The sequence below is a fragment of the Canis aureus genome, chromosome 14 (genome assembly GCF_053574225.1).
Source record: "Canis aureus isolate CA01 chromosome 14, VMU_Caureus_v.1.0, whole genome shotgun sequence".
NCBI lineage: Eukaryota > Metazoa > Chordata > Mammalia > Carnivora > Canidae > Canis > Canis aureus.
The window spans coordinates 5,915,969-5,977,944 of NC_135624.1; the positions used below are offsets into that span (position 1 = coordinate 5,915,969).

General features: G+C 48.9%; 3 long non-coding RNA genes across 3 annotated transcripts; 1 reads left to right on the plus strand and 2 right to left on the minus strand.

The window, feature by feature from the left end:
- The first annotated feature begins 15,287 nt into the window (after nt 1-15,287).
- On the plus strand, nt 15,288-17,823 carry LOC144283104 (uncharacterized). The gene is made up of 2 exons (XR_013351434.1): nt 15,288-16,678; nt 17,405-17,823. It is a non-coding gene; the product is annotated as an uncharacterized LOC144283104 (long non-coding RNA).
- Nucleotides 17,824-25,387: 7,564 nt separating this feature from the next.
- LOC144283105 (uncharacterized) lies at nt 25,388-37,818 on the minus strand. Its single transcript, XR_013351435.1, has 3 exons — nt 37,422-37,818; nt 37,045-37,310; nt 25,388-25,618 (listed from the first exon to the last, which is right to left on the minus strand). It is a non-coding gene; the product is annotated as an uncharacterized LOC144283105 (long non-coding RNA).
- Nucleotides 37,819-50,045: 12,227 nt separating this feature from the next.
- On the minus strand, nt 50,046-53,710 carry LOC144283106 (uncharacterized). The gene is made up of 2 exons (XR_013351436.1): nt 52,868-53,710; nt 50,046-50,825 (listed from the first exon to the last, which is right to left on the minus strand). It is a non-coding gene; the product is annotated as an uncharacterized LOC144283106 (long non-coding RNA).
- Nucleotides 53,711-61,976: the final 8,266 nt, after the last annotated feature.

Below are 61,976 nucleotides of genomic sequence, written 5' to 3' on the forward strand. Positions count from 1 at the left end.
TCTACTTGTAATCCTTTTATTCTTTCCAAGAAAAGTTCCACCAAGCACCAAAGGCCAATATTTACTTACTCTGTGCCAGGCTGTGCACTAAGTCCTCTACATGAATCAGCTCCCTCTTCCAGGGGGCACCACGGCATATCCAGGAGCATGCCAGGGAGGGCCCGATTTTGTCCCTGGCCCATTCCAGGTCCCCTCCTGCTCCTCTGCAGCAGAGTGAGCAGGTATTATTATCAGCCTGCTAGGTATCAGAGCGAGTGAGACAGATCCTTCCCCTTCTGATGTCACATGTAACACACTGAGCTTCAAAGTTGCTCAGAACCAGAAGAACACCTGACATTTGCCTTGTACACATGCTCACCTGTCACTTGAACTTCCCCCTCAAAAAGTCATTACTAGGTGTCAAGAGGCCAATAGGAAATGTTTCTCTGGAATGTGCTTACATGTAGCAGCCACACGAGGTTCCCTAATCCTTCCTGCCCGCCCCAAGTGAACTGCTCCCCAAATGGCAGCCCTTGCTCTCCTTATGGGGGCTGAGGCTGCCTGGACAGCTGACCTCAAGTGTGTCTAAGATTAGGGCCCCTGAGGGGCTGTGCCAAGGATGCATGAACTCATCCACTAGTCAAGTCACCACCTTCACCTTACAGAGCAGGAGGAGAGGCTGAATTTATTCACAAATAAAACCCAGAAGCCACCGACCTCTAAGCTCAGGTAGGAATGAGGAAGGGCTGCTGTCTGGTGCCCCCTAAAAAACACCATCTGTTGAAAAACTGCCAAGCACTTGGCATGAGATAGACACTGTCCTCATCCTAGTGACAGTCATTTCATAGATAAGGAAACAGAGGCTCAGAGTGGTTATCTAGCCCAGTCACATGCTTCTTAAGCGGCTAAGCTGGGGTTTGAACCTGGAGTGGTCCATGCCATGTCACCCACTTCCACAGGTGTGGATGGCCTGAGCCAGTCAGTGAGCGGGAGTCTGAAACAAGCATGGTTTCTATTGTTCCTTTAATCTGGTCCTATAGTCTAGCCATTCAGCCCCAACTGGCTAAACATGTTCCAGTGGCTGAATGCTGAGACAGCACTGTGGGATGACGTAATGAGTGTGCAGAGGCATTCCCTTTTCTGCTTATACCCAAGTACAAATTGTAGTAGAAACCCCAAGTCCTCCAGAGTCAGGTAAGACAATACTCGCTATACCAAGTTACAGGTAATACAGGCCCTGCATTGCATGTGGTCACAAAAATGACTGAAATTCTTTTTGATTTTCAAAATATGACCCCAAAATGGATCATATAAAGTAGTGAGCTGCATGTTATTCAAAAGTTCCAATAGATGCTGGATATTACCAGGGATGTGGTAGTGGTGTGGCCTGTATATCCAGGTAGGGCAAATTGGATGGCATCTATTGTCTGAACAAAAGTAACACAGGAATTGTGTGTGCATATGTGTGGACTTGTGTGTGCATGTGTGCATGGGGAGGTGGAGTCTCTATGAAGGTCTCCAGATGTCCTTCCCTAACTTCAACTGTTACTCTTCTGCTTTAATTAATTGTATATTGGAGGACTTATGCTGAAAATTGTTGGAAAATCACTGCTAGAAGGGAATGGTTAGTTAATGAAGAATTTTGACCCTAAAGATGACACAGTGAGATTTGCATTTTAGAAATATCATTTTGCTGGTAGGCAAGGGGATAGACTGCAGGGAAGTGGGAGCAGAGGTGCTTGGTCAATGCGGAGATGACTGTGTACTAGCTGCAGCCGGAACTAGGCAATGTGGGTCAGAAGGGGAGGAGTACAGGGATATTTCGGAGGTAAAATCTGAGAGACTTGGCAGTTCTTGGAACACACAATGAGAAAAAGGAGGCATCCTGCCTAGTTCGCTGGTTCTGGTCTGGGAGGACGGAGGTGGGTGCTGCTGATTTGGAGCACACCAGAGAGGAGCAGCTTCTAAGGAGGGAGGATGAACAGAATACTGGGCAGGTGGGTAGGACAGCTCTGTGGGATGTTCTGAACACAGGCGGTCAACTGGCAGCTGCGTTTTCAAATCCAGACCTCACTGGAGCCCTCCACATCCATGCAAAATCTTGGGTTTTCAACATAGAAATGTCACCTCCCCCTATATCAGGTAACCCTGGGGGGTGGCAGGCAGGTATAGCAGGTATAGCTGGAAAAGGGGAAAGGACCCAGGAATGAGCCCTGGGACATCCCAACATCGAGAGGGGGCAGAGAAATGAGAGCTGGCACGAGAAACAACAAAGTGACAATGTGTTAGTGGGCAGCTGGATTTAAGTGTCCGATGCTCAAAAGCACCAGGTTCAGATGTGTAAGTCACGAGCACCTAGGGTGTCATCAACAGGACAGAGAGGATGGAGTGAGGACAGGTGGCCTAGAAACATCAACGTGTCAGGGAGAGGGAGGAGGAGGAGTTGTTAGAGGAGGTGGTAAAGGATCCACCAGAAAAGCATGAGAACAGGGACTGAGCAGAGTCTCAGAAGCTGGATCCGTCAGGATACTTCTGGCTGCAAGTCATAGAATAGCTTACTAAGTAGAAAAATCTGACTGATTAGGTAATAGAAATGTTGATTCTCTTACAAGGCATTCATAGGAGGCAATTCCAAGGTTGGTTCAACCACTAAGTCCCTCTTTGGGCTTCTCCTTGTGCTTGAGAGATGGCTGCAGCACCTCCCAACATCATTCTTTTCACCAACAGTATGGCTTTCTCTTTGTGTCCCTCCTGCCCCTTCATCAGAAAGTAAATGTTTGTATGTAGCCCTCCCAGGTGGATGTTCCCTCAGATCCCATGAACCAGTCCCAGCTGAGGGGAGGTTGGCAAGTGAGTAACTAGCATTTCAGTCTCGTGGCAGGAACTGAGCTCTCACTGCCAGAAGGCAGGAGAAAGGCTGGCCATTGGGAGAGTGGCTCACAGTGGCTTCTCTGGAGGCCTCAGAGCAGAGGCTCTCAGAAGCAGTGAGTGCTGGTTTCCACTAGAGCAGAGTAGCCCAGTGCTACAAACAGGTGATGCAACGATATGGGGTGCAGGGAGTGTTTGCTAAAGCCGTTTCAGTAGGCCAGGGGAGAAATAGAATCGCAAGCGAATTGAGAAATGAATGGGGATAAGAAAGTAGAAGAGATAGTGTAGACCAGTGGTTCACAGAGGGAGCAGATTTTGTCCTCTAGGGGATGTCTGGTAAGGTCTGGAGACCCTTTGGGTTGTCACAACTGGTGGAGGCTATCACGACGGTCACTACTGGGAGCTAGGGTTCTCTGGCATCTTCCCAAATGGACAGGGTAGAGGCAGGGATGTGGCTAAGCACCCTACAGTGCTGTTATAGACTGAATGTCTGCGGCCCCCTCAAATTGTCATGTTGAAGCTCTGCCCCCCAACATGATAGGATGTGGAGAGGAGGCAGTTAGGTTTCAATGAGGTCAGGACGGTTGGGTCCTCATGATGGGATTAGCGTCTTTAGAAGAGTCACCCGAGAGCTGGTGGCCACTCTCCGAGGAACGAATATGGGAGGATGCAGTGAGGGGTGGCCATCTGTAGGCCGGGAAGAGAGCCCTCACTAGAAACAACTCTGCCAGACCTCGATCTCCGCCTTCCTGCCTCCAGAACCGGGTGAAGTAGGTCTCTAGCTTGAGCCACCCATCCACAGTATTTTGTTGTGGCAGTCCAAGCAAACTAAGGCAAACACACAGACAGTCCCCACAACCGTGTCAGTAGGGCCGAGGCTCACAAAGGCCAGTGTGACTACCCTTTCACGAAGCTAGTTTGGATGGGGAAGTGGAGCAAAAAATGCAGGGGTGAGGAAGGGGGGAGAGATGGTAGCATATTCTTGGGCCAGGGATGTGGGTACAGGGGAAGGGGATGGAATTCAGAAGACAAGTTCAGTTGCTGACGGAGGAGGATGCCACAGAGCCAGGAGGGTGGTCAAGAGTTGATCCGGGGTGGGGGGGCTTCAAGCAGGAATAAGAGTGCCCACAGCCCCAGCACTGAGGGGGGAATCAGAGGGGGTGGGGACAGGCAGGGGCTGGAACTCAGGGTTGTCCCTGCCCAGGGACCATGACCTTTTGGAGTAACAGGAGATGAGGTCGTCCCCTGAGTGTGATGGGACAGGAAGGAGGGAAGGGACAATCTGGAAGTATTTTTGAGGAGCACATGAAGAGGGCAGGCCACGCACGGGAGAGGAGCATGCTGAGAGCCTGGCTGAGGTTGGAGGTTGGGCCCATCTTGGGCACAGTCCCCACGGCTGCGTGACTTCCTCTAAAATGCTCAGGACCCCAGGGCCAGCCAAGGCTAACGGAGGGGGCAGGGGCGTCAGTGGCTGAGGGTGGAAAAGGGCGAGTAGCGCAGAGAAGCGATAGGGAGTGCTTCAGGTGATCAGCCCTGCGGCCCAGGCCCTGGGCCAGTTATTTGAATCCTCAAGACTTCAGTTTCCTCATCTATGAAACGGGGTTCATTCATTACCTCATGGGGGTCCAGTGACAGAGCCGATGATAGAGGTTTTGCCAATCAGGATTCCTTCCCTAAATGCTCGTAATTATCCGAAGTCCTTGCAGAGTGATGGTTACCAGCACTTTTTCTTTTCTTTTTTATTTTTAAAAATATTTTATTTATTTATTTATGAGAGACACACAGAGAGAGGCAGAGACACAGGCAGAGGGAGGAGCAGGCTCCCTGTCGGGGGGTCTGATGCGGGGCTCGATCCCAGGACCCTGAGATCATGACCTGAGCCAAAGGCAGACGCTCAACCACTGAGCCCCCCAGGTGCCTGGTTCCCAGCACTTTCATGGGCATCTTCATTAAGTGCCTGTTCCTACCCCCACCGCCCTCCCCCACTCCTGTGTGGTCAGAACTGGGGACCTCTGTCACGGCACGACAGACGAATGCATGACCCCAGGACGTGCAGAAGCGCGCTGACGCCCCTCTGGTGTCAGGGATCCTCCTGCTGCCCCCCGACTCCACCCTCACCCCCCGGGGCCCCTGGATCCTGTGTCCGGGGTGTGTTGTACACAAGCTTTTGATGAGCGGCTAGAACGAGAGGAGGCTTCACGGCCACGGCTCCATAACTGAGTTAGAGCTGAGCTGGAGCCAGAGGGAGCCAGCCAGGGAACGGGAAGAAAGGAAAACGTGAGAAAAAAGGAGTAGGGAGGCGAAGAGCAGCTGGAGATCCAAGTTGGCCAAGAGTTGGAACTAGACAAATACGGGGACACTGGGAAAGGTGGGCGTTCTGGGAGCTTCTTCCACCCCGGCCTGTGGCGTGCTCTCTGTCTCCCGGACTTGGAGAGTGGACAGGTGACAGGGAGTGGGAGCCCTGGCCGGGGCACAGGTGGGAGGGAGAGGACACCCAGGAAGAAAGAGCGGGGGAAGGACAGCAGGGCTGGGGGGTGGAGGGAAGAGGCGTGACCCCAGCGCCTGGGAGACCACGAATAGTGTCGCCAGAGCAGAAGTCAGTTTGGGAAAGAACAGGTCAGTGATGGTTCCGGACTCACGTATTTAGCTATAACTTGTATAACGACAACGACGACGACGGCTGCCATCGGTTGAGCATCCACTCCGTGCCGGGCACGTTACCTACACCACTGCTTTAGCCATAAACCCTGTGACAGGTATCAGCATCCCCACCAACAGATGTGGGGACCAGGGCTGGCAGGGGCCGTGGACTTGGCCAGGGAGGAGGCGAAGCCGCTGGAACCCAGCCCCAGGAATTCCCAGCCCGGGGCGGCCTCTGCGCCAGCGGATTTTACAGAAACCCCCATCTCCCTGCTCATCTCTCCTATACATTGGCTTCCCTCTCGCCAGGCCTTGGGCCTCACGTGGACTTCCCAGGGGCTACAGTGCCAGGCCAATAATCGCCATCACCCCAGTTTCTTAGGGCCAGTTTCTTAGGACAGTCACAGATGAAAACTCAAAAGTATGTATTTCACCGGGAGATTCGGGTCCTGGAACAGTTGAGAGAGGAAATGATTTTGAACAGGGGGCTTTTTTGGTCATTCTCTCTGCAAGCCATTAACTGATTGCTTCATTCATTCATTCACTTATTTGTTCATCCATTATTTGTTCACTGAGAGTCACTAGAATATAAGGGTTAGGAACATAGGCTCTGGCCTTAGGCTGCCTGAATTCAAATCCTGACCCCCTGTTCATGAGCTTTAGGAACCTAATCTTCCTATCAGTTTGTCCATCTGAAAAATGCGAATAACACCTCCTGGGGTTGAAGTGATGGTCAGTGGGCTCATACACCTAACGTACTCAGGGCAGTACTTGGCTCTGGTCCATGCTAACCTGTGCCAGGAGATGCCAAGTTCAATGGGCCTGGCTTCTGCCCTTGAGATGCTCAGGCTAGGGAGGGCATCAGGGCTGCTCTGTCCAACCCCCTACCGGCCAGGACAAGGACAGATGGAGACCAGACTACCCTCAGCCTTTCCGTGACTTCCTTTGGAGGCAGATGTGTAGCCTCAGGCCAGAGTCCAGAGGGGACACACGATGCTGCTTTTGAGCTCGGTAACGTGCACCAGCCCTGCCTGCCTGTTTGAGGCTGTGCAGCAGAGTACATAGCTTTGAGGACTTTCTTCCCTGACCCCAGAAACATCTGCCTGGTGGGGGTAGGAGAGGCTTTTAGGATGCTAGGGGCTGGCTCTAACAATGGCTCATCTCCCTAGGGAGTCTAGCTGATGAAGATCAAGTCCCAAAGTCCAGAATGCTGACCCCAGGCACCTCACAGCAGAAGGCAGAGCCCAATAAGAGAAGTCACAGCCGTAAGTAGGGCAGTAGCCTGGGCTTTGTCGCCTGCTAAAGACATCCGCTGCCCCAGCACTTTGTACATATGCCGGCAGCTGTTCCATCAAGGCGACCACTTCTGATCTCTTCCTTTTGCTGGCATTCAGGCTGAACAAGGCTTGAGTCTCATTTGTCTGTCTGAGGAGGAGGCTTTCAGAGCCAGGCAGCTTGGAAAAATGAGGTGACAAAAGAAGCCGGCCAGCAATTAGGTAATGCCAGCCTGCCTGCTGAGCAGCCCTGCACAGCCTGTCCCAGAGTTCACTGGGAGCCCAGATACGTGGATTCTGGGGTTGCATTAGAGGAATGGCCAGGACAGAGGGACCCTGGGAAGTAGCCAGTGACCTGATGTCTCTGAGCCTCACCTGTATAATGGGGTACTGAATGCCTCTCTCCCTGAGTGGTATGAGGTCCTAACCTAATGGCATTGTTATCTCAGGTGACATGACAGGTGGTCAGGCTGGTTTCCTTCCTTCCTAGTGTGACCTTGGGGCACCAGTTTGCACACAGGTGAGTGAAGGTCAGACGAGCAGCACCCCTCCAAATATTTGAGTCTCTTCCTCTACAACCAGGTACTTATCGGGGTGCATGTTTTTGTTTTTAAAGTATATGTGGACTGGTGCTTTCATAAGGGGAATGAGAAAAGCCCAGAAATTCTTTGGTCCTGGGTTCAAGTTTTGGCTTCCCTATTTACTAGCTGTGTGACCAAGGGCAAATCGCTTAACCTCTCTGAACCTCAATTCTCTCAACAAATAATAATTTATATTATTGGATCAGCAGTTCTTCAGAACAGCCTCACAAAAAAAGGAATTATTAGAAAGTCCTATTATGCAAATGAAGAAACAAAAGCTTTGAGAAGCTCTCTTAATTGTGTCCCTGGACACAGAGCTAGTGACAGAACCTTGACTTGAGTTTGGATTCCCTACCTCTGGAACAGAATCAGGGGGGTAAGGATCTCTCTCCAGTTTGCTTCTCACAGTTGTTGTGAAGGGCAAAGGACATCATCCATTCATCTATTTAACAGACTTTTGTGAACGGCCGCAGTGTGCCAGCCTCGGGCTCATGGAGCAAAGGGATCCATAAGCTGTAAGATGCTGGGCAGGTGCAAGGAGCGTAGGGCACCATCCACCTCGGGGAGGACACCCTGCCCCCACCCCCGGCCAGTGGCGTAACACCTGGCACAGGGTAGGGGCTCCCATAGTCCTGGGCAAGGAGTCTCTTCCCTCTCCAAGCCTCTGTGCCTCTGGGCCTCGCAGTTCAGCCTCACAGCACCCACAGCACCTCACAGTTTGGGAGGTATCCCCGAGGACAGTGGAGGTCAGTCCTAGCTGCATGTTAGAATCACTGGAGATCTTTAAGACCCAGGCTGACCCCAGACCACGAAGTGAGGACTTCAGGGCTGTGCCCAAGCATCAGTATTTTTCCTACAGCTGCCCGCCCATTGAAGTGCAGCAGGGAGGAGAGCGCCGACTGGCCAGGCACCCTCAGGGGATGCTGGTGGTCCAGAGGTTGTCCAGGTCCTTGCTCCTCTTGCTTGAAGGCAGTGAGGCATAGAGGCCAGAGGGTGCATTTGGGATGGATTAGGGCTCCCCTCCCACCCGCCTCTGCTCCTTTCTAGCTGGGTGATCCTAGGCAAGTAGCTTCATCCCTCCCTGTCTGTTTGCCCAAGGCGTTGTGGAGGTCACTGTGGCCTCAGGGTGAAACAACTGGCACCTGTCAGAGCCTTCGTGAATATTGGTTATCTCCCTTCTCTTCCCTCAGCTGCTGCGCAAGTTTTGGTCATTATTCTGCTTATTTACAAGAAGTAAAGTTCAGATCAGTTCTCCCTCTTACTGGCAGCACTGTCCAGAAGCTGGATGGACTTTGGGACTTTGGGAATGGGCAGGCAGGAGCTCTGAGTGGTGAACTGGAGTCTGGGACTGGCAACTCTTCCTCATGCTGGAGAGTTCTGACCACAGCAAGCCAACCAGAGGCAGACAGTCTGTTCTGGGCCGCATGTGCTCTCCTAGCTTGCTGGGCACTGGAGCATCCTTAATGGGGTGTCCTTGGAGGGAGGTTTGAGAAGCAAGGATTAAGAGACATCTAGAGAGCTCCTTGGCCATCAGCCGGCCAGAAAGAACAGCTCTCCCAGGTATTTGGGGGCCAGAAGGCAGTTTTTCACCAGCGTGGAGCTCAGCATAGCGCCTAGACTGTGGGAGGAGCTCAGTCGATCCCCGCCTTGAAATAATATTCTTTGTGCGTTTCTTCCCTTTCCACAGCCCACCCCTGTGCCCCAGCTCTTTGTGCAGAGCTTCTCTCCAAATCTGTTAGAAGCATCCTTGCTGCTTCAGGAAGTCGGAGTTTTTAAATGTTCAAAACAGGCATTTGAGAATTATCTTAGTGGGCTCGGGCTGCCATAACAAAATACCATAGACTGGGTGACTTAAACAGCAGAGACTTATTTTCTTACAGTTCTGGAGGCTGGAAGCCCAATATCAAGATGCCAGCAGGGTCAGTGTCTAGTGAGAACCTTCTTCGTGCTTCGCAGATGGCAATCTTCTTGTGTCCTCACAGGGCAGCGAGAGTGAGAGTGAGTAGGCTCTCTGGTCTCTCTGCATGAGGACACTAATCTCCCCTAGCCCTAACTATCCCCTGAAGGCCTCACCTCCAAATACAAGATCACAGAGGGGTTCAGGCTTCAACACAGGAACTTGGGGTGGGGGAGGGGTATAGTTCAGTCCACAGCAGTTGTGTCCTTCTCACGTGCAAAACACCTCCATTCTTCCCAGCAACTCACCAGTCAAGACTCATTCCAGCAGCAACTCTAGAGCTCAAAGTCTCAACAAGTCATCTAAAGCAATGAGTTACCCAAATCCAGATATGAGTCACTGTGAGGCAATATTTCCCTTCAGCTATGAACCTCTGAAACCATACCAGTTATATATTCCAAAATACACCAGTAGGACAGACACAGGGTAGGCATTCACGTTCCAAAAGGGAAAAGGAGGGACGCCCGGGTGGCTCAGTGGTTGAGCGTCTGCCTTCGGCCCAGGGCATGATCCCAGAGTCCCAGGATCGAGTCCCACATCAGGCTCCCTGCATGGATCCTGCTTCTCCTCCCTCTACCTATGTCTCTGTCTCTCTCTGTGTGTATCTTGTGAATAAATAAACAAAATCTTAAAAAAAAAAAAAAAGGGAAAAGGAGGAAAGAAGAAGGGGTAATGGATCCCAAGCAAGCCCCAACAAGGCAAATTCTGCTCGATTTTAAAGCTCAAGAATAATCCTCTTTGGTTCAGTGCTCTGCCTTCCTGACCCACTGGGGCAGGGGTCTCATCTCCACAGCTCTACCAAAGCTTTCTGGCCTGCAAGGTGATGGCTTACTAATCTCTGAATTGCCTATAGGGTCCTTCTTCCTTTTCCTTGAAGAAGAGTGCACATTTCAGCCAAATAGCTCTGTGCTGTGGGCCTGTAGCACACAAGAAGTTGAAAAACTTTCCTGCATTCTGTCCTGCTTTCTCTTGTTCCTTCAATTCAAACGGGCAGCGTCTGCTGGTATAACCCCATCCCTTGCCTGGCTTCCACTGGGCTGGCTGATTAGATCTGTGCTCATTCTCATGTTATCAAATGGTTGTTCAGCCACACGCTTAGTGTTCTATTCAAAGCAAGCTTTCTAACTTTTTTTTCTCTTGCAATTATGGCAGACCGAAAATTTTCTAAAACTCTAAGCCCTGGTTCCATTTTGCTTAACAATACCTTCTTTAATTCATGTCTCTCCTTTTACATTTTACTATAAGGATTCAGGAGATACCAAGCGGCTGGCTCCCTCAACACTTTGCTTTGAGATTTCCTCAGCTAAATACTCCATTTCACAGCTCACAATTTTCACCTTTCACACACAAAACACTAGAACACAATTCAGCCAAGCTCTTTGCCAATTTATAACAGGGATCACCGTTTCTCCAGTTCCCAATAACATGTTCCTTGTTTACATCTGAGACCTTATCAGAATTGTCCATAATACCCATAATTCTAGCATGCACCTCAAAATTCATGCTAGAAGAGCGACCACACATGAGACGATCAGAGCCAGGCTGTCATGCAGGAGACCAGTCGACGAGTAGAGGCTAAGCCTGCAAGCCATTTTCCTACATTGGGCAGCACTGCCAGCCCCTGGGCAAGGAGCCACATCAGTGTCCATCCCTTGCTGTAGATGGGCCTCTGTTGAAGCCTGCCTGAAGGTCACCAGGAGATTCAATGCTGGTTTGTACTGAAGTCTTTTCCAAAGCACCTCTCAGCTTTCCTATATAAATACCAATTTTAAAAGGCCCAGTAGAGTTGCAAGCTTTCTGGCAGAAGGAAACTTTGCACCCAGGAGCAGGGTGCTAATGGGAAGGAAAAACCTCAGCGTTGCTGCATTGGTGGGTAGCCCCCTCCCATCTTATGTAACTGGCAGTGCAGCACAGCGTTTGGTACCCAGGCCTGGAAGCCAGAGTGCCACACATAAGTTCCAGCTTTACCCCTTGCTGGCACTATGATCTCAATATCTAGCCTTTCTGTGCTTCAGTTTCCTCATTTGTAAAATGGGAATTACAGAAGATCACACTTGCAAATCTCTTATCTAGAAGTAGTAAGTATAAAATAAATATTTGCATCTACCTTTTTCAGATAAGGAAATGGAGGCAGGAAGAAGTTAGAAACTTGCCCAAGGTTACCAGCTAATAAGTGGGAAGGATGAGATTTGAGCCAAGGTCATCTGCCTTCGTCGTAGAAAATAGAATTTGTTCTTTTTTTTCCCCCCATTATGGGCTGTTAACAGGATAACGTTTGACCAAACTGGAAGGATATCCTGTTAAAACTAAGAGGTGTCAAAGTGCCAGCTGACACTTTATTTCAGGTGGTATTCAATTTTTATTTATTTATTTATTTATTTATTTATTTATTTATTTATGATAGTCACAGAGAGAGAGAGAGAGGCAGAGACACAGGCAGAGGGAGAAGCAGGCTCCATGCACCGGGAGCCTGATGTGGGATTCGATCCAGGGTCTCCAGGATCGCGCCCTGGGCCAAAGGCAGGCGTCAAACCGCTGCGCCACCCAGGGATCCCTCAGGTGGTATTCAATACCACAAAAGCAGAAGGGAGGGGTGGAGAAGCTCCCTGGGAATTCCCTGAGGGTAAATTTGACCCTTGTCTTGACCCTTGACAATCTTGTCTTACAGAGACAAGATTGGGGCCTGGTGCCCCTGGCTTGATTTTCACTTCAGCCAACGCCTGCCAGTGGCATCTCCCTCCCCAGGCAGCTCAACTTTGTTGTTCAGCAACACCCATTTGTGGTTAACGCATCATCGATGTTCAGGGGAACGTCTACAAAATCAGCGATTCTCCAGTTAGGATCAGCAACCACATGCTTAAAAAAACCCAACATTGAGGGTACTTAAAAAATGCAGATTCCATGGTCTTCCCCAGCTGCACTCATCTCATCCTGTGCCAACGAGGCTGGAGAACGTGCATTTCCGGAGGGCCCAGGGCGGAGGTACCCCACCTCCAGGCAGGTGCGGGGCCACGGAGCCGCTCGAGAGGAACCTTCCTGAACCCTGACGCTCCAGACCTGTGGAGCAGCCTTGCCGGAGCCTCCCGGTCACCATCCCCTGGGCAGGGGGATCCTCGGGGACAGGCTCCCAGTCCCGGCCTGGGCTCCGGGCTTGCACAGGGGCCGTGGGGGCTGCGGGAGAGCGGCCGCGTCCCCGGCTCGCGTCCCTCCTCCCGCTAGACGCGCCGGCCCGGGAAGGAAGGCGCCCCTCGGGCCCCCTGCCACGCAGCCCGCGGTCAGCCCAGCCCCGCCCCGCGCCTCGCGGCTCTGCGCCTGCGCCCTGCTGGCTGCGCCCCGCGCCCCGAGACCTCCCCCCAGCGCTCTCCGCGCGGCCCGGCCGTCGGGCTCCTGGGGCGCGCCCTGCCCCGCGTCCCTCGGCAGCGGGTGTCCGGCCGGCAGCTCGCGCGGGCGGGAGCCCCAGATCGCCCGCGCCCTGGCAGGGGCCTCGCGGGCCCACCGCGGGCTCGGCCTGGACAGGGATGGCAGGCCTCCGCGGCCCCCCTCCACCTCCGCGGCCTCCCTCCACCTCCGCGGCCCCCCTCCACCTCCGCGGCCCCCCTCCACCTCCGCGGCCCCCCTCCACCTCCGCGGCCCCCCTCCACCTCCGCGGCCTCCACCTCCGCGGCCCCCCTCCACCTCCGCGGCCCCCCTCCACCTCCGCGGCCCCCCTCCACCTCCGCGGCCCCCCTCCACCTCCGCGGCCCCCCTCCACCTCCGCGGCCCCCCTCCACCTCCGCGGCCTCCACCTCCGCGGCCTCCCTCCACCTCCGCGGCCCCCCTCCACCTCCGCGGCCTCCCTCCACCTCCGCGGCCCCTCTCCACCTCCGCGGCCTCCCTCCACCTCCGCGGCCTCCACCTCCGCCGCCCCCCTCCACCTCCGCGGCCCCCCTCCACCTCCGCGGCCCCCCTCCACCTCCGCCGCCCCCCTCCACCTCCGCCGCCCCCCTCCACCTCCGCGGCCCCCCTCCACCTCCGCGGCCCCCCTCCACCTCCGCGGCCTCCCTCCACCTCCGCGGCCTCCACCTCCGCGGCCTCCCTCCACCTCCGCGGCCCCCCTCCACCTCCGCGGCCTCCCTCCACCTCCGCGGCCCCCCTCCACCTCCGCGGCCTCCCTCCACCTCCGCGGCCTCCACCTCCGCGGCCTCCCTCCACCTCCGCGGCCCCCCTCCACCTCCGCGGCCCCCCTCCACCTCCGCCGCCCCCCTCCACCTCCGCCGCCCCCCTCCACCTCCGCGGCCCCCCTCCACCTCCGCGGCCTCCCTCCACCTCCGCGGCCTCCACCTCCGCGGCCTCCCTCCACCTCCGCGGCCCCCCTCCACCTCCGCGGCCCCCCTCCACCTCCGCCGCCCCCCTCCACCTCCGCGGCCCCCCTCCACCTCCGCGGCCCCCCTCCACCTCCGCGGCCTCCCTCCACCTCCGCGGCCCCCCTCCACCTCCGCGGCCCCCCTCCACCTCCGCGGCCTCCACCTCCGCGGCCTCCCTCCACCTCCGCGGCCCCCCTCCACCTCCGCGGCCTCCCTCCACCTCCGCGGCCCCTCTCCACCTCCGCGGCCTCCCTCCACCTCCGCGGCCTCCACCTCCGCCGCCCCCCTCCACCTCCGCGGCCCCCCTCCACCTCCGCGGCCCCCCTCCACCTCCGCCGCCCCCCTCCACCTCCGCCGCCCCCCTCCACCTCCGCGGCCCCCCTCCACCTCCGCGGCCCCCCTCCACCTCCGCGGCCTCCCTCCACCTCCGCGGCCTCCACCTCCGCGGCCTCCCTCCACCTCCGCGGCCCCCCTCCACCTCCGCGGCCTCCCTCCACCTCCGCGGCCCCCCTCCACCTCCGCGGCCTCCCTCCACCTCCGCGGCCTCCACCTCCGCGGCCTCCCTCCACCTCCGCGGCCCCCCTCCACCTCCGCGGCCCCCCTCCACCTCCGCCGCCCCCCTCCACCTCCGCGGCCCCCCTCCACCTCCGCGGCCTCCCTCCACCTCCGCGGCCTCCACCTCCGCGGCCTCCCTCCACCTCCGCGGCCCCCCTCCACCTCCGCGGCCCCCCTCCACCTCCGCCGCCCCCCTCCACCTCCGCGGCCCCCCTCCACCTCCGCGGCCCCCCTCCACCTCCGCGGCCTCCCTCCACCTCCGCGGCCCCCCTCCACCTCCGCGGCCTCCCTCCACCGCCGCGGCCTCCCTCCACCTCCGCGGCCTCCACCTCCGCGGCCTCCCTCCACCTCTGCCGCGGCCTCCCTCCACCTCCGCGGCCTCCACCTCCTCCTGCCCGTGGTGCCCAAGCTTGCGGCGCCTCAGAACCAGCTGGGGAGCTAAAGGCCAACGCACCCCTGACGCCGGGTCAAAGCTCCCGGGTGCTTCCCGCGCTCGGCCGCGGCTGCGGACGGCGGACCACGGCAGGCACTGAACCCCCTGGGACCTTGTGAAAATGCAGGTTTCGATTCCAGAGGTCTGGGGCGGGGCCCGAGAACCTGCATTTTTTCTAACAAGCTCCCGGGGATGCCTGGGGGTACATGTGGGGCTGCCAGACACCTCTGTAAACGCCCCTTGCTTCTCGGCCTTTCTCTTGCAATAGGGTCGATGCGGGCTGTGGAGCAGATGGACAGGGGTTGAAATCCCACCTGTGCCTCTCTCCAGCTTGGTGAAGTAGGGCCCCGCCCGGTTCTTTATGGGCGAAATGGGGGTGTGATTGTTGGCCCGCCAGTGTCTGGCAAGCTAGAGGTGAGACGACGTCGGGAAGGCCCCGGCGCCCTGCGAGCTGTCCTAGCTCTGTGAGGACGGCTGAGCTCTCCACCGACCCTCATGGCCGACTCAGCCAGGAAATGACAGTAGAGGAAGGAGCTCTCCAGGCTCCCCTTTCCCTGCTCTCTGCCCCCCTCATAGGAGGACTGCTGGGCTGAAGCCAAAGCTCAAACAGTCTGGGGGGCGGGGTGGGGGTGGGGAGAAAAAGGAGGGAGACTGGGTTGGATGGAATACATGGAAGGGTCCACATGAGAGCCTGGGGGGCGGGGGGCGGTGCTGGCATTGGGTCCCTGGGTGGCCTGAGTCCCTGGGAGAACAGTCCTGCTGGGGGCAGGCGCTGACGGTGGCAGGAAGAATGATCAGAGCAGGTGGTGAGAGTCACAGAAAGCTAGAGAGCAGGAGCCATCAAGGGTCAGGATCCCAGGGAACAGAGAGACACCGGGAAGGGCGGGATCCAGGAGAGAAGACGACTATACCTGGGGAACTTCTCTCTGTGTCGTTGCCCCTTGGAAAGGGTGTGGCAGAGGTTAGTGTGCAGGCTTTCCCCAGAGGCTGCCCCCAAACTGTAGCCTATTGCTCATCCTGTGACTGTGGGCAGGGTGACTTAAGGTCTCAGCCTCAGTGTCTTCATCTGTAAGATGGAGTTAGGATCGTTCACTCGAACTGTCGTGAGAACTAAGCAAGGCACTCCTGTATAGCCCTCTGATGGGTGGCTGACTCACGTCAAGCCTTCTGAGGGGGTTCTGGATTGTGAGTTTCTCCCCCCAGACAGATGAGCAACCTGAGGCTTGCAGAGTAAAGTCACACCCAGGTCTGGGCTCCCCTCTCTCCCTCACATAGGTAGGAAAAAAAATCACACAGGTTTTTTTGTAAGCTCCCCAGATGATTGGAAGGGGCAGCAACCTTTGAGGACCACTGGTAGAAGCTGAAGGCTGTGGAAAGTAGAAGCCACCAGTGAATCGCCGTACTCTCCCAAACCTCTTAAGCTCCCTTTAGATCCAACACCCTTTATAAACCAACTTTATGAGTTGGTAAAGGACCCCACATGGGTGCTTGTGGTGACCTCCAGCCAGAATATGTCTCCTGTGGTAGCCCAGCAAAGGGGTTGGAAGTCAGAGGTTCTGGATTAAAGCTCCCGCCTCCCTTGGGACTGGTGGTGGTGATCACATGCAGCAACATTGTCCTTGTCCCGAGATGTGTGAATGCTCTCTTAGGACCTGCCCAAACGCAAGGCACATTCAGGATGTTCTCTTCTGAATGCACATGAGATTGAAAGACTACACTCTCTTTTAAAGCACAGGGCTCTGATGTAGCTCCAATGGGTAGCTCAGTTGGCAGGATTTTTGAAACCAAGCTTTCTTCTACACGCAGCCCATGGACTTCAAGCAAGCAAGGAGCCCGGAGCTGAGATGTGGGGCAGCCTTGGTCCACTCTGAGCATGGCTGGCACAGCATTCCCTGCCTTGTTCTGTGATCCTGCTTTTCACAAACTTCTCCTCCCCTAGACAGTCAGCATTGTGAAGGCAAGGACAGTGTCCTACTCCACCTCGAGTTTCCATCACCCAGCAAAACGCCTGCCACCTAATCAGTGGTTACTAAGTGGTCATTACGAAGGTAAGAATAACTGAGCTGTGGGAGCTGGGGCAGGCACCTCACCTCTGTCTTCTCCTGGGCCTCAATTGTTTCACGCATAAAATGGGGTTTGGACTAAATTTGATCTCTTAGGCTCCCTCTTGCTCAAACAGTTGCTAAGTTTGAATTATTCTTCACCTGGTCATAGTCCACTTTATTTTTCTTTCCCAGGTACATATTCCTACACTGGACCTTGAGTGTATGTTTTCTCCTTACTCAAGTCGGTGGATGAGCTTTTTAAAATGATTGCAAACGGCCTGCTAGTTAAGGCCTGAAATTCCTTTCTTTTCTCACTGAATTTTTCTTGGCGAGGCCTTCCATCTGTTTTTGTTAGAGGCACATGGGGCTGATCATTCTGGGTGGGTGGAGGTTTTCTCTTCCTCAATCATCTTGGTAGCTTCTACAACATCTCTGGCCTCATCACCTCTGTGGCATTGGTAGGGCAAACACCTCCGATCCCCTTTCCTTTGCCTGGGATTCACTCTTGGCAAAGGGAACATGCAGGCTGGCCCAGATCAGAGGAGGTGCCACTGAGTGTGATGTGGGACAGACACAGTCAGTCACATGGGCTCATAGAACATCATCACCCACAGGATTAGATGAGTGGCATCACCCCATTCCCTATAAAACACCTTTCACATTTACCTGTTCGGACTGAAAGAGTAGAAAAAAGAACACAGATTCTGAGGGGAATCTTTTGCCTTCCAGGAAGGCTGCCGTGGTAAGATTTTCTATGATGTTGGCCTAACCCTTGGCTATCTGTGACCGACAAGTCACCGTGTGTGGTGCTGTCTGTAAAGATGACCATGTGTGTATGCGCTGCTCCTGTCATCAAGAGGTAGAGTCAATTCCCTTTCCCCTTGGATCTGTGCTGGTACTGGGACTGGCTTTGCCCAATGGAAGGAGACAGAAGGGATGCTGTTCCGGTTCTGGCCCAAGGCCTCATGTTCTCTGAGCCTGAGCCACCACGTAGAGTCCAGGCTATCTTGCTGGGCTGAGAGCCAGAAGCCAGCCTCAGGGCCTCGAAGCTACCTGGCCAACCCGGTTGATACCAGACAGCCCCGCTGAGCTCTGCCTGAAGACCTGGCCCACTGAATTGGGAGCAATAAAATAGTTTTGTGATTTAAGCTGCTTAGTGTTAGGGTGGTGTGTTACACAGTGATAGGTCCCTGAAACACCGTTCATACCCTAACATCTTCATTTGCAAAATGGTGGGTCTGCTTTCCATCTTTGAAGCTAAGCCAATGACTCTGTAACTAGTATCAGATTCTCTCACCATAAACAAACCTTTTGATATCTGGCCTCCAAACAAGGGTTTGGAATCAGGAAAAGTGCCCCTGAGTCCTAGAGACCACCAGCACTAATGCAACTGAAATTCATCAAGGAAAACAGAGGAATGTACTGTCTGAAAGCATTGGCTTCGGAGCAGAACTCCCTAGCTTTCAATTCCTGGCCATTCTATGTTGGACATGTTTCTTTCTCCTGGTCTCAGTTTCCTCATCTGTAAATTGGGGATAGGGACAGTGCCTACTTAGGATTAATGTGAAGATTAGCTAAAATATTGTCCATATATTGCTTAGCATGATGCCCGGAGTGTTGAAGGTATTCAATAAATGGTGGTATTCCTTTTGTTGGCTCCTTTTTGGTTCTTATATCTGTCCACGAGGGAGTGTAAACATACCAAAACATGATAACCTAGCCTTGCACCAGTCGATAAGAAAATGAAATTACACATTACCAGGGGCACTCAGAGCATTGGCCTATATTCTCTCTGTAGGTTCAAAGAGAATTCAAATGATTTCTTCTGTGTAAAAAAATACAGACTGCAGGGGAGGGGCAGAGGAAAGAAGCTGCATAATGAATCGCTTTCATTTCTAAAAAGATATTTACGATTAGAGGAAAGATGGATGAAAAGGATTAAAAAATTAATTTGTGGCTTTGTCAAAATTAAGCACAAGAAAGCAGCACATTGGTTAGCACATTTTTAGAGAAAAACAACAGTGGAACAAGAGGAATCAAAACCTAACCTTCTACCATCTGCCACAGATGATTTTGTAGCTCTCTACCAGAATCTCATTAGCATCTTCTAAGAGGCTGATTGTGCCACCAGTAAAACAGTGGTGGAGAAAGGAGCACTCACCCCCGGGGCACACACTCCACCTTGAGCCCGCTGGGGCAGGGAGGTGGCCAGGCAGGAACCCGAACCTCTCTCCTGATTCCCTCCTTCGTGCTCAGGAATTCCCTAGGCAGACAAAAGCTCCCTTTCAGCAGGGAGAGAGTTACCCTTTAAAAACTCGGCTCCAGGCAGCAAGAACAGGGAGGAGGAGTGATTGGCCTAGCGAAGACAAGAATAACACCGAAAACCCACATTTGCTTCTAGTTCTGGGCCTCCTGGGTCTACGCTCTCCTGGCTACATTTTCAAGTGCTGCATTTTCTGGAGCTTTTCAAACCTGGGCCTGCCAGGTTGGAGGCGCAGGGGATATGGACACCCCCATCCCCCAACCTTCCGACTCCTCAATCTTCCCTCCTTGCTTCCCAAAGGAAAGCAAGACAATACAAGACTCCTCGTTCTCAAGGGGCTTTCACCTACTCAAGAGCTGTGAAAAGAATTTAGAACTTTGAGATGAAAATCTCGCAGGAGGAATAGGGGCCAAGTTCACATGATTCCCCAGGAGGTTTTAAGGAATTCTGATTTTTTTTTTCCCCACCATTTCTTTAAATCTTCCTTTCTGGAGAAATGTGTGAGCTAGAGCCTGTTTGCGTGTGTGTGTGTGTGTGTGTGTGTGTGTGTGTGTGTGTGTATGTGTATATGTACACACACACATATGTATGAATGAAGCAAATACCACCCAGTGATCTACTCTCTCTTGGAAGACTAGAATCCGTAAGATTCTGGAAATCTGCTAAATCTTTCAGGGACTCATAATTCAACTGGACCTTTTACTGGACCCAGAACTGTAGAAATCCAAGTCCAAAGGGTTGCTTTGATTCCATCCAGTAGGATCTCAATCCCAACTCACTTGATTCCTTTGTCTCAGTCTCCTTGTCTTGAGATGTCCTAGGTCCTTAAGCAAAGTATTGTCTGTTTGGTGTCCTCTTGTCTCCAAATACTCTGACCACATGAGCTGAGGGCTCCTTTTTTTATGGGGATCCCCCGAGGACTTCAGAGTTCTAAGTCACAAGTCAGTTTGTTTAATGCCATAAGACCTTGGACTGAGGGGCACTGAGGTGGCTCAGTGGTTGAGTATCTGCCTTTAGTTTGGGTTGTGATCCCAGAGTCCTGGGATGGGGTCGCATCAGGTTCCCCGCAAGGAGCCTGATTCTCCCTCTGCCTATGTCTCTGCCTCTCTCTGTGTCTTTCATGAATAAATAAATAAAATCCTTAAAAAAAAAAAAAAAAAAAAAAAAGACCTTGGCTGGAACTTTCAAACTTCAAGGTTCATCATTCATGAAACTAAATGACAACACTGAATTACTTTCAGGAGAGTCTCAACTAAGGCTGTGAAAATTAGCACTAGTGGAACTTAACATGAATTAGTCCTTTAGGATTGTGAGGCATCCCAACTAGCTTAAGCAAACCGAAGGAATGTTCTGACTCCCATCACTGAGCCAGGGCTGGGTTAAAGCTGCAAAAGCCCTCTGTCTCTCCACTGGTTTTGTTCTCTCCTAATGGCTGATGGACAAAGGGAGGTATGGAGGCCGACCGTTCCATTCTTACATCATCACAGCTCAGCATCCCCTGAGGAAAGAAAGATTATTCTCCCAATATCTGTAGAGCCAAAGGACACTTTTCTGGTTGGTATGGCTGGGATCATGCATCCACCCTTCAGACAACCATTGAGGCTGGGGCATGGGATCTATGATTGACACTGGGTGGGGGGTGGGGTGGTAACCCCAAGGAAGGGAGGGCTGCCATTACCAAGAGCAGAGGGCGGGGGACACTGTGCTCACACACATACAAAACAGGTGTTTGTCCCACGTGCATAAAATACATTTGATAGTCACAAGGTCTTTCTCTTCTCTTGCCTTCACATCGGCTTTTACAGCCGAGGTGCTAATTGGAAGAATCCTGAGTCATGGCTCTGATGCGTGTTTTCCAACACTACCAAGCAATCCTCCAATTCTCAGCGGACACTGAGTGGGTGCCTACAACTCAGCTCAGTTCTGACACTACCCGGAGATAGCATCAGATCCCCCCAGTGAAGGGCTTACTCCCACAAGACTACTCCCACTTCAGATGTCACTTGCTAGTCCACGTTGTCACCTGTGCTGTAAACTGGGTGTTCCCACAAAGCTCTCTTCAGGTTTGACTAACTAGCCAGAGTGGCTTCCAGGACTTAGAGAAACATTCACTTACCTTTACTAGTGGATTATAAAGGATATAAATGATGAGAGGTCCATAGGGTGAGGTCTGGAAGGGTCTGGAGCACAGGAGCTTTTGTCCCCATGGAACTGGGGTATGCCACCCACCTGGCTCATGGATGTGTTTCCCAACCAGAAGCTCATCAAATCTTGTTATTCAAGAGTTCCTAGAGAGTTAAATCTGCAGTCACCCCCTCCTTCTCTTTCCCACATGTCATGGGTGGGGCTGAAAGGTCAGCCCCTCAGAAGAAATCTAGCAGCCCCAGGCTAAGCCACCTCATTAGCCTAAACTCGGGTATACTCGAAAGGGGTCCGCTGAATGACAAAAGATATGCCTGTCACTGAGGAAATTCCAAGAGTTTTAAGATTTTTGTGCTAGGAGCTGAGGACAAAGACCAAATATATTTATTGCACCAAACGTGGTTAGACATCCAATGTCAGCTAGAGCAGAATAGAAGGCATTAAGCAGGGCTCCTGCACACACCTTTGTGCATTTTTGGAGCTGAGGAGTCACGGTCACCTCTGCCTGGCAGCCCTGCCCTCGCCCTCTTACTGACCTGATCCCAAAGAAACATAGCTCCCCTGGTTTATCCATGCCCTGGGACCTCTTGTCGGAACAAGTATAAAGGAGTTCAGCCTGAAGTGGACCTTCCTGGCCCTGGCATCCGGAGCCAGCAACCCTGGCCATGCAGATTCGGGACCCCGTTCCTGCTCTCGCCTCTGAGGCCGGCATGCGCTTAGCCTGTGGCTTATGTAATGATCCGAGCCAACCCCACCGTGTGCCAGCCATTGTTCTAAGCCCTTTCATTATATGAATTTATCTGATATTCACACTGCCCTATGTGCTATGCAGAATTATGGTTACCCTGCCCTTAGAGATGAGGTAACAGGGTAAGGGCACTGAGAGGCTACATCATTCCCTCCGGGTCACATGGCATCTAAGTGGCAGAACCGAGAAACCACAGCATTAAAGATGCGTAGGTAGTATGCAGACTCTGAAGTAAGACTGGCTTTGTCACACACCATGTAACCCTGGGCAATTTGTTTCACGCCTCTGAGCCTCAGTTTCTTCATTGTAAACTGGAACATGAAAGTCTCAGTATATTCTAAGACTCTTCCTTGGCACCTTCTTGGCCCATATGCTCCTCCTAGGCACTCCCGTTCAGGCTTGCACCTTTATTTATTTACTTTTTAAAGATTTTATTTATTTATCCATGAGACACACACACACACACACACACACACACACAGAGACATAGGCAGAGGGAGAAGCAGGCTCCACGCAGGGAGCCTGATGTGGGACTCGATCCTGGGACTCCGGGATCATGACCTGAGCCAAAGGCAGCCGCACTCAACCGCTGAGCCACACAGGGATCCCTTAACTCCTGCCTCTTGAACATTTCCCCTTTAATGCTCATTTGCATCTTCCACTTAGCAAAACAGAGGACTCTTGCTTTTCCTAGCCAAATTCTTACCCCCTCCTCAGTCCTCCTGGTGTCCATGCATGGTGTCACCACCTACCCAGCTGCTCAGGCTAAGAACCTAGAATCTAAATTGTATTCTTCTTTTTACTCACCCTGTAACCAATCTTTCATTAAGTCCTATTAGCTCAAACTCCAAAAAAAAATACCCTGAAGTCTGGTCATTTTCACAGTTTCCACGGTCACAGAGTTTCAGCCCAGAGTCTCTGCCTGGATCACAGGGCCTTCTAATGACTCCTTTACTCCATCCTTATAAGTTAGATCATTTTCCTGGCTCTGATTACAACCCTTCCATGACTTGCCACTGCTCCAGGATAAAAATCTAGACTCATTTCTGTGATCTATCTGGTCCTACTTAACGTGGCCTCTCTTTCCTCCTCCAAACCCTCCTACCCGCTCTTTCCTTCTAATTCTGTGACAGCAGGTTGTTCATCTATTTTGGTCACTTGCTACATTTCCAGGGCCTCGAAAAGTGCCTGCAACATAACAGAAGCTTACTATATATTTACTTGTTGGATGAATGAATGACTGCCGGCCTCATGGACCTTCTCTCCCTCAAACCCACCACACTTTTTCCTGTCTGAGGGCAGTTGTATATGCTATTCCTTCTGCTTCCAGCACTGTTCCCCCAGCTCTGTGTGGCCACACCGCTCCACCTTTCAGGTGTTGACTCAGACTCAGCTCCTCAAAGAGACTTTTCCTGACGCGGTGGCAGAAGCGGCTCCTATTCCCTAGTGCTCCATCTCATTACCCTATTTTCAAGCACCTGAAGTTACCTTCTTTATTTTGGTCATGTGGCCTAACCCCAAACCCTGAGAATGAGCCTCGATCACAGGAACCTTATCTGTCTATTCATTGTTATATCCCAGCATCTAGAACAGTGCTTGGCACATAGTGGGTGCTCAGTAAGTGATGGTGAACTGATTCATGAACATTTAAGGCTGTTGCGACGAGGAAACATATTAAAACCTTTGGAAAGCTGGCAGTCTCTAGTAAGGCGAAGCACACACTTAGAAGGACCAACAATTCTACCCCTAGGTATACACACAAGAGATGTGAGTACATACAACCAGAAATTGCCTTGAACAAAAAATGTCCATAGCAGCCTTATTCATCACAGTCAAAACCTGGAAATAACCCCAATGTCCATCCATAAGGGAAGTGACAAACTGTGGTCTATTTATATAATGGAATAAGAAGGGCTTACATGTCTGAATCTCACAGACGACGTGTTGATCAAAAGAAGCCACACACGAAAAGGACATACTGTGTGATTCTATTTATATAAAATTCAAGAATAGAGAAAACTAATCCTGGCTGTGCCTGGTGACCCCTTTCCCCTTTCTACTTGTGGGCTGAGTGGGGTGCACCGCCTTTGTGCTAGGCGGAAGTGAGACAACCCGGTTAGAAGGGGAAGGATTTGCATCAACAAATGGTAGAGGGGTCAGTGCGGATACTGTGGGTGGAAAGAATGTTGATGGCCTGGGTAATTTTGGAAAGCTATGTGCAAGGCTGCCCTGGCCAATAGAGGTTTGTGGAACAGCTGGAAAAACACAGAACTTTCAAAGAACACCAAAGAGGATGCTGTGGCTTCACGCAGGAATCAGATCTCAAAATGTAAAGCACACGTTGAGTGCGACTCCACTGGTGGCCGTTGCTGCCGAGGCAGGTGGCTTCCTGCCCAGTGCAGGAGGGGACTGGAGGGGGAGGAGGGGAGCAGCAGATCTTTTTCCTGTTCCCTGGGCCCATGCCTCCAGCGCTCTGGGGGTGATGGTGTTCTTCCACCTAGTGGTGGAGCAAAGCCCCTTTGGGGGCCCCTTTCATTTCATCTGAAACTATGCAAAGCCCGGACATAACAGGAAGAGAATGGTTTTGTAATACATGTCTACTTAATACATAGTGAGGTATCTACTTAAATAACCAAGAAATCAAGCTTTCCTTTATAAGAACAGCCCCCCAGGCAGCGCGCACAACCACAGGCCTTCCGTCCGCCCCCTCCCCCAACTGCACCCACCTTGCGGCCACTTGCCCGTCATCCATCTGTCGTGTTGCAGCAATGCCTTTAGCTGGTTGGGAAACACAGCCATCAAAACGAACAGCTCAGTGTGTCACCAGAACCTTGTGAAACCTGCAGGAGAGCTGAGCTGAATTCAGAAAATGTGACAGGCAGGGCCACAGAGATAAACCACAGCTGCCAGAACCCTTGGGGATGCAGATATGTTTGCTTAATGGTGGTAATTATGTTAATTATACGCAGGTATTTATTGTGGTTTCTCTCCCCAGATACTCTTTGCCCAAACTGATTTTAAAAAGTTCCCACTTTCTGGAAGGTTGGGAATGTGTTTTCTTGTTCTCAATGATGTCCAGTTTAGAAAAGGGAATTTGGTGAGTGCTCCTCAGAACAAGTGGATAAACACAAGTGAGGTCTGCACGTGTCCTTCCAATCATCTGTCGGTTAAAAGAGGGTGCCTCCCACAAGAGCTCCTCCACCCAAAGACAAGCCAGTAAAAGAGATGAGAGGTCCAAAGTTGGAGGAAACGGAAACTTGGATTTCAGTTTGAGTCGAAATGCTGTACCTATGGGTGACAGCATTGTTAGGAGATCATCCTGCAGGGAGTTCAGGAGCGTACGTAACCCATGAGCTCAGTCATCCGTGGGCGTGAATAAGCAGATCCTGGGAATGAACAACCTGCCATCGACAGGCCAGGCATCATCCCAGCGAAGCAATAACCTGTCACTTGCGGTGGCTAAGAGACCTAAAGGAAAGAGCCCATCAAGCCCAAGTCTTATCCATTAGGGAAAATGGCTGAAGCAAAACTCGCTAACAATTAATTGTATCAACCAAGATGAAGCATAATTAGTTTCATTTAATTAGATGATATGTACAGATTTTCCCTGTTCTTTCTAGTCCTTTGAGGGAATTGCTCTGTCTCATCCCAGGTGTTTTTGGTGTGTTGTCAATCAAGATTCCTGGTTGCTGGGGTGGCTTGGTATCCCAACCCTCGGCAAGGGTGATCAGAATAAGGAGGGTGAGCAGGAGACAGACTCTGAGCAGACAAATCCATTGACATGCAGATGCTGAAAGAAAGAAGCTTCGTTAATTACTTGTTTTCTCAAATGAGACTATGATAGGAGGGTGGAAGAGCTTTCTGTAGAGTGGAACCCGGCGAGAGAAGCAAAGAGAGAGGTCTACGCAGTGCGTTGGAATCACCTGGGGAGGTTTACAACTGCTGAGGTCCGGGCCCAGCCCCAGAAATTTGTATTTCATTGGTCTGGGTGTAGCCTGGGCCTCAAGACTTCTAAAAACCCTCTGGTGATTCTTATGGGCAACCAAAGGCTGTGAATTGCTTATCGGGAACCACCATATCTCATCCTTGAGAACTTGATTCAGCAGCTCTCCCTGATTCTGTAACCCATCTCAGTGCCCTCAGCTGTCCACAACTTCTCTCTCTCTCTCTCTTTTTTTTTTTTTTTTTTTGCTTAATTTAGTTGGAATTGAATTTCCATCGTTAGTGGCCAAAAGAGACATTCAGCATCAGTGACTGAGCTAGGCAGTTTGAAATGCTTTTCTTATGTTAACTCACTTAATTGAATCCCGACATCCCCAAAGTTAGAAAAACCATGATTGTGATTGTTCCTATTTTACGGAGGAGGAAAGGAGACTTCACGAGATGAGGTGACTTGCCTAAACTTTCCCAGCCTGTAAAAGCAGACCTGGAATGTGAACCCAGAAACTTCTTAATCACCACACTTCATGGTAGAGCCAAAAAAAGGAGGCACATTCTCTGCATAAAGCCCAGAAAGGGGGGTCTCCAAACAATTGGAATATGAATACTTTTATCAGGAAGAAGATCTTGGCTGTCATAACAGAAAACCCCAACTACACAAGCTTGCACAATTACTTACCATATCAAAGGAATGGAGCCGGAACAGTTCTGGGCTTGGCATTCAGTAGCTCATTTAAAGTCACTGAGCTCCTCACTCCACCTTTCAGCTCTGCTCGGTTCTGTGCCCTGGCCTTGGCCTCCGGCCGGCTCTCCTCAAACCAGCCTGTGGTTGCAGCTCTCCCCGCAACCCCCTCCCCCCATCGCCTATCTTCACAGGGTAACCATAGCCAGAGAGAACTACTGTTTATGCAGAGGTGTCTCTTATCTTTTTCCTTTTTTAAAGATTTTATTTATTTATTCATGAGAGACACAGACAGAGAGACAGAGACATAGACAGAGAATGAAGCAGGCTCCTCGCAGGGAGCCCGATGTGAGACTCGATCCCTGGACCCCAGGATCACGCCCTAAGCCGAAGGCAGATGCTTAACTGCTGAGCCACCCAGGTGTCCCCTCAGAGGTGTCTCTTTTTATCGAGTAGACACACCAAAGGCCCCCGGTAGGATTCCTCTTGTGCTTCATCCCAGGCAAGGGGGATGGGAGCATCAGGATTTGCATGGATCTGCGGCTCTCAGCTGGGGTGTTGAAGCAGTGTGGGGGAGCCCGTGGTCAACGGGCCGGGCGACTCAGAGAGGGCTCGGGCCATTAGCACGTACAGGGGTAAAGGCCAGAGACAGTGAACGACCTGCAGTGCACAGGACAGTCCCTTTCGTGAGAGCTGCATGGTTTCTGAACCTCTCGCTGACCGTTCCCACAGGTGAAGACAGTGTTCCAAATTTTCTGAGCTAAAGCCTACTTCTTGTTTATCTGTAAACCTAAAGCATTTTAAAAAGACATTGCATTTTCCAGGAAAGCAACTACTGAATTCATCAAGGGATACCTGGGGCACCTGGGTGGCTCAGTCAGTGAGGTGTCTGCCTTTGGCTCAGGTCATGATCCTGGAGTCCTGGGATCAAGCCCCACATTGAACCCCACGTAGAGCCCCACATCTAGCTCTCTGCTCAGCCGGGAGTCTCCTCCCTCTCCCTCTGCATTCTCTCTCTCTCAAATAAGTAGATAAATCTTTGGGGGGGGGGGTAAGGAATACCCTACTTTGGAACCTTTGGAAAAGTCGTTCACTGTCGTAGAATGCCATTGAGCAATGCCAACACCACTCATGGAATCTGAGTCTCTGCCACAACAAACCTGTCCGGGCTTGCTCTGGCTACTGCCAGAATCACAAGGATTCCGGGTATGGACGTTCGCACCTGGAACATTCTGATTTATTTCTCCTAGTGTGGTCCTGCAGAGCACTTTCATATTGAAATACACCCTATTTTATTGTTAATTATTTTCCATTTAAATTCTACTTTGCATCATTGTCAGTTCCTTGCTTATCTGGGAAAGAAACTGATTTCTCTGAGCTCTGGAGGCTAGAAATCCAAGATCAGGTGGCAACTTGACCAGGTTCTGATGAAGGCAGATGATCATTTTTTTTTCTTTGTATCCTTACATGGCAGCAAGAGAGTGAGTTCTCTGGGGTGTCTTCTATGGGGGGGCACTAATCCCATCCTCTGGGGTCCACCTTCATGACCTAATCACCTCCCAAAGACCTCACCTCCTAACACCATCACACTGGGGGGTTAAGATTTCAACATCTGAATTTGTGGGGGGACACATTTAGTCCATAACACTTTATAACATTGGTTATTGAAGTTTTGAAATTATATGTATAGATAGACTATGTTATCTATAAACTTCCTTGCAGCGTGGGCAGCCCGGGTGGCTCAGCGGTTTAGCGCCGCCTTCAGCCCAGGGCCTGATCCTGGAGACCCGGGATTGAGTCCCACGTCGGGCTCCCTGCATGGAGCCTGTTTCTCCCTCTGCCTATGTCTCTGTCTCTGTCTCTCATGAATAAATAAAATCTTTAAGAAAAAAACAAAACTTCCTTTCAGTGTAGTAAAGGCGAAGTTGTAAAAATGTTTGCCCTAAGAGAGGGCATTGGATCTAATGGAATGAGAGCCACTCTTCAGAGCCGTGGAGATTCATCTGTGGGGTAGAGAATGGGACTCACCACCAGCAGCAGAGGATGGTGATGTCAGAACAAAATCCGGTCCCTTCAGGAAGGAGGACGTGGGACTTGGCCACAGGGTGAGAAGGAAGAGCGCTGTTTGTACCAGGCAGCTGCTGGTTGGCACCAGGCAGGAGAGGAAGCACTGGGCCGGAGCCGCAGCATTCCAGGCAGGGGAGAGAGGACTTTGTCTTGGAGGAGAGCCCAGTCCTCAGCTCCACCTGGCCCGGGTCAGACACTGCTGACCAAAGCCCCACTTGCCCTGCCAGCAACCTTCTGATGACAAACGTGGCCAATTGGCTTCCATACTGGGAAGAACAGACCGGGTTGGGGTGAGGGGGGTGTGCAGTGGGGCTGATCCCCATGCTGGCAACTAGGGTTCTGGTCCCTGAAAAGGAGCCCCCTCAATGGCAACAGATACACTGACATTCTCTTCAATGCATCATTTCCCATGAATTTGGTTAAATCAATACAGGACCTCAGAACTGACAGATTCTGGGTGTCCGACAAAGTGGAGTTCTGGGACTGGTAAAGCTGGCGGGGTAGGGTGGGGTCCTACAGTAGGCGCCGGCACCTGATGCACCCTTTCTGGGTAGCCGGTGGCTTCCTAGCTTCTGCTGGCTAGCTGTGCACCCTGTGGGGCTAATGAAATGTCATACAGGGCCCATGGGCAGAGCCAACTAAAGGGGAGCTGCTCTGTTTGGCGGCTGGGAATGCGTATCCCAAGGATTGCTCCCCACCTTTCCACAAGTCCCTCTCTGAGCCTCAGGGTGCAGTCTCTGCCTCAGGTACCCCCCAGCTCCTCCCTGGGGGAGGAGAGGGAACCAGCTCTGTAGAAGCCCCTACTCAGAGACTGGGTCCCCTTGCCCTACCCCCAGGGGTGCACTCAGGGAAGACCTGCATATTCACTGAAGAGCTAAGAAGGCCCAAGAGTTTGTGTCCTGCTGTGGGCTCAACTTCCAGCTTAGGTTCCTTCCAAATCATTCTGTTTTTGCATCTTCAAAGCGAGGCAGAGCAACCCTCAGGTGAAGCCACAGTTCAATGAGCAGTGGGAGAGCATTTAAAACAGCAAGTATCAAAATATGAAAACCAATCAAAATATCAAAAGCATTAAAAATTTCATAAAACCAAGTCATAGGTAGGTAAGGCCACCAGCAATCCACCTTTATGACAAAAGACAGGGGTGGTTTCTTTCCATTCTTAAAGGGCACAGGGTTCAGATTCACTGCATGGAGGACTCCCGAAAACCAGAACTCTTATGTTCAGAGTTGGTTTATGTGTCCATACACCCAAGAGCCTCGGACCACTCCAGCTATAGAAGATACATGGTAGCCACAAGCCCAGGGGTGATGGCAGCACCAAAAATAGAGATGAGGTACTAGCTCCCAGGAGCTACAACATCCATGACTGGAAGCCCTGGAGGCATGGCTGAGGGGGGTTTCAAGGGACCAGGGCGTTGCCTTCCCTCAGCCAGGTAAGCGCTAAGACAAGGAGACCATGGTACTTGCACCAGGACCATCCATCTTACAAATATTTATTATTGAGTGTCTATTCTATGGCAAGCATAGAATAGACACTGACCTCAGCTAGTACCTCTTACAGATACAATATTTTTTTCTTTATGCTTTTCTATATACAGAAGGGGCTTTTGTTGCTTTTAAAATTAGAGGAAAGACTATTAAAGTAAGTTATTAGAAATTGTTTTTGAAGACAGCCCGGGTGGCTCAGCAGTTTAGTGCTGCTGCCTTCAGTCCAGGGCATGATCCTGGAGTCCCGGGATCAAGTCCCACATTGGGCTCCCTGCATGGAGCCTGCTTCTCCCTCTGCCTGGGTCTCTGCCTCTCTTTCTCTCCCTCCCTCTCTCTCTCTCTCTCTCTCTCTCTCTCTGTCTGTCTCTCAGGAGTAAATAAATAAAATCTTTAATAATAAAAAAAGAATGTGTTAAAAGAAAGAAATTGTTTTTGAATAAATGTCCATGAAGAAAATAAAAATAAAAACGTGGAAAGGAAACACCAGGTAATTTCATGTCTGCAATAACAGTGGATTTTGGACTCCGAGGAGGCCTCAGGAGGTGTGGTCGGAAAATCAACACCAGATGGTTCCAGAGGAGTTGATTCTGAGCTGGTATTGTCAAAGAAATCCAAGGAGAACTTTTGCGGTTGGTCAGTCTGGTCATATTTCATTTATTCACTTGATTATTCATGCAAAAAACATTTTTCATACTAGATTCTGGGCATACAGAAATGAATGGGTCATCATCCTGTCCTTGAGAATGCCACCTTCCTGTTGCAGGGCAGCTATGCCGGCAGTTATGTTAAATGCTAAAGGTGCCAAAGGAGAATCAGGCAAAAGGTGCAGAAGGGACCACAGAGAAAGGCAGGCACTGTGTCCATTTGGCCACCATCTTATCTTGGCCTATTGCACACAGCCAGTTGCTTAGTAGGCACTCAACATATTACTGAACAAATAGTTGTTGGGCAAAGCTTCATGGATATGGTGACCCGGTCACCTGTGCCTTAAGAGATGCTTTGCTTATGGCTTTCCTTTCTCCTATGGCAACATCGTTAACTTTTAGGTGCCCTCTGACCCACTCCTAACTGCTTTAATCACATTCACCAGGTGTCATTGCATTTTCATTTTTCCCACAATGGTCCTTGATTGAATTTTTTCCTCATTTCATTAGTATCTGCTCTTCCCTCATCCTTTTCATCCTCTCTCCATATCTTGTTGTGTCCTCACAAAGACTCAAAGCAATTTTCTAAAATTCTCTTCTGGTTCCTGCAATACTTTGTTTTCAAATATGTTCTTCTGCTAGATTTCAGGATGACAGTGCATGTACTTTACCTGAAGTATTCTAGAACTTATCCTATAATGAAGGGAGGTCTGTCCAGATATTCTGGTTACTAGAAGATAGAATGTGGCTTTCTCTTGATATACCTCACTGTTCATTTGGATATTGGTGGAATCCTTTTCTCAGGTCTTCAACTGGAAGAGAGTATAATGTGCACAGCTTGGTGCAATTTCTAACATCCAGAATGCATTTACTCCCTTAATTTAGCTTCATAGGACTAAATCAGAATGTTCTCTTACATCTAGCATCTGGTTTGTTGACATTCTGAATAGATGAAATGTGCACACATACCCACATATACACACTCACAACTATATTACCCAGAATATACTGTTATCAGAACTTTTCCTATATCTGTCATCCCCAAAGGTATCCTATGTGCTGCAGCTATACTTCCCCCAGTACACAACTACCATCAGAAATATGCCTAAACACCCTCTGCCATCATGCACACATGTACACAACTTCCTGTCTATTGTCTTTTGGGAATTTATTAAACTAGGACTTGCAATTTCTAAATAAATGCAGAAAGCAGGAGCTTACTGTTAGTAAGTTTGAGAAGAATGAAGTTCTGCCTTTATTTATTTATTTAAAAAAGATTTTATTTATTTATTCATGAGATATAGAGATAGAGAGAGAGAGAGAGAGAGGCAGAGACACAGGCAGAGGGAGAAGCAGGCTCCATGCAGGGAGCCCGATGTGGGACTCGATCCCGGGTCTCCAGGATCACACCCTGGGCTGAAGGCGACGCTAAACTGCTAAGCCACCCGGACTGCCCTGCCTTTATTTTTTAACGATTTATTTATTCATTCATTAGAGGCAGAGGGAGAAGCAGGCTGCCCACAGGGAGCCCAATGCTGGACTCGATCTCGGGATCCCAGGATTATGCCCTGAGCCGAAGGCAGACGTTCAACTGCTTGAGCCACCCGGGCATCCCTGAAGTTCTACCTTGCAACAAAAACCCGAGTGGTGGAAGAATGGATTACCGACATTTGGACAATCCAGATTTTTTTTTTAATTTTTATTTATTTACTTATGATAGTCACAGAGAAAGAGAGAGGCAGAGACACAGGCAGAGGGAGAAGCAGGCTCCATGCACCGGGAGCCTGATATGGGATTCGATCCTGGGTCTCCAGGATCGGCCCCTGGGCCAAAGGCAGGCGCCAAACCGCTGCGCCACCCAGGGATCCCGGACAATCCAGATTTTAGGCCTCTCTCTAAGCCACAGGACAAAAATCTAGAGAGAAATAAAATGTCTACCTTCCTTCTTTGACATTATAGACCTGCTTCATTTGAGCTCATGAAGGACGTACTATACCTGACTTGGAGTCTCAAGTTGGCCATGTAAGTCTTAGAATCACCCTCAGTTTCCTCCAAACTCAGGCAGTAAATTTTACAATTGTTTTCACTTATGGTGGGATTACAAGTCCTTACTGTTTTGTGCATCCTGAATAGGTGTTTTAGTAGATTTGAAATGTAATATTATGTATTGATAAATTCCATTTAAAACCAGAAACCTAGGAATCCCTGGGTGGCGCAGTGGTTTAGCGCCTGCCTTTGGCCCAGGGCGCGATCCTGGAGACCCAGGATCAAATCCCACATTGGGCTCCAGGTGCATGGAGCCTGCTTCTCCCTCTGCCTATGTCTCTGCCTCTCTCTCTCTCTGTGACTATCATAAATAAATAAAAATTTAAAAAAGAAAAAACCAGAAACCTTGAGGTATTACATCTGCATTTATTCATTGACTCCCTCAGTTTGACACTGTTTATATACAAATCATGTGTCTGGTACTATGGTAGACACTGATAGCGAAAACCCAACCCCTGCCCCCTTAAAGGTTATAGTCTAGAAGGTGCTTCAGACTCCAAGGGATTATAATAAATATGATAAATTCTTCATGATGAAATACAAGTATCTTCTTCTCTAACCTTCACGCTGGTCCATGAAACAGACACAGTGGGAGAAAACACTGAAATGAGAGGTTGGATCTCAGCATTGAACGGTCTTGTATATTGTGTTCATAAGTTTAGACTTTGATGGGGAGCCACTGAGGAATATGGTGCAAGGGAGTGAGGGGCCTGTTCAAGCAGGAAAGCCAGGAGCACAAGCAGGACTGGGAGGAGACAGACAGTGTGGCTTTGGACTTGAGAGGAATAGCACTGTCCTGTCTACTCTCTCCTTCACACATTTATTCACCGTATAAACTCCATTCTGAGATTCTAACAAATGAGGTTCTACAAAGAAAAGCCCAAATAGACCACTTGAAGAAGCTATTGAGGCAGAATCAATGTAATTATTCTAACTCATCACTTAATTTCACATGCCCTGAGGTCAAATGCAACCAAGCTGGTGCTTTTCAGCATCAAAATGTCCCCCCCACCCCCCCACACACACCATGAAGCAATGAACTTTCTTTGTGCTCCCACAGGTTATGTATTTAGTTGTAATTTTCTGTGTGGAACCAGTTGCAGCAGAAATGTTGGGACCTTTGCCCAAATCACGAAGGGTGTCAACTGTCAAGACAGAAACAATACTCCAGAAATCTGATGATTTTGACTTATAGTTTAAAAACCAGTCACTGAATTTGAAAGGAGAGGATAAGAATAAACTTAACTCTGCTTTAGATGTATCATAATCTGGTTCTATTCTCCAGTATTTGGGTTCCCGGTAAAATTCCACTCTGATTTGCCCATCCCTTAGGTCTGCGGGTATAATAAATGAGAAGCCAGGAGGAGTTCTGATTAATTTCCATCATGAGAGTCAACTCTTGATTTTCAGGGAGAGAGTAGGGAAGGAATGGTAATTAAGATCCACAGATAGCACAAACATCCAATTTAACCAGCAGTTTCAAATCCTCCTCCACTGATTTTTTTTTTTCATCAGAGGTGCCAAGTAGCAAAGCTCAGCCCACTTTCTGGGGCTGGATCTAATAAGACGTGAACTCATCAGAAGGCAAGTAGATGGGCTCAAGAAGAACAATAAATTGGGAATTGTTGGCCTTTCTGAATTAGAAAATTGGCTGCTCCTTCTTGCTTCTATTTTTTTTTTTTTAAGATTTTATTCATTTATTCATGAGAGACACAGAGAGAGAGAGAGGCAGAGACACAGGCAGAGGGAGAAGCAGGCTCTTCACAGGGAGCCTGATGTGGGACTCCTAGGGCCCCCCACCCCATCATTCTCTGAGCCAAAGACAGACGCTCAACCTTCGGGCCCCCCAGGCGTCCCATGCTCTGTTGGTTTTATTTAGAAGAATCACAATATTGGCACTGTTGGTTTCAACTGGGGGCTACCAGCTTAGAAAGGCCAGCTCACTGTTCACCACTAAAACCAGCTCACAGAGCACGTAAAATGGGTCTTTAGTGGGACACCTGAGTGGCTCAGTGGTTGAGCGTCTGCCTTTGGCTCAGGCCCGGAGGTCTTGGGATCAATCCCCCGCCCCCTCCCCGCATTGAGCTCCCTGCAGGGAGCCTGCTTCTCCCTCGGCCTGTGTCTCTGCCTCTCTTTCTCTGTGTCTCTCATGAATAAATTTAAAAAAAAAGGGGGGGGTCTTTAGTGACTATGGGCCGAATGAAGTGCCAGAGCAGGAGCTCACCTCCCAGAGGAGAGGCCCTTGCCATTTGCCTCAAGCTATAAACTCTACCGTTTGAGCCTCTGCTAGGACACAGACCCAACCCAAGCTGCCAGCATTTTTAGACTTTCTTAGGCCCAGCTCTCTCTGCAGGCTTTCCTATGGCCTCTCATTTGCTTGCCACTCAAGGCTGCACGTTATCTAACAAGAATCAGGCCTTCTCACTGCTCTCTAAATCATACGCATTCACCTCTGCCCACGTTTACACACAGGTGCTGGAATATGTCCGTACTTCTCACCATCTTGCCTTTTCTCCTGTCACTCTTTAAACCCCCAAATGTAGGTATTTTTCAAGGTCTAGCCCTTCCATGGAAGCTTCCCTGGTTCCCCAAACTCAACGTAATCAGCACTGTGTTCATATATCTTTTATGACGTTTGTCACATTATGCGTTCATTATATCACAGTGGCTTATGCTCCCTATGACTTTAACGGTCTCAAAAATGTGGATCATGACCCACTAAGTGAGTTTCGAAATCACTTTAGTGGGTCATGACCTGAATTTTTAAAAATTAAGTGGAAACAATAGAACATCTTAGAGTACATTACACACAAACATATTTCTCATTTTGGTTTATGATCAAAAAGCTAGAAAGTCACTGCCTCACACAGTAATGATGTTTTCAGTTTCTATGTAACAGAAAGTCTTGATCCAATCAGCTTAAATAACAAAGGGTTTATTACCAGCTATAATGAAAAGTCTAAAAGTGAAGGCAGATCTGGGTTGGTTTATCATCAACTTATCAACATCAAGGACCCTGATTTTTGCCATTTCTGTCATCCTTCTGGCCACCTTCCCTCATGTCTGCAAGATGCCTGTAGGAGTTCCTTGCATCATAACAACACCCAGAGTTCAAAAAAAGCGGCAACTTATTCTTTGGATCTCATTTTATCGGGAAAGACATCTTTCCCAGAACTCCCCACCCCCACCAACTCCCAGCAGAATTCCTTTCATTTCTCATTGAAAGAAACTGAAATAAAATAAAGGATATGCCCAGCCAGGAGTCACAAGGAAAAGCAAAATTAGTTTCAATGGGGATAAGAGCATCTTCCCTGAGTACTGTCTGGTCAGAAAGAAGGGTGAGATTGATGGATCTGATGTCGGCAAGCAAAAATTTTATGTGCCAGCTCCCACCGAGGGTACTGGGGCCGGACCAGAGTCCCTTTCTCTTCCTATGCTCTGCAACGCGCACCACGGAGCCAGTCTAGACGGTCACCTCAATTTTCAGTGATAAATTAAGTCAATCACTTTGCCTCAAAGTATAAATATTCATGGGATACATAGATCAAATATCCAATCAGACATACTGGAGGCATTCTGCAGACATGATTTGCTAATCTATAACTCACTGGAGGCTAGGATTTTTTTCTGTTTTAATTTTTTGTTGAATTTTTAAGCATGAAGGGCTAGATTAGCCACACTGTATATTGTAATACCATTTCAATAATAAAATACATATTTGTCACAATGCAGATGGCAAGTGAAGATCCCACAGATGGAAATGTGGCTTCTAAGAGGAGATGGTAAATGTGTGGCGGTGGGCGTGGAGAGATGGCTGCATTGGGCTGGAGAGACATTACGTCATCCCAGATAGGGGATTTTTTTTGGGAACCTGGCAGGATTACTGCTGAATCATTCAGCTAGGCAAATTATTGGCATGTTAGTTGGACAAAGGTCCCTGTAATTAAGCCCTTGTACCACCACATTCCTTGGCATCTTTCTGCTTATGTGGCCATTTAAGGCCACACTTGAAAACATGTATGCATAAAATAACCATATCTGCAAGAGTCAGTGGCTTTACAGTATGGAGCCAGGACTATTTCTCCTGTCTTGTATGCACACGAATGTGCATGCATACACCACACACACACACACACACACACACACACCTTAACAGAGAAACCGCAGGTTCAAAAAAAATTGAACTGCAGAAAACCTTTTGCCTCTGAGATTCCTAGAATCCTTCCCTTTGCTGCTGGTACAAATGCAAGATCCTCCCACTTGTCCAGTAAGGAAAGCTAGCCTGGTGAGTGTCTTGAAATTCCCTGAAAGTCAGCTTGGTTCGGGAGTCACAGGGCAAAACTCTTCTCACCTGCTAGACTACAGGACGCTGGACCACAGGGTGCTGCAGGGGAAGCCGGTTGTCCTTGTGGGGCGGAGACCTGCCTCTTCTCTGGCCTCTGCTGCTAATTCATGACCTAGCTGCAAGGCTGTGCTGGGCCCCAGGGGCCTCAGGCTGCCGCCCGGCTCTGCCAGAGCTTGCCTGAAGGTCCACGTGCAGTTTCAGGAGCCTTATTTTATGAAGGTCCTTGGCAAACCGGGTGGTGTGCTGGCAGCCAGACGCGGGGTGTCCGGAGACTATGGGGAAATGATCAAGAAACAACACAGTAGTGGTCACCACGACAGTTGCAGCTTTACCTGCACTGCCACGCTTGGCTTATTTTGCTATCAACCTAGGCCTTTACACACCTTTTAAAGAGATTCTAGAGACCACAGACCAGAGGGATTGACGTCGGTGCCCAGGAACATTCATAAGTGGGTTATTTAGCAGGTGGCTTGGGAACTTGGAAAAGGAAGTGGCAGTTAGAGAGGGCCGCATGGGCTCCCCTCGTTTCCTTTCTGCGGCGTGACCCTGACTGGTAAGAGCTAAGCCCGGGCGGGGCTTCCTGGGGCTGGGCGCCCGCTGGGGCCGTGGCGCTCTCCTTATTTTGATTTACCAGCCAGGAAGCTCAGCCTTGGCGACAGAAGTGGCTTTTTCAGGTTGGTGGCTGTTCCTCTTTCCGGCCGAGCCTCAAGAGGCTCTCGGTCCCCTCCCTCCGCCGCGGGGGCGCCCAGGTCCCCAGGTCCCCGCCAGGTCCCCTCCGCAGCCGCAGCCGCAGCCGCGCTCGCTCGTCCTTCCAAGAACAGGGCAGAGACTCGCCTCGCGGGCCGCTTGCCTGCTTGGGTCTCTGCGGTTCGGATACAGCTTGTGAGGCCGAGCCGGGCCTGGAACGTGGTGGGCACCCGGCGCCCGCGCGCCTGGAGGAACGGCGGGCACGTGTGAATGCAGGAGTCGCTTGGTGGGGTTTGGACAGGAACCTGCCTAATGCCGGAGACGAGTTTTCAGCTCCCTGCGCACTCGGCCTCTCAGTAAGCGCTCAGCAAACCGTCCGCAGGTGCCAGGCGCCCAGGGAGGTGCCAGAGAATCAAATGAGTAAGACCCAGTCTCCGCCCTTGAAAATCTCACAGATAAAGGGTGGTGGTTTGGTGGTGGTTTGATAAAGTGGGTTTACTAAACACACACACACACACACACACACACACACAAATAAAAATATACTTTTTAAGGATTTTATTTATCCATTTGACAGAGAGAAAGAGAGAGAGTGAGTGAGAGCACAAGCAGAAGGAGCAGGAGGCAGAGGGAGAAAGCAGGCTCCCCACCGAGCAGAGAGCTCAATGCAGTGCAGGCTTGACCCCAGGACCCTGGGATCACGATGCCAGACAAAGGCAGATGCCCAACTGACTGAGCCACCCAAGAGCCCCTAAAAATAGAACTCGAGATCCCTGGGTGGCTCAGCAGTTTAGCGCCTGCCTTCGGCCCCGGGGCGTGATCCTGGAGTCCTGGGATTGAGTCCTGCGTCGGGCTTCCTGCATGGAGCCTGCACCTCCCTCTGCCTGTGTCTCTGCCTCTCTCTGTGTCTCTCATGAATAAATAAATAAAATCTTAAAAAAATAGAATTTGATATGTCTTATAATAGAGTTAAGTACAAAATGACACAGCAAGAAAAAGAAGAGAAGCACTTGAGTGCGAATGTGCCTGTCAAAGTTGGAAGACCTCTGCAGAGCAGGTGACTTTGAGCCTGACCTTGAAAGAGGGCTCCAGACTATGGCAGAGAAAAGACTGTGCAGAAGTAAGGAGGCAAAAACTCATGGGTATGTCCAGGGAGAGGCATGGAACTTGTCCCCTAACCTACACTTTTGAGTCCTATTTTAATCATGGTGCCCAGTTGTTATGAGAGTCACCACCAACTGACCCCTTAGTGAAGCCATCGAGGAGGGGAATCCTGCCTGGGGTAGGGGTGGGAGGGTGTGCATCTGAGTGGTCTCAAAGGTGTCCTCTGACTCTAAGAGCAACAGGACCTGGAGGACTGTTTCTCAGAGGAAGGCACCAGAAGGCAGAATCATAGACAGCCACATTCCTGCCCCAAATAAGGGAATTTCCTAACAAGAGGGCTAACTATAACTACTGTGTACATACTGGCTTGTAGTGTTCAAAACCTCTCCTCAAACATTACTTCATTTGATCCTCCACTAGCCTGCTACATGCGTTCTGAGCTCAGTGAGACCATTTGTTATTTATTGGATCAACATGTGTGGGGAGCACCAAGGCCCAGCCAGACCTGGGCAAAGCAAGAGGGAACAGCACAGCCTCTAGCTCCAGAGCACCCACGCGTGCATAGAGACAATGAGATCAGGTAAAGTATTGTTACTCCAGTCATCTCAGAGGGAAAAGTATTAGCCTCGGGGACACAAGCACAGAGAGTGCTGAAGTGATGACTAGCAGCTGGGCTCCCCTGTCAGGCTGTCTTGGGCTCAAGCCCTGGCCTTACACCCACTTGCTTCTATGACCTTGGGCAATTAAATGAGAGTGTTAAAAATAAATGAAATGAAAAAATGCATGTGTATCAGAGTATAGTCTGGCTGCTAAAATGATGACTCTTAAATAAACAATCCCTTAAACCAGATGGAAACTGATTTCTCTTTCACATACACATCCAGCCAGGACGGTGGCTTTACTCCAGGAAGTCATCCATCCCAGGCTCTTTCCACCTAGTTGCTCAGCTCGTTCTAGGAGACTGACCTCATCCATCTTGTCCCAGAAGGCGCCTCATCACACATCACTCTGTGTTTATTTTTATTTATTAATTTATTTTTAAATATTTAATTTATTTATTCATGAGAGACACAGAGAGAGAAGCAGAGACACAGGCAGAAGGAGATGCAGGCTCCATGCAGGAAACCCAATGTGGGACTCGATCCCAGGACCTCAGGATCACGCCCTGAGCCAAAGGCAGGTGCTCAACCGCTGGGCCACCCAGGTGTCCCTCACCCTGTGTTTAGATGCAGCTTGATATAGGAGTTAAAATGGTGTAGCCAGGACCTGGTCCTCTCTTGGCACGGCTCCCCCTCCCATAGATGTGGGCTGCACCCTCCCATCTGGGTCGTAGGAGGGTTTGGGTGGCTCCAGACTTCATGTGCTGATAGCTTTATGTCCACCATCACCGTTCTAAGAGTCAAATGGAAGTCCTGGACCCGACTTTCAGTAACCTGCACCAATCCTGGTGACCAAGAGAGTGGGAGAAATTGGTTCGCCAAGACTAATTTAGGGCTCTCTCACAACTGTATGGCTGAGAATAGGGGAGAGAAGAGCCCACACACAAAATTCTCCACACTGTTTTAAAAGATGGATGGATGTAAGGTGGTGGTGAAAAAAAAAAAAATCCCTCATTTCTTCCTTTGATCAATTTTAGGTACTACTAGGGTACTATATAATCCATAGCAGTGGTCTTTGAACTCTACCTAAGAAGTCCCAACTTTGATTAGGCCCTAACAAGTACATTTATTTTTTATAAGTATGCACATGTGCTGGTGGCTTTCCAGTGTCCATCCTTCCTTACTTCCTTAGTATAGCATTCCCTAACAGGCACATGGCATCCCGGAATAGACTACATTTCCTAGGATCCTCTGCAGCTAGATGAAGTCATATGACTAAGTGCTAGCTAAATGCTAAATGTGTACAGTGCAATTTCTAGGAAGTGTCCTCATGGGAGAGGCATGGCATTCTTCCTTTCTTTCTCCCTGCTGCCTAGAAGGTGAACAGGACATCCTGACCATGAGCAACAGCCTTGGATAACGAAGTGGAGGCTGCATGTTAAGAATGTTCGAGTGACCAGAAAAGCCACCTTACCTGCTCTGGGTGGCTTATCTCCAGACTCCATTTACATGAGAGAGAAATTAACTTCTCTCCTGATGAAGCTGCTAGTGTGTTGAATTTCTCTTCTTTCTTAATCTCAGCCCAAACTGATTCTACTTGATACAGTTATATACATTATAAGACACATGCCAAGACAGATACGAAAAAGAAGAGATAAAATAACTCTAAACAGAAGTTCTGTATTTTGTACACCACTGGTAGAGTGTCACACACTCGGGCTGCATCCTGGCCCCCCTCATTGTAGAGGCCTCTGGTCTCCTTGGTCCTTGCCCATGAATGTTCCCTGAACACACTTTGCTCTTTAAGGCAAGCGGGTCCTCAGAACCAGCCGAGTACACCTGGGGTAGGATCCCTCCCAGGCCCTGCCCTTTGCTGCCCTTTGACTCTTCCGGGTCTGAGTCTGTCACCTGGACTTCACTTTTGCAACAGGGAAAGCAAAGCAGATCAGGAAATTTGATGGAATCCACAAGATGAGATATAATCTGAACCCAAAGAAGTCGGCAACTGGGATTGTCAGGGAGAAAAGGACACACTTCCAGCCCCTGCCCCTGCTGCTAAGTTGGGCCCACCCACCCACCCGCCTCTCAAGCACCAACTCCTGCTCCCACGCCTGGTTCTGCAGGAGAGGGGGGAGCGGGGGAGGAGAGGCAGAGGGCTCTGTGCTTTGAGAGCTTGCTCCAGGCCTCGGGCCTGCTCTCCCTGGAGGGCCACCCGGGGCGAGGACACTGTGCCCCTCAGGGCCCCGCAGAGCACACCCACTTCCGTGAGTTCATGTCTGAAGGGCTGCAGACCCCCCCGGAAGGCTATGGCTGGAAGATCAGCCCCTGCTTGGTCCCTCCAGCATCTGGGAGAGTCTACGGTCCCTGCCTCCACCCCCTGAGGCATCAGTGTCCTGATTGTATCAAGGCTTCAAAATTCCCTGACTCATGCCATCCTCAGATTTTTAAAAAGAGCTTATTCAAGTGGTGTAGGCTGCATGCTCCACCCCTTCCCACTCAGCCCAGCTATTTAATCACAGCAACTGCGTGAGGGTGTGAGTGGGGGGAGGGGGCCAGGGAAAGGCAGGGTTGGGGAGGGGCAGAGGGACTCCCGAACCAGAAGGAGAAGCCCTTGAGGAAGACTGGCGCTGATCTTGTTGTGAAAGCAATGTCCTGGCGCTCAAAGAAAGCTGACCCTTAACCCCAGAGGTAGGCAGGTCACATATAAGGACCTCTGGGACCCTGCAGGCCTGCTAAGGGAAAGCCGCCAAGCGGGGGGAGGGATGCTTCCCCCACATCTGATCCCACTGTTCTCCCACACTGCTAGGTAGCCAGGCTGTCATGTGATTTGCTAGTAACCATGGCAACGAACCCGCTCCGAGAAGTCACACGGAAAGATGATGGCAGGTGCAGGACAAGGGGCTGTACCCAAGGGCAACAGGACACCAACTCCACCGCGGCCAGGGTGATTGTCGCTGTCGTGGTTGTTGGGGAAATAGTGACTTGCTCTCCTCCAAGCCGGAGATGCTGGTTGTCGTTGGTTCTCCTTCTGAGACTTGTCTCCTTTATTTTGGGACACAGTTTCTGAAGATGGAAGACAAAAATAGCTCTCTCCAAAGGAGAGGATGCTAATGACGCTGTGCTTTCAGAGACGGGCTTCTCCTTGTCAATTGTGCACCTGCAGTAAGTGGAGCCTTGAGACCACTTGCTGTCGCTCCCCCGACCCCAGCGAAAGCCCATGCCCTGCGCGAGCCCGAGAGCGGGCACTGGCCGCTCCCCCGCCCACGGGCGTAGCTGAGGGAAGTGGCTCACATATTCTTTGTGGAGAACAAGGACCTAATTACAATTTGGGAAAACACAAATTGTTAAGTGATCCAGCAGATCACAGCCAAAAGGCCGCCGTAGGGTAATGTGGGGGCGAGTGGCGGCCCCTCGGGGCTAAAGCGGGGACCTGGCAGTGGAGACCAGCTGACAGGTGCTGCCTCTGGGGGCGGGGGGAGTGCCCCGACTCAGCCGGTTGCTCCACGTGTGACCTTGAGCACGTCACTTGGTCTCTTTGGGTGTTGGTTTCTCCATCTTTAAAAGAAGCAGAATAATATTTGCACGGCCGTTCCCTCTGGGCTTTTGTGACAGTCCTGTTTGATCAGCCAAGGGAAAGTCCTTCCAAACTGTAGGTCCCTACCAGATGGCATTATCCTTTTTCTTACTGTAGAAGTATCCATTCTTAAAGGGTTCTGAAAGTTGGGTGAGTAAGCAATAAGGTCAAAATTTCTGGTAGTGCAAAGCTGTAGCAATCATCCTGATGATGATTAAATGTTAGATAACATTTAATAGGGGCAAAGCTAATTACATGTTGCTTTTAATTCTAACAACACTCCTACTGATTGTGATAATGTCCATGTTTCAAATGGGACCCAATTCACATGGCTGGTGATAGAGTCAGGATTCAAGTCCTGGTCATTCTGATTCCCAAGCTAGGACCTTACCTGCCACAGGGCCCTGTGTTAGGGCAGGTTCACCGACGCGTTCTCCAAGCTGTTGGAGTTAAGATACTGGGAACTTTCCTGGGGGGTTCACAGAACAGCATGGGGTGTGTGTATGTATATACACATGGGGTGTGCATATTCGTACAGCAGCATGGGTGTGTGTTCACAGAGCAGCATGGGGGATGCGTGTATGTGTCTGTCTTTATAAAGGCTGGGCTCCCTTCCTTCCTTATCTGGGATTTCCCCATTTGTCCCATGCTGATGCAGCCGTCTCTTAGGGTCTTCATGGAAACTTCCAGGGCAGCCCAGAGTGCTGCAGTGGGCCCTGGTTTCACTGGTGAGACTGGCGGCATGGCTAGTGAGGCCAGAGAAATGGAGCCACGTGCCCCGCTGTTGCAGAGGCAGGGGAGCAGAGTGGGTAGGTCGGAAGCTAGAGCGCCAGGGTTGCCTCACCTCGTGCTCTCTAACCTAGTTACACAGGTCACTCCTGACTCTTTTCTTTCTGCCCAGGGCCTGGAAAGCTCGCCCCTCGGGCCACCTGGGTTGCCTGGAGACCTGCAGAAGGAAAGTGCGGCCAGGGTATTCTCGGCCCTAGCTCCCTCCCTCCTGGGTTGCTGTAGGTTGGCTGTTCTTCTTATCTCCTCAGGGGGGATAAAGACTCCCTGCTATTGCTAGCCCTGGGGCACTACCCTATCCCCTACTGACTCCCTTGAACCTGAGGACCCTTTTATTAAACTCTCCTTAGTTACCCAGCTGGAGTATGTTAATCTGTCCCTTCTGGGACCCTACCTGATAAGGCAGGAGGACAGTATCCTCCTCGCAGGACTGTTAGGGGAAGTAAATGAGCCAGCATGTGTTCCAGACCAGGTAGCAGGTGCAGGAGTGGCAGTGCTCCTCCCCAGGGCATTTACAGTCTCCCCCCACTCCCCCCCCCCACACACACACCCAGGGCTACAGCATGGCCAGCAAATGCCTGGACCGCCTGGCCTGGTGGCTGGTCCAGCAGCCCAGCCTCCATTCTTTCCCCAGCCTTGGCTGGTTTGCGACAGGGAAACAATGCATACTAAATAAATTGAGGCTGGTGATTTTTTTTAAATGGTAAAAGGAAACAAAACTATAAATTCATTGAAGGCACAAACACAGGGTCAGATAAGCATATATAACGGTTACTCATTTATCCTAAAAATATTGACTAAACACCTGCCATATGCACTAGATTTAGCAACGAATACTAAAGACCTGGCCTCATTTTCTCCAACAGCTCCCACTGCAGTAGAGGAAACACAGTGTTAAGCACGAGGCATTCTTTTCCCTTTTACTTAAAATTGTGGCAGGAGGATGAATGGTGGTGAAGGAAGTGACTTTTAATTGAGCACTTACTGTGTGCCAGGTACTGTGCAAGGCATTTCATTCATATTATCTCACTTAATCTCACAACATGGGATAGGCAGACCTATCTTGTTTTTGCAATGAGGAAGCTGAAACCCAGGGACATTATAGGACTTACCAAGGCCAATGACCATTCAGAAAACATTTATTGAGCACCTACTATATGCCTTGTCCCTGTTTTTCTAGAATGTACAGATAGTAAGAGACATGGGTACATAAACAGATATTTCTCCAATAGTGGGTTTTGTGCAGTGACAGTGATATGTTCAAGGCATTTTAGGAGCCTCAACTCCATGTGAAACGTCAGGAAAGACTTAGGGAGGGCAACCTGGAGGATGTGGTCTCAACTGATTTTTACAGATAAATTGGTGCTGGCCTGGTTGGGGGTAGGGTGGTAGGGAGAGAAGAAGGCCGGCAGGCAGAGGGAGTGCCATAAGCAAAACCAAACAAACAAACAAAACGTGCTACAGAGAAGCGAGTGTGGACTAGGGGTTGTGGGTAGAAGTCAGGTCCTGGCAGTATTCTATTTGGTCTCAAGAAATATAGGTTGCAAGTCCCATAGCTTCCCTTCTAGGTAAAGAGCCCAAACAAGGGAGTAACATTGTTAGATCTGCTTTTAGGTAGATCACTCTGGCTATTACATGGAGGACAAACTGGAGGTGGACAAGAGGGAGGGCACGGACTCTTTAGGAAGCCATCAGTGGTCATCAAGGTGAGAGATAATAAGGCTCCAGAGGTCCAAGTGATGGGGACAAGGCAACTGTTTGGAAAACTACTTTAAAAATATCATAATTTAATGACTTGTTGGTGTTGAGATACCTGAGTTGTGGAATGAGACTCCCTTCTAGTCCAGAAGAAAACCCATTTGAGAGACACGGTAGCTATTGTCTTGTCTGGGAATTTCCACAACTCTCATTCCACTTTATTCTGATTAAAAGATCCCAAGAAGTGGAGCCATCATCCAAGCTGGGTGTGTCAAATTTGCTCCTGGGAACTTGAATCTGTGTGCAGAGGCCTTGTTATTGTTACCAGACACCCAGGCTGTCCAGTGATTCTCTCGATTCTAGGACCTGTTTTGCGATCCTTACAATTAGTTTCTTCTGGCAAATCAGGGTCAGTCCTTGTTGCTTACAACCTAGGATCCCTAATGAAGAGATGAATTCAGTCCCAGACCTGGTGGTCTCGTGCCCATGTGGCATCCATGTGAGGATGGGCACTTCCAGGAAATATGAAGCAGGAGAAAGGTCTGGACTGGAGTTATTGGCCCATAGATCATGTAAATCATGGTTGGAACCAAAAACGAATCAGTACTGAGAGGGCAGAGGGGAGAGAATACAAGTGAGCAGCGGGAGGCATCCAGGAGAAGGAGCAAAGGCTGCAAGGAGGAAGGAACAAGAACTTAAATGCTCAGAGAGAGTCCAGGATAATGGTTTCTATGAAACCAAGGGAGTAAGAGTTTGAAGAATAAACAATCGAAGATTTCATGTAAGCCAAGGGGCAAGGTAAATAGGACACTGGCCTTTGGACTTGACAAGGGGATTGTTGATGATCCACAGGGTAGGATCCCTAGAGGGAGGGGCGGGAGTGGGAAGCCAGGCTGCCTGAGAAGTCAGGGAGGGGAGGCAGTGGCTCTGGGAGTTCTGTGGGAGATTAGATATGAGAAAGAAGAGTGGTGGGTGGGGCAAGGTCAAGGCAGGGTTTATGTCAGTGGCTCCAATGCTCCTTTCAGTCAAAAACTGCTCCTCTGTGCCTGAGAGAACTCGGTTGGTAGAAGTAATCCCAACGGAGCATTTGTGCAGCTGTGGTGGTTTCACCTCAGGTCCGTGCATCACAGGGGCAGAGGAGTGTTTGGGAAAATGACGAAGTACATAGCTGGTTGGTATCTTGTATGTACTTCCTGCCTGACTTTGTTCTAGGCAGGTCCAAAGCCAATACAACAGCTAAGGGAAGAAAAAGAGGCAAAACAGGAGAAAACCTCAATCTGCTCTTTTGTGTTCAAACTAAATATCTTCCTGCCCACCACCTCAAAATTTAGGGAGTGGAGAGAATGCTCAAACCATGTCTCAGGTTAGAAGGGTAGGAGCTACCTTTGTGTTAGTTGGTTCCTGTGTTCTTACAAGGAAGGCATTGCTTGGTGGGTGCTTCGTGCTAAGGCTTCAGATATACTTTGTTTTGGATATTTACTGGTGAAGGATGAATGGAATGGAATTGACAAGATTTTTTAAAAATTCCCTGAAATTATAAAATCTGTATATGTTCATCAAAGAAGGGTTGGAAAATCCAGAAAGACCTAAAATAGCCTGGAGTCCCACCATGGTAGTACCATCTTGGAATATTTCTTTCTAGTCTTTTATTTCTAGTAGCAGGTCCAATTTTGACAGCTGTTTTTATGTCTGATCCACTAACATCTGTGGCAAAGCAGATCTCAGGAGTGACTGTATGACAGCAGGATTCTCTCTCTGGTGCATGAGGGGAAGGGGAACTGATGAAAAATGCAGGGGAGAAAATATCCATCTGCTGGTCTAGTTTAAACACCTATGGCATAAAATAGCAATAAGAGAAAGACTGAGTATGCCCCACCCTACTTCGAATTTCTATGTTGGGATATCACTCTTATTTTAGTTGCTGTGGCAAATTGCATCATTGTTCCCTGGTCTGTTCCTCCCATTATGTGACCCTTCCAGTGCCCTCTGGTAAAGCTGGCTGATATGTCCATGCCTCATTGTCTTTAGACTTAGCCACATGACCTGCTTCGCTTGATAGAAATGAGTGGAAGTGGGACGCTTGGATGGCTCAGTGGTTAAGCATCTGCCTTTGGCTCAGGGTATGATCCCGGGATCTCGGATCAAGTCCCACATCAGGCTCCCTACATGGAACCTGCTTCTCCCTCTGCCAGTGTCTCTGCCTCTTTCTCTCTCTCTGTGTCTCTCATGAATAAATAAATAAAATCTTTAAAAAAAAAAAAAAAGAAAGAAATTAGTGGAAGTGATGTGAACAGGGGTCTTAAAAATGCTTTCATGGCTTGGTTGGTCTTTTGCATTTCTGTCACCTGCCGCAAGATGAATTTGCGCAGAGTGCCTCTGTTCCCAGAATGAGGAGACATTTGGAACAGACCTGAACACAACTGGCAGCTTGGAGCCACACTTACCTCATTCTAGCTACCCAAGAGAGTCAGAGTTGCCTGCATGCCCAGTAAATAAATGCCCGTTGTTGTAATGTATTGAGATTATGGGATTGTTTGTTACACAGCATTTTAGTAGCAGACATCTGACTATAATTGCTCAGATGTGAGGCTTCAGTCATCTTTGACATCCACACTTCCTTTAACCCCATAGCTATTCCTTGTCAAGTCCTCTTTAGCTCCTTTGAATTATCTTCTATATCCTTTCCCTGACTCCTGTTCTGCTGCCGAAATCCTTTAGTACTTTGTACTTGGATTCCTGCAATGGCTTCCTAATGAGCACTTCTCTCGTCTCCATCCAACCTCCTGCACAGCAGTGCTAGATTCAGGTGCTTTACAAAACCCCTGCACAACAGGAAACCTCTGCTCAGAAGGTGGAAAAGGCTTCTCTTTTTTCAGAGCCAAAGCAGCCAGGCAACTCAGAGCTAAATTTTGTGCAGTTTTAATAACCAGCCTCAGTCTAGTGTTCTGATACAATTTTGTCCTCTGCTTGCTTTCTTTCTTTTTAAGATTTTATTTTATTTATTTGACAGAGAGAGCACAAGCAGGGTGGGTGGCAGGCAGAAGGAGAGGGGGAAGCCAGCTCCTTGCTGCATGAGGCTCCATCCCAGGCCCTGGGGATCATGACCTGAGCCAAAGGCAGACACTTAACCAACTGAGTCACTCAGGCGCCCCTGTCTTCTGTTTTCCATAGCTCTTGTGTTTTACAGTTGACTCTTGAACAATGTGGGAGTTAGGTGTGCTGATCACCTTGTGCAGTTGAAAATCTGTATATGATTTTTGACTCCCTAATAAGTTAGCTACTAACAGCCTATTGCTGGTGGGAAGACTTGGCTATAACATAAATAGTAGATTAGCACTTATTTTGAATATATATTATCTACTGTATTCTTACAATAAAGTAACCTAGAGAAAAGATGTTATTAGGAAAATCATAAGGAAGAGAAAATACATGGACAGTTTTGTACTGTCTTTACTAAAAAGAAAAAACACATTCAAGGGAAACTGTGTACCTCAAATCTGTGCAGTTCAAGGGTCAACTGTAATTTGGCCTCACCTCATACATGATTTAATGCAAAATAATAATTATAGGACAAAGGAGTAGGAAAAACAGCCTCTGTTTCAGATGTATTCCCTCACTGAATCCTCATGGCCCTCCTATGAGATGGATGGTATTCTTATATTCATGTTACAGAGGGGAAAACTGAGGCATAGCAAAGGTAACTACCTTGGCCAAAGTTGCATAGCTAGGGTGAACTCAGGCGACCTGCCTCCAGAACCTGTGGTCTTGCCCCCGGTGCCACCCAGCTGCCATTGGAGTGAGTCTAGCACATCTGATTATGGATCCCCTCAGCTAAGCTCCCTCTGTGCCTTCCAGCTCCCTCTGAGGCCCAGCTTCAGGCTCTGTGTGCTCCTGCTCTTCCTAGCTCCTCCTGGGAATCCTGCCCCTATGGCAGCACTGTCCCGACTTACCATGCCCAAGAGGCAGAGAAACAGTCTATGCAGCAGCAGAGTACATGCTCCATCTCAGCAGTTCAACATAGGGATTAAGACCTCTGGCTCTGGACTTCCACAGAGTGAGGTTCAAATCCTGTGTGACCTTGCTCAAGTCACTTGACCTTTCTGATCTCTTTTCTGTGACATGGGAGTTAGAGAGAACTTGCCACATAGGACCACTATTGGGACAAATGAGATCATGCATGTAACTCCTCAGGCCATCACTTGGCACACAGTAGGTGCTCCGTACAAGGAAGGAAGCTCCTGTGATTGTGCCAACATCATGGATGTTCGTGCCTTCCCAACAGGAATGCCTCAGATACACAGGGGAGGAAGGATCCTCACTGGAGGCCCTTTCCAATTATATCTCTTCTCTCAGGGACCCACAGGGGCTGCTTGAGCACGTTCCTCTATGGTTCCGACCCTTTAGACCTGGCCTTGACCAACCGTCAGCAGCCACAAGCTTTGACACCCTTGATTTAAAGTACAAACTGGCCACCTAGGGAATCTGGTTAGTGGGGGAAATGCTACTATTTAACAGATGTGAAATAGCGTTCTTGGACAGAACACAAAGCAACAATGGTATCTGCCAAAGGGGATGATTTTTATTGTTACACAAAACATTAAGTATTAGAGTACATATACATCCAGAAAACAACTGCCTTTTGGGAACAAACAGATTACATACCTTTGCTCACTGAGGAAGGGGTAGGGCAAACAGGCCACATTATTTTAAAATTCATTAATGCTTTTACTGAATTTAGACAGAAACAAAAATCAGGACCGAGGCAGGAGAGGGTGTGGGGAGAAAAAAGCGTTTGTTCATAAATAAAATACGTTCTCAGGAGCAGAGCCCATTGGGATGTTCATTGTTTTATCCAGAAAGAACTGGGTTCTATGTGCTGGGCTTGGGACGCTGCAGGGAAGCGCATGCCTGGCCACAGCCCTGGAGCTCGCCTTTCTGAATCTCCGTAGCTGCCAAGCTCATGTGCTCCCAGATCTGCCCCGCACGTCCCCAGCTCCCTGCTGAGAGGCACACAGGTGGATGGATGGCCACGCTGTCTGTCGCTCTCACTTCATTCCTTCCAGCCCACTCTTTCTGCTCCCACCCTTGTCTCCTCACGTCAGGGCTAGTATTGTAGTTACCTGACAGTTTCTAGTCTGCCAGTCTCCTGGACCTCTTTTCTCTACTCTGCTTCCCATCACACAGCCACCAGCCTGAAAGGCTGACATTTTGTACATCTTCCCTCAGAGTGTAAATGCCTTTTATCATTTTTCTTGACTTTTCAGAGGTGAAGAATTCTAACTCTCAAGACAGCCCGTTGCTTCCTTTGAAGTTTTAAATTTTTTCTACTAAATCCAAATCTGTAAAAGAAAACAAAAACATAAAAAAAAAAAAAAATCCAAATCTCTGTTCCCAGTAACTTTCACTCAACTGAGAATTTAATCAATCAGCTCCCTCTTTTACAGTTTTTCTCCTCACATGGAACATAAGACTTCTTTTTCTTCTTGTGGCAGACTGTTCATTGCCTTCCCAATATCTGTTTTCTCCTTCAAAATAATAGTTTTAGCTGGCCGTGGTGCTACTCAGTGAAATACTACATTTCCCAGATGCCTTTGCAATTGGGTGCGGTCATGTGACTAAGCACAGGCCAATGTGGTATAAATTCATATTCATTCATCAATACATATTCACGATGTAAGCAACTTCCTGGTTATAGCCTTAAAACAAGGGAGTGGCTTGTCTTGGTCTCTATCTCCCTTCCTTCTGGCTGGTAATGGTGAGACCTGGAATAGTCACCTTGAACACACAAGTAGAAGCCTATTAAGGACAGAGCAGCAAGGCTTGGATCTCCTCCCTACACTGACTGCTGAGACTGTGGTACAAGGCCTCTGCATTGTAGACTTTCTGGTACAGCGGCTTAGCCTGTACCTTAATATCCTCATCTCTACATATGATAATCCTATTCATTCTGTAAGGCTTCATCCAGGCAGAAATGTGCCTTTCCATCCTTTGGCTTTCAAAGCCCTTTGACCTACCTAAATTCTACATTGGACTCCATTGTTCTGTGTGGGAGTCCTGGTTGCTCTTTACAGCTCAAAGAAGACAGGGACCAAATCTTAATCATTGCTTTGTATTACATGAAGCCTCACACATTGCCTTGGTTCTTAATAAATGAGTTGGGTGAATGTATAGATTATTCTTCATTGTCTATATACATAATGAATCATAATAAAATGAGCAGGTAATCTTTTGTGGTTAAGTAACCATATCCCCAAACTGCTAGAGAAGAGGTCATTGTCAAGCCAGAGAATGAGGTGCCAAGCTCCTAGACTGTCTCCTGTTCAACATTACTGTGGGCAACTTCAGTGGCATGGTCAGTATACCCATTGTACTGGTGGACAACATAATGAGAAACCAATGATGTAGATAAGAGAATCAACAACCAAAAATATCTGTACAGATAAGAACAATGGATGAAAATTTAACTTTAACAGATGAAATTCTGAATACTAGTTCAAAGATGGGGAAAAGGAAAGAATGGAGGAAAACTTACTTAATTAAAGATTATATTATTGTTTTTTATTTTTATTTTTTTAAAAAGATTTATTTATTTATTTATTCATGAGAGACTCACAGAGAGAGAGGCAGAGACATAGGCAGAGGGAGAAGCAGGCTCCATGCAGGAAGCCCGATGTGGGACTCGATCCTGAGACTCCAAGATTACGCCCTGAGCCAAAGGCAGACACTCAACCGCTGAGCCACCCAGGCGTCCCAAGATTATATTTTTAAAAGGTTTAAGGGTTTTATTTGACTGGAAGCCCAGTATGAGTCAAGAATATGGTATTATGGCCAAAAATGTTAGTGCAATTTTGGGCTGAATAAACTTACCCAACAATTACTTATTCAGGGCTTACTAGTGCTCAGTATTGTGTGAGAGACAAGATGGGGAAGGTGCTGCCCTGCTTTGAAGCTTACAAAGACATGGCACATATTCTCCGTATAGCACAAGGCAGACAGCATTTGGTGTTGCAAGAGCAGAGGTGGGAAGCTTGGCACCAGTGTGACCCAAAGTGGGTGGCTGAGTTTAGCTTGAGTGTGGGCTTGTAAAGAGCACGGAACAATAAGGTGTGTGTGTGTGGGGGGGGGGGCGCGAGGTCAGTACCAATCTGTAAGGGAGTCCTTAGCACCAGGCTATGGAGACTGGGATTTATGTGCAAAGAGGAACAACAACAACAACAAAAAGATCAGTGTTTAGGAAGATTTCTTTGGAAGCAATCTGGTGGGCAGATCAAAGTGGGGAGACACAATAGTTTAGAATTGGAGGCATCTCTTTAGAGATGGTCTTGTTTAATGTCTTCTATTTTATAAGAGGAGAAATGGGCCCAAGGCATAAATCATGTACCTAAAGCCACAGAGATGGCAGAGGAACAGCAAAACCAGGATCCTGGACTGATGGCTCCTTTGTCCCCTGGGAATAACAACAACAGTGATTAGACCTTGTACAGCTGTTGGAGTTTAGGAAAGCATTTCTGGAGAGACCTGGCCTGGGGGGCAGGGAAATCAGTTAAGGGACTTCGTCCACAGTCAAGTAAAAAACATTGAGTCGTGGGAGTAGAAAAAGGGTGAGCTGTGTCAGAAATTGCTTGGATGCTGGGTGTTGGGAGGGAAGGAGGAGAGGCAAAGACAACTAGATTTGGGGGGTGGGAGACAAGCAGGACAACAGTAGGACTGATGGACATTGGGGATGCAATGATGAACAAGTCGGAGGAGTCCCACTTTGGGTGGGTCCCCTTGTAATAAAACAGGCACTAACAACTGGTCTGTGTCACATAATGTGTCCGGAGAGGGTTGACGGGAAAGCACATCATCAGAAGGAGGGATGGAACCGCTTAGTCTGGAGAAACCTACATTGACTGCAGAGAATGGGGGTGAGCTTTAGAGAGGGACTTGGTAGCTCCCCACATAGGGAGGGCTTTTCCAGAAATGTGTGAGATTGCCTCTAAATAGCTTGACACCAGGGGAAGGCAGCTATGCAGGAAAAGGCATGGAGGGTGCACAGACCAAATCATCTCTGTTCTGTGAAGCAAGGCAGCAGAAGGAATGAAGGTTTTGGAGTTACAGAGATCTGGGTTCTAGGCTCAGCTATGAGCTGTGTGATATTGGCCAAGCTGCTGGACTTCTCTGTGCCTCGGTTTCCCCATGTCTATAATAAAGAAGCTAGGTTGGAAGACTTCAAAGCTCTAGTCTAGATACAAAGTTTCTTAAAAAAGAAAAGGTAGCTTATGTGCATAAAATAAATGGGTGGAAATTTTAGGGTTGTCTGATTTGGATTTGGCTCCTGCCACTGTACTAATACTGGTGATCAAGTGCGAACAGCCAGCCTGCTTCTGTTTCACTCCATGATGGCATATAATGATGGAACAGGGCTGACATGTTCACAAAAAGCACTTTTCTCTGTGGGTAGGAGTGGGAAATAGTCCCATTTAGCTGATATCACTAATTTTTAAAGAAAACCATATGAGCTAAAGAGAACTGAAGATGGATGTGGGAGCTATGAGTCAACCACTGAATTTCAACTGCCTTAATTTTACATTATAAATGACACAGTTTTAAAGTTTCTTAGATTTTATAAAACTTGTGATTTTTCTTTAAAAGAGCTCATCCAGATACATGTCAATACATGTTAAAAATACTGAACATTTACTCCCATCTTGACGAATCCTTAAAACAATGATTGTGCTCTTAGCTATTTTCAATATAAAATCCATTTTCTGGCAGTCTTAAAAACTGAGAATTACTTTCTGTGCACACTACCTTCTTCCAACAAAAAAAAACAGTTCTTGCTACCCTTATAGAATTTTAAAAATTTCTTTTCAAGTTATTTTGTAAGGGATAAAGTTTCTTAAAAACATCCAGCATTTTCACTAGAAATGAAATGTTCAGAAGGCTTCTGGATAAGCAATCTTTATATGTAGTTCCTTAAATCTTAAATATTGACTTCTCTTTTTTTTTTAAGATTTTATTTATTTGACCGAGAGAGCAAAAGAGCACGAGCAGGGGAAGCAGCAGAGGCAAAGGGAGAAGCAGGCTCCCAGATGAGCAGGGAGCTGACCTGGGTGGGGCTCCATCCTAGGACCAGATCCCAGGACCCTGGGATCATGACCTAAACCAAAGGCAGATGCTTAACACACTGAGTCACCCAGATGTCCCTTAAATATCTAATTCTTTTTTTTTTAATTTATTCATGAGAGACACAGAGAAAGATGAGAGAGAGAGAGAGAGAGAGAGAGAGAGGCAGAGACACAGGCAGAGGGAGAAGCAGGCTCCATGCAGGGAACCCGACGCGGGACTCGATCCCAGGTCTCCAGGATCAGGCCCTGGGCTGAAGGCGGCGCTAAACCTCTGAGCCACCCGGGCTGCCCTATCTAATTCTTAAATAGCAGAAACGAGAGACTGTTTTCCTTTACTGTGGTAGATGCAAAGTGACTTTACACATTTTCAGGTAGAGAACTAAAATATCAGACCCGGAGATTACATAAGAAGGATCCCTGCCTGCCATCCTTACATCAAGGCAAAACAAGACCCGGAGGCAGAACAGAAATTTCAAAGCCTGACTTAGAGGACTGTGGAAAATAATTCTATCAAATCAAAGTTTAGGGACATCTCGGACTGCAGCAGGAAGGAAAGAACATTGTTAAAAATAGCGCTCATTCTCTTTTAACCGCGGACAGTTCCTGAACATCTTATGTTAGCAACACAGATCGGACCCAGTTTTGGTTCAGCCTCTGTCACTTAACCGTTCCTAGCTTGGTTTTCGCGTCACCAAAATGGGGGTGATATTAGTCATTTACCAGCAGGCTGAGCCAACGCATGTGAGGTGCTCCGGTGAGCACACAGCGGATCAGGTGCAGGCTCTCCGGGTACCAGTGGGGCCCGTCTGGCCGCGGGTGACGCTCACACCTGCAAAGGACCGAGGACCAGCCCGGTGTCTAGTAACTTGCATCGCTGGTTTCCAAACTGCTAGTGGTATTCAGTTTGAAATTGCCTTATTAAGGGGGAAAAATCTGTTCTGCAGATCGCCACTGCGATGTGCTGCTGTGTCTTGGCCCAGACCTCCCACCTAAACTAATTACAGTTCCACACAGGTAGAGGAATGCGCGACTTGAGACCCGCCCTGTGGACCTCAAGGGCGGAATTGTCTCCGGCTGTGTGTGTGTGTGTGTGTGTGTTTGTGTGTGTGTGTGTAATAGAAAGCAGCATTCTCTTTGCTTAAAAAAAGAAGAGTAGGGGAGGGGAATGAACGTATGTGGGTTTGCTCAAATGCTCCAGAAAACTGTTCTACGCAGCTGGAGGAATGAAAGGGAGGAGCCCTAGGAAAGGACTGCTAAATGTAAAGGGAGGAGCAAAGCAACCAGGAATTGGTTGAAAATGCTTCGGTGCTGAAGGAGGCATGGAATGCCAAGAACGCAGAATTTGCGCATATTGAAGAGGTGCTTGTGGAAAACAGGTTTCTCCTTTTAATGAGCTTTGTGGCTGGTTGAATCTTCTTGCTCCAGTTTCGGACCATTTCTTCCAGCCCAGAATTTTGTGTGTGGTTCTTATGATGACCTAAAGAGGTTGTGGGCTGGCTCTGATAGGGTCAGTAACTCTGCTCCCCTTCTGGGCCACCTCCCACAGCAGGGCCCAGGTCCCCAGAGGGGGGCAGCCCCCTCAGTGGTGGGGGCTGGGGAGGGGTCCCTCCAGCTGGATGGATGCCCTCTAAAGGAAAGCCAGGGACAGCACAAGCCTTTTTGATGGTGACTTTGATACTTTAAGCCAGATATCATTCTTTGGATGAGATGAGGATTCCTCCTTCTCCAAGCCACCCACTCCCCCTTCTTAAATGTTTTCCAGGAATATGCTGGAGAGACTACTAGAGAGGTGGTTCTCCAGTGTCTGTTCTCTTCCTCTAGGGTGCAGCTTCTGGGGAGAGCATGCCCTGCCTCTCCTGTCTGGACTGAGGATGGTGGCTGCAGGGAGCCATCTGAGGCCCCTGTGGATGAGGGCCACTTGTTGAAGAGTATGAAGTGGTAAGGCAAGAGAAGCCTAGGTCCATGACACCAGGGGGTCACCTCACTAATCCTAGGCAGCAGACCTTCAAACTATTAGGTAAGAGAAATAAGCCTCGGTATTTGTTTAAGTCATTGATACTATAAGTCTCTGTTAGGTATACTTTTGGACTATACCGTCTTACTCTGATTTATTTATTTATTTATTTATTATTTTCTTTCTTGCTCTGATTTATATTCAGAGAATTCATTTGACTTTGTCTACAACTGAACTAAAGGCATTTTTGAAGGACTCAGCAGGTTTTCTAAACCTGGGTTCTTCAAAAATACTCCAGAAAATTTATGTGATTGGAAAATAGGGCTACTTCATAGTGATAAAAATGTATGTGTATATATGTGTGTTTTTTTTTTTAAACAGGAGATGCTTTGGGAAGCAAACATCCCCAAAATGCAGTCTTCAGCTAAGTCTACAGGATATGCCCAGAGCCTGTATGGTCACGAGGCGGCGGTGAACTTGTGTGGACAGAGAACGTGGACACACACTGCACGACAGCAGGCCAGGCCCCGGCGATCTACGGGGGATAAAAATCAGTTCAGCTCTTGCTAAGATGGTTTGCTATAATATCTGCATGACAACCGAACACAAGTGAGTCATCAAAGTTAAAGCTGAACAACAACAGCTGAGGTTGGACATAGAGCCCAATAAGCCAAAGTCTGTTACATATTATTGCACAGCGTTACAGGGAGGGAGTGAAGTTTTAGAGAAGCCAAATGTGGAAGACTATGTATTGGGCTATTCCAAGCCCCCACTCCAAATATATACATATGTATGTGTATGTGTGTGGCCAAGAGACATACATATGTTTTCCACAGGTACCTACATTGTGTTCTCTTTTAACCATATTTGTTTCATCCTAACTCTGAGGACATGATCTTTGATGAAATATATATATATTTCCCACCACTTTGGACAGATTTTTTTTTTTTTTTTAAGATTTATTCATGAGAGACAGAGAGAGAGCAAGAGAAGAGAGAGAGAGAGAAATAGGCTCACTACTACGCAGGGGGCCCAACATGGGGCTTGATCCCAGGACTCTGGGATCACAACCTGAGCTGAAGGCAGATGCTTAACCGAATGAGCTAGCCAGGTGCCCTTGGACAAAATTCTTTACATAAATAATTTATTTTTATAATAAGGTTCACAACTGTAGCTTTCAAAGAATCTTAGTACTAGAGAGAGGACTAGAGGTCCCTTTGGATGTATTCAAGCAGCTGTAAATTCACATAAACTGGGTAATAATTGGGTCCACACTTCCACATCAAGGAATGTGAGGCTCTTTTTTTGTGATCTTGTCAGATTTAAAGAGAACCTCCATTTCTAGCACTCACTCATCTACCCGAATAGGAATGGTCTACTCTTCTTCACACATTCCTCTTTAAAGTTGCACAAAGTATCTTTTTAATTAAGCATTCTATAATTTTTCCAGGAAACAGATCCAAACTTATTGGCTTGTATTGTCCCTGAGTCACCTTTTGGACAATTGGGCTGACATCTCCTTGATTCACGTCTTTTGGCACTCTCCTTTCTCATTCGCTCTAACAACTTATGGCTACTCAGTTATATCTGCAAATCTTTGCAGTGCCCTGAAAGCAACTTTTCAGGGCCAAGAGACAAGTCTATTTTGTACAGCTCCCTGTATAGAGTGTTCTCTTTTAACCAGATTTGTTTCATCCTTTCTGAGAGCTATCTTTGATGGAGAGGAAATGAAAAGGAGTTATTTGTTGATTTAAAGGTATCACAAAGAATAGAGTCTTTGAAGAAGTGTTATACTTTAAAAATGTTTAAACAGGGGTGGTTCTCCACCCTGGCTGTACATCAGAACCACTTAGAAAGATTAAGGCAAAACAAAACAATTAAAAAAAAAAAAAAGGCCTGGGTCCCACCCTGGACATCCTGACTTAATTGGTCTGGGATGGGGCTGGGCATTTGTGTTCTTCTAATGTGTAGAACTGAGAATCACTGCAAATCTAACCATTAGAAAATGTATGGCTTTTTTAAAATGCTTTATTCCATAAGAATTCTTGACTATTGTCCCAGAAGTTAAGTTGCAGCAAAGTTGTGATGGACAAAAAAAAATATTCAGGCTGTAAACCCACAGAGTCATGGGGTCCTTGAGCAACAAAGGTAGGGGCAGACTATGTAGCTCGGTGATTCAGAAACTATTTTTGGATAGAATCATCTGAGGACCGTGTTTGAAATACAGATTCCTGGAGTTTCATCCATCTGTAGGTCTTCTGAATAGATTGGGGACAGAAGGAAGGAAGGTGGGCATTTGTTACCTACAGGCCAAACAATCCTAATGCTACATCCTATAGCCTTAGCCAATGGCACCCGCTGCCTTGTAAGACTTACAAAACACGGTTTAATATATTCAAAGCAGAACTTGTCAGTGTTAGATGTGACCCTGACAGGCCAAGGATGGCTTAGAGTCAGCAGATCCAAAAGGAACAGGCAGATCCTGGACTACAGAAACAGACAATGCCATGTTTTCTGGAAGGTCCTCATCATTACCAGGTTGTTTCTTTGCCAATCCCTCCCCAGCAGTGTCCTGCAATGAAATGTCCTGTCAGCTATTTCTTTATATCATGCCCCTCCTTTCTTTTTTTTTTTTTTTATGCCCCTCCTTTCTTAACCTTTGCCCTCCAAACACAATTTCTAAGTCCTGACTAGCTCCAGTTGGAAAGCCACAGCTTCCCTGGCCTTTTCTGTCCTCCAGGTTCCAGTTCTCACCAGTGTCTGCTGCTCAGGAGCCCTCCAGGCACCTCCCAGTCAGGAGAAAGCTCTACCACTGTCCCAGGGCCTCTGAGTTACCCTGGTGACTTTGTGCCCATGTCAGTCATGTGATCATATGACCAAACTGCCTTCTTGAAGGCTCTGCCTGTCTTATACTATGGTCCTTTTTAGTTTCTGGCCATGAAATCCTACCCAGGGTCTTCTAAACTCATTCAAGCTAAGCCTCCTAGAGCCTAGAGCTGGACTCCTTACTGCCCTGGAGCCAAGTTCTCTGCTTACCCAGGCTCTCCCTGCTAGCATCTGGGCACAGCTTTTTCTCTGTTTTCACACCACTTGCCCACTGTTAGTCTTAATACCTTTTCAACATGGAACTGTGGACTCTGTAAGGATACATTTTTCCTTCTAGGAGAGAGAAGTATACATAAATAGTCTACTGTCATTTTTCATTCATCATCTCAGAAGTGAAATTATCAACACATCAGAAGTTTACCAAATGCACTCACTCTTTTAGCAGAGCATTCTAATAAAGGCTGAGAACTGAACACACTTTTTTTTAAAATACATTATTCTTTTATTTATTTTTTAATTTTTATTATTTATGATAGTCACACACAGAGAGAGAGAGAGAGAGAGGCAGAGACACAGGCAGAGGGAGAAGCAGGCTCCATGCACCGGGAGCCCGACATGGGATTCGAACCCGGGTCTCCAGGATCGCGCCCTGGGCCAAAGGCAGGCGCCAAACCGTTGCGCCACCCAGGGATCCCTGAACACACTTTTATTTCAACTATATCTTGCCTCTTTCTGGAATCAGGATTAGGAAGCCATGGCCTACAGATGCTGGTAGTAGTCTCTGGTCCCTAAGTTTTAGGGACCACAACCCCTACCTACAGTGAAATCATTTCTGATCACTTACATCACTTCTAATTCTTGGACATACATCCCCCTGCCACCCATATTAGGGCAGTCCTTAGCCCTGGTTCTTCCGACCCTGGGAAATTCCAGGTGCTAACATCTCAAATTCCCTTTGCCTAATACAACCTCCTAACTTGAAATCCAATGTATTATTCCTTACCTTTGCCTCATTTTTCCATGAAAATTAGAGGATTCTCCAATTGCTCTATGTCTGTGTCACACATATTTTCTTATAAATACTAAGGTTTACAGTTTCACTCGAGCCATTCATTTTCTCAGTCTCTCAAATTTCAGTGTAGACTTCTTGGCAAAATTATCGAATCTCTGACAAGCTTGTTTTTCCCATATCTTCTTAGGTGAACTTTGGCTCTTGCTAGAAGTCCATTGTTCTGGCATGGCAGTTGTTATGCAGGTCATCTGCTTGCTAGAGATAATCAAGAGTTTGAGAAACCCTCATGAAAGAAATGACAAGAGATGATTTTGGGCTCATGAACTCTTGTGCTGTACTTTCTGCTCCACAGCCAGGAAGCCTCGGCTGGCAGTGTGTGTGTGGCCAGGTATCAGAAGACCTTGTTACTTTTTTAGTGCCCATCTTAATGCCCCCAAGGCCTGCGTGCTGACCTGGCCCCTCCTCTGGCTGCTGCTGTCATTTGCTGAGGAAGGAGAATGCTTCTCCCTCTTTCTGTTACAGATCTTTATTGAAGTCCTCAGAGGCTGGCACTGCTGAAGTTCTCACTCAGCACCTTTCAGAGGAGCTTCATCACCTCAGACCTAGGTCGGAGCCATCTGACGCCACTTAGGACCACCTCCAAGGACTCTCACCTGCTGCTCACAGTTGCCCCAACCATCCTGAGCTGGCATGAGAGTCCGTGTGGGCCTGGACATCTCTACCCAGTGCTAGGGACACGTTCTGTTCTTTTTGTTGGAGAATCTGATCTCAGCAAAGTGGGATGCAGACTATTAGTCCTAATGTTCTTTTAACACTTTGTTCCATATTATTTTATTTTATTTAAAGATTTCATTTTTAAGGGGCACCTGGGTGGCTCAGTCAGTTAAGTGTCTGCCTTTGGCTCGGTCATGATCCCAGCGTCCTGGGATGAAGTCCTATGTTGGGCTCCCTGCTTAGTGGAGAGCCTGCTTCTCCCTCTCCCTCACCCCTGCTCATGCTTTCTCACTATCTCTCTCTCTCAAATAAATAAATAAAATCTTTTTTTAAAAAGACTTCATTTTTAAGTAATCTCTACAACCAATAGGGCTTGAACTTATAACCCTGAGATCAAGAGTCACATGCTCTGCTGACCGAGCCAGCCAGGAGTCCCTAACTTGTTACATTAAAACAAAACAAAACAAAACAAAAAATATTTAAGATTCCCTGGGACTCCACTGGACTCCTCCTCCAGTGATTAGCCCATCTCTCAGTTCCCTTCACAAAAGAACTCTTGAAATGGGGGCTATACCCCTGCTGTTTCTACCTTCCTGTCTCCCATTTCTTCTTTAGTCCATTTTTGGCTTGCATCATCACTACTCACTTGAAAGTGATCTTCTTAAGATCACCAATGTGATCTTGCCAGCAAGGCTTTGGTAGTTTCCTCTCACCAGGCCTCCTCTCTGAAACACTTACTGGTGAGTGCTCCCTCCCTGAAGTACCCTCCTCTCGGAGCTGCTTTGACTCCCTTCTCCCTTGACTTGACTCCCTTCTCTCCTTTCCTGACTCCTTTTCCTCTACTTAATGTGAATGTTGGACTCCTCAGGGCTCC